Consider the following 72,089-nt stretch of genomic DNA (forward strand, 5'->3'; position numbering starts at 1 on the left):
ACTGACCTTTCAAAGAACAGTTCAACTGATTGTCCAGCTGATAGGTGGTTCAGCAGAAGACCTTCAGAGGCCCGGCCAGCTGATTAAGAACCCAGCTAACCAGTTCAACTAAAAGAGTGAAATCAGTTCAACTAACGAGTCAACTGATTTCACCAGCCCAAATAAAGATCAGTTCAGATGACCAGTTAGGAATCAATCAGTTGCAGATCTATACAAGCTTATCTAAGTGGATTCCAGCTACGCACAAAGATACAAAAGCATCTGTACAATCAAAGGTACAATAATGGACGTTGCAGCTAAGATTAAAGCCCAGAGATTCCAGGAGGCATGTCAGAAAAGTCAAGACAGATATATCAAGAAACGCATTCAAGCTGCAACGATAACATGTGATGAGTCTTGAAGTACGGTCTCAATGCCTCTATAAATACAAGCTAAATACCATCAGCAAATAGACGAATATACAAAAGTGTGCAAATAGACGAATATACAAAAGTGTGTGAAGATACAAAAAAAGGGCACACTTATTTACTTATCAGCTTACAAGAAGCAATTTTCCCAGAGGGAATACTCAAGTCATGTAAGCTTAGTTTAGAAGCTTACTTCCCTCAGTGTGTGAAAACACCTTCGTGGTGCATTCCTTGTTCAGTTCTCACACATGCACACACATCATCACTCAAATACAGTCTTGCACAAAGACAATAAACTTGTGTATGTAGTATTTGACACACAGACGTTAAATAAGTGTTGACTGGAAGGTGCTGCCTTCAGTCTAGTCTAGGAGTTCAGTTAGGCAGTAGGTAAGTCCTAAGTTGGTGGGTTATTACACTTGTTGTAACTAATCAAAGTCTTCTATTGGATCCTACCCGAGGTGGTAGAAGGGGTGACGTAGGAGCATTTGAAGTCTCCGAGCATCCATAAACATATCTTGTATATTTAATTGTTTAACAATTGTTTTCAAACTGATTTGATCAGTAAGAGCATCTGTCGGTTCAGTTTTTCATCATAACTGAACTGATATAGGTCACAACTGATTCCTGTTATTTTTCAGTTATTCAGTTACATGTGATATAAAATATATCAGTGTTTCTTAACGAATGATTATTTCGAGTGTTTTCCTCTTGGTTTAATACCAAACTCGATCTAATTAATCGTTGTATACATTATTAGAACACGAGCTATTGCAGCTCTTGGAGAATATTTTGTTTGAAACACCTCAAGGTGCTCAGCACACGATCCTTTACAGCTTGACTTGCAAACCAATAAAGAACATCAGTTCACCCATCATACTCATCTCAAATTTATCTTGCATTAACTCGGAAAACTTCTCACATAATTTGGGGTTAGTTGACCCAAAAATAATATCATCAACATAAATTTGCACAAGTAAATTATGATCATTGTTTGAAAATTTAAATAAAGTCTTATCAACTGTTCCAACAGTAAAATCATGATCAGTTAAAATTTTTGATAAAGTCTCATACCAAGCTCTGGGAGCTTGTTTAAAACCATACAAAGCTTTGTTCAAATGATAAACCTGATTAGGAAAGGAGTGATTTACAAAACCTGATGGTCGTTCAACATACATTTCTTCCTGCAAATGACCATTCAAGAATGCACTCTTGACATCCATTTGGTTTACTTTGAGGTCTTTGAATGAGGCATAGGCAAGGAATATTCTGATTGCTTCCAGTCGTGCAACTGGTTCATATGTTTCATCGTAATCAATTCTTTCTTTTTGCCTATATCCTTGTGCTATCAATCTCGCTTTGTTGCACACAACTGAACCATATTCATTCAGTTTGTTTCTGTAGAACCACTTTGTACCTATAATTGTTTTAGAAACTGGTCTTGGAACTAAAGTCCACACATTGTTATGGGTAAACTGATTTAGCTCTCTTACATAGCATTTATCCAGTTAGGATCAGCTTGAGCTTCATCAGTTTTCTTCGGTTCAATTTGAGAAACAAATGCTGAATGAACAAATAAATTAAACATTTGATTTTTTGTTCTTATCGGATAAGATGGATTACCTATCACCAATTCTTGTGGATGTGATTTCTTCCATCTATAGTTGGGATTAGTTAGATCGATTTCAGAAACTGGTGCAGTTTGTAACTGAATGTATCTTTCAGTTTCAGTTGTTGTGGCTTCAGTTGGCATTTTAGTATTATTGTTAGGAACTGGTTCTGCCAAATGTTTGTTAGGAACAATTTCTTTTTCAACCATTTGATCAACTACTTTTGAATCTGGTGTTTGAAGGATATTTCGATTGATGTGAACTTCTGCTGCACTATCATCCTCTAAACTCATTTCTGTAAAGCGATCAGTTACCTCAACTGGATCAGTTAGCTTATCAGTTAGTGCAGGTTCATCAAATACAACATGAATTGACTCTTCTACATTTAAAATATTTTTATTAAACACTCTATAAAATTTACTAACTGATAAATAACCAAGAAATATTTCTTCTGCAGATTTAGCATCAAAAGTTTTAAAATGATTTTTGTAATTATCGTGAATAAAACATCTGCAGCCAAATATTCTGAAGTAGGACACCACACTTTTCTATCCATTCCAGATCTCATACGATGTTTTCAAATAATTTTTGTTAATCAATGATCTATTCTGAGTATAACACACGGTGTTTACTGCTTCTGCCCAAAATCTTTGAGAAATTCCAGAATCAGCAAGCATTGTTCTAGCTGCTTCTTTAAGCATACGGTTTCTTCTTTCAGCTACACCATTTTGCTGAGGTGTTCTAGCTCCTGAGAACTCATGCTTAATTCCAGTATTTTCTAAAAATTGAGAAAGATTTTGATTGACAAATTCAATCCATCGATCAGATCGTATTCTGTCAATTCCAACTGATTTTTCATTTAATAATCTTTTGGAAAGATTAATCAGTTGTACACCAGTTTGATCTTTTGATTTGAGAAAAATAACTCAGGTAAATCTTGAAAAATCATCAACAATTACCAAGGTGTATTTCACTCCCCCTAAACTCATGACTAGTATAGGACCAAAAAGATCAATGTGCAGCAGTTCTAAGCATCTGGAGAAAGATTTAATACCCTTGTTTTTTAAATATGATCTTTACTTGTTTATCAAACTGACATGCTAAACAAATTTTATCTTTTGAAAAATTGATCTTAGGTAGACCAGGTACAAGATCATGATTACTCAGATGAGCGATGGACTTGAAGTTCAAGTGGTTCAACCTTTTATGCCACAACTAGTTCTTAGAAGATTTTGAAGCTATAAAACAAATTGGTGCATTTGGTTGATCAGTCCAACTGACTTTGTAAGTATTACCACAACGATTGCCAGTTATAATGATCTCATCAGTTGAGTTCTTAACTGTGCATGTGTGCTTGTTGAACTAAACTGAAAAATTATTGTCGCATAACTGACTGATCATAATCAAGTTATACTTCAAATTATCAAAAAGTAAGACATCATTAATGATAATGTTACCATGGATAAGCTTACCCTTACCCACAATTTTACCTTTAGAGTTGTCTCCAAAACTTATGTTTGGACCATAATATTTGATCAGTTGGGATAGCGAATTTGCATCTCCTATCATATGTCGCGAGCATCCACTGTCCAAGTACCAAATTGATAGTTTTGTTGATTTACCAGTCACCTGCAATCACACGCAATACATAATTCTGGTACCCATATATATTTGGGTCCTAAACTGATTAGTCCTTTAGAAACCTAGACTTGGATCAGTCTAACTGACTTTCCAGTTGTTGTGTTCCAAAAGGTTTTTCTCGATTTGTGTCTGTTTGGTATGTTGTGTGCGGATGAAACAATATGATTGTTAATCTTTTTCAACTGATTGTTCTTCCGATATCTTTTCTGAACTGTCTTACAGTTGTAATAATTGTAATAGTCATTCCTAGAGTGCTAATTTTTGTAGTTGAACCATTTAGGTGACCAGTTTCGTGAATCAATTGGACTCTCTGGGCTATATCCAATTCGATATCATTTTGCTTTGTTCGTATTTTCAATCGATTGGACAATAGGTTTACTTGGTTCTAAGAATTCATGTACCACAGTTGATTTTACAAAGGTATTGTACTTCCCTTCGTTCTCATTCAACTATGGCATTGTATCACTTGCAGTGGTTTCATCATGACTGTTAAAGCCCAAACCAGTTATGTCAGTAACTGATTTTTGTAAACCTTGCATTTCAGTCAGAGTGACTGATGACTTGTTCCATGCTTGAATTAGATCAATTTGTTTTGAAATTTCAGTTTTTAACTGTTGAATCAAGGATTGGTTTACTGTCATTTCTATTTTTTGCTTCGCAATCTCTCTTCTTAGACTCAACAATTCAACTGACTCGTCAGTTTTAGTTTTGTTGTCCTGGGATCAGTTTGTTTAGCTTTGGCTTTTTCAAATGATAGAAAAAGCTTGTGACACTCATTAACCATGTCATACAGTGTGGAAATGAGTTCTTCTCGTGTAAAGTCAGTAAAACTAAAATCAAATACATGTTCACTTGTTGATTCCAGTTCTGCATCATCTGCCATTAGGTACTTTACTTCCTCTTCATCACTGTAGCTACTCAAGCTATCAGACTATGACTCTTCACTATCAGTATCTGACCATTTTTATTTGCTTTCTTCAGCTAACAGGACCTCATGTCTCTTCTTGAATGATCTTTTGTCATTCTTATCTCGTCTTCTGTATCCAACTAAATTCTTTCCTCTTCAGTTGAATGTCAACTGTCCTTCTTTGATTTAGGACAGTCAGCAATAAAGTGCCATGTCTTGCCACAGTTGTAGCAAGCATTTGGCTCTTCCTTTGAATTATTCTTCTGATATTGTCGCTGGAAAGGGCTTTGATTTCTTCTCATAAATTTACCAAATTTTTTGACAAATAATGATATCACGTCATTACTCAGTTGTTCAGCAGACTTCTCAACTGAACCAATTGGTTCAAGTTTGATCGCACTAAGGGCAGTTGTGATTTGTAGAATAGATGGCTCTCCTTCTCTTGTTTGCAGTTCAAACTCATAGGCTTTGAGATCAGCAAAAAAATCATGTAATTCAACCTTGTTCAGGTCCTTATATTCTCTCTTATCCATGGTGTAATGCCCCAAATTCGATGACTGTCCTCACTGTACCAAGTCAAGCACGCTTAACTTTGGAGTTCTTATATGATGAGCTACCGAAAAGAAGATTCACCTTCTTGATATTAGTAGTACATATCAAATCTTTTAAGCCCTCCTCAGCTGAACAATCTCATACTTGAAAAGTTTTGGAATCCCTCTCTTTCCGGTGTAAGATCGGTTCATTTGTGTTCCCTCCGTCTAGAAGCGTGCCAGGAGCCGCTCATTGTCTGTGCAACCTCATGGCACCGGCAATCACCCCCCACCCTCTTTGGCCCCGGGACTCACATGCCCACCAGCTTTCGATTGGTTCGTCCCCGAACCACACCGTACTAGGATAAGTTGGCTCTGCTACCAACTGTAACGCACTAGATTTGACGACTGTCCTCACTGTACGAAGATAAATCTTTCCAGCGTTCTTATGTCCTCACTCACACGCATCCTAGAAAACTTTCCAGGGGGTCATCCATCCCAGAATTACTCCAAGTCAAGCACGCTTAACTTTGGATTTCTTATGTGATGAGCTACTGAAAAGAAGATGTACCTTCTTGATATGAGTAGTACATATCAAATCTTTTAAGCCCTCCTCAACTGAACAGTCCCATACTTGAAAAGTTTTGGAATCCCTCTCCTTCCGATGTAATATCGGTTCATTCATGTTCCCTCTGCCTAGAAGCTTGCCAGGAGCCGCTCATTGTCCGTGCAACCTCATGGAACCTGCGATCACCCCCCGCCCTCTTCGTCCCCGACCTCACACATGGTCTTGACATCTCATTCTTTGGGAAGACCATGAACTACCTTTAAAGAAACTTCTTTGTTTGAATACACTTTCCAAGTGCATTCAATTCATTTATAATGTTGCTTACTCGTTCGTCGTACTCATTCATCGACTCTCCAGTCTTTATTTTGATATTATCAAATTTCTGTACTGCGACTGAGAGTTTATTTTCTTATTTTGCTCATTTCCCTCGCATAACTGGATAAGTTTCTCCCAGCTTTCCTTTGTTGTTTTGCACATTTTGATTTTACTGAATGTAACCTTATCTAAGGTTTTGTACAGAATATCTTTAGCCACATAATCCATGTTGGCTTTCCTTTTATCTTCAGTTGTCCACTCTTCACGTGGTTTCTATATGCGATGGGTAGCACCATCAATTATGGAAACTGTTGTATTTGCCTTTAGTATCTTCATTGGTCCGTCAATTATGACGTACCACATGTCATCATCCTATGCAGCTAAGTGAGCATGCATTCTTATCTTCCAGTCATCAAACTCTTCTCTGGAAAACATGGTTATCTTATTGAAGGAAAACAAGGTAATTAGATTTATAGATGGGATACTTGAAGTCAATGTCAATCAGTTAACTGAAATAGTACATAAATAAACTAAATGATAGATTGAATACTTCTAAACAAAGAATACTAAGATTTATGGATGTTCGAAAACTTCAAATGCTCATACGTCACCCCTTCTATCTCAAGAATATGATTTTTATTAAAATACTTTGATTAAATTATAGCAACTGTAATAACCCACTTCAGTTTGGACTAACACTGTCAAACTGAAACTTTTAGTATCAATACAATATTATCAGTATGCAACTTATGTGTCTTTCTAAGAACTACTGATCTAAAATAGATCGAATATAACAACAATAAATGTTTGTGATGGTTATCAAAATATAGCCTAAAAGCTATGAATATATCTGATAAGTTTGAGCTTTTCGTAACTAATTTCAAGAGTTTATTTAGAATGAATGTGCTCAGAATTTGTTCTGGAAAACTTGATTCTTGATTGTAACTGTTGTAACTTGCTAGAACTTGTTCTCATCTTATCTTCTCTGTTATTTACAGGCTTTTCTTCCAATGATCATATTGAATGCATTTAAATTCCATATATCCGTTTATTTGTCCTTAGTATACACATCATCATTCTTCTGACAATCGTAAACTTTGGCATTCTGATATGCGGCGCTCTCACTACAAGTGCAGTCTGCTCTTGTACAAGTTGTCGCTTGATAGCTACGTTCCTTAACTGATGAAGTGTCAAGCTGATTTTTCAGTTGACTCTATAGCTGATTAGATGAATTGACTGTGTAACTGATCAGTCTCAACTGATCGTCCAGTTAACTACACAGTTTCAGTTAGCTTTTATCAGTTCAGTTGCCTTCGATTTTTAGCACATTAATAATCAGTTCAGGCAACTTCAGTTACGTTGTGTTCAGTTGAGTCCATCAATTCGGGCAATCTTTAAACACTTATTTTTTCAAACTTCAAAATTTTGCTTCCAACATTAAGCGTAGCAAGTTTTGACATCTAGTTCATAGACGAGAAATACACAATCTATTATAGGAACCAGATGGGTGTTAAATCAAGACATGTCAGAAACTGATTGCTACCGATATTGAAAAATTCAAAAACAAAGTGGTCAAGATTTGCAAGAATCTATCCAAAAATGTTCACTCCCTATTCATCCAACTAGACTCTATGAGAAAGAACTTCGCTTCAATGTCGCAACTATCAAGTTCTCACGATGCTCTAACTCATAAGATTGATCTATTTCATGAAATTTTGAATTCCAATATTAATTCAATTCACACTCAACTTTCAGCAAAGTTAGACACTATATTAGCCCAAATTACTTCAATTGTGCACATTATGCAAAGATATGTGATCGTTCTTGGTGTTGACAAAAAATAGGGAAGATAAGTCTGAAAATTCTAAAGTCTAATCTACGGCAAAAAACTGACAAACAGATTGAAGACAAGAAAAAAATGTTAGTTGATATTGTTTATCAAATTTATTAAAATTTGTTGGAACAATTTATTTCAATTTATCAGTTTCAGAAACTCAATTTATCAGAATTGCTTATCAGAATTTATTATTGCCTAAATTTGACGTATTGCTTACATTTTTGTCAAACACTAAAAAGAGCAAAAAATGTTGTAACTTAACATTTATGTTTTGGTGTTAACGAATAATTATGACAAAACTGATATAAGCTAAAATAAACTCCAAACCAAACGAAACTGACTGTCCATAAGCTAAACTGGTTTACATACACTGGACAATTCAAAGCAGAATGGACTCGGATTTAAACTGAAATGTATCTTAACACTCTTATCATTTTATCAATTATCATCATTCAGTTTCAAGGACATCAGTTTACATCATAAGGCTTTTTGGATAAGTTTTTTCGTAACTTGCTGACACAGCCATAATCAACCACATTTCATTTTGTACGAATGTGAAGAATGATGACCTGAACAAAAGACACAACCTAGACAAAATACACAACAACAGATACATTATATGGAATGAATCTTTTTTGAAGTTTGTGACAATTGAAGTTCAGAATCTATAAATAGATATGCAGATCAGTTGAGCAGGGGTTAACCACGTCACCGAAGTTATCAAGCTTCAAGAACACTTACGAAATTTCAAAGCTAAAGCAAAACTGGTCATACACTAAGGCATAATTATCAAAGTATTGTATATGATCATTGAGGATCATAAGTGCTAGGAATTATTTGTAATTCATTCTATTCGAGAAAAGTTTTTATAATGTTTCTTCGTTCGGTTGAATAGACTAAGAGTTTTAGTTCTGGCAATGTTAAGTCCAAACTGAACTGGGTATTCAAATTGCTTATAAACATCAAAGCCTTCTAGTGTGAGCTTTTCCGAAAGGAAAAAAGGTGACATAAGAGCTTAAGTTCTCCGAACATCCAGAAACAAACTTGCGTATATTTTACTTTCAGTTTAATTATTCAAGTCATTATTTGAAGTATTCTAATCTAACAATTTGGCATCTTTCCACACATATATTGTTAGGCAACTAACATTGACAATCGAGAATTTCAAGTTCAATTTCGAACCAAATTGAATTATTTTTTGAACAAAAGAATTTTAGAAAGTGTTTATTCAGTCCTCTTTTAAACTCTTCTATCCATCCTATTATTTGAGTTGTGTATTATTTGTAAACTGTCAAAAGTTTTTTAATGTAAAAATTGTAATTGTTGAAGAGTTTCTAGAAGTCAGCTCAAAAATATTGTTGAACTAATCTAAAGTTCAGTTTGTATAGAGCCGTCAATTCGAGTTTGGACTGTCGAGCCGACCTATCTCACAACTAAAAAAAGCAGATTGGGTTTTGATTTTTGTGGCTAGTTTGGAGGTGGGCCGAAACAGGCAGACCCTTTTGGGTCCTGGACCAATTTTTTTAGAATTTTTATAATCATTATACTTATAAAAAAAATTATTTGTTTATAGTACTTTGTCTTTTTAAATCCACTTGACTTCACAAATTACTTGATAAATATTTTAAAATATTTATCAACTATCTATAAACTATCTATAAACATATTTACGTATTTAACATGTGTTATCTTTGTCGTGTTTCCAAATGACAAAAAATAAAGATGAGAAAATTTCCGACCAAAATTCTATCTTTTAGCGACGCTAAGTGTAGCCAAATGGTTACGTTGTGTGGCGTCAGATGATATGGTACACGTGTAAAAATATGATGTGATGGTTTGTACTCGATCGTAAAGAAATTATCACATGAGGACCTCATTTATTTATTTCTTTTTAAAACATTAAAAATAAAATATATTTAGGGACCAAAACTTGTATAAGACGGTTACAGGTCGTATTTTGTGAGACGGATCTCTTATTTGGGTTTCCATGAAAATGTATTACTTTTTATGCTAAGAGTATCACTTTTTATTGTAAATATCGGTAGGATTGACCCGTCTCACAGACAAAGATTCGTGAGACCGTCTCACAGATAGGCCTATGTTGGATCAATTTATTTAGATGGGCTTATATGTGAATAATTATGTGTTGTGGGTTATATATTAAGTTAAGCCCAAAATAAAGTGATCAATTAATGTTTCGGGTTATTAGTCTTTAATGTATCTAATGGGTTGTGGGCCTTTAATGTGTAGAGACATAAATGTAATTTCTGTTTTTATGATGGGCTAAAACAGAAATATCAGAAGATATTGATAAACATTATCTATAAATATGGGTCATGGTCCCCAGATCTTGTGTTATCAATTTCACTATTCTCTCACCCATTAAGAAAATAGTTCTAAAGAAAACTAAAGGATTCTCTCAAGGAAAGAGCGCGTAGATCTGAAAAATCAAGACACGTTCTAAAGAATTCCAGATCATGGCTTCAGGTATGCTTCCGCTTAAGATTTCAATCAAATTCTTAATGATTTAGCATGACGGATTCTGCGATTTATGGGTTTTCCCCAACAAGTGGTATCAGAGCCACTCATGCTTGACCATTGTTTAAAGTTTTTGGATATGATTTGGATCCAGATCTGTAAAAGAAAATTTTGTTTAAAACTTTTCCGTTATGTCTTCAGATCTGAAAATTTTTTGATATAGCTTCAGATCTGAAAAATATTTTGATATGGTTTCAGATCTGAAATTTTTTTTTCATATGGTTTCAGATCTGGAAAATATTTTGGTTGAAAAACCAAATCTTTTAAAGTTTCAGTTTTGGTAAAAAGATTTGATTGTAAATTTTAAAGATTTGATATAAGATTTCGATTTTCCTTCCAGTTTTGTTCAACAAAATATTTTAGAGGAAAATCGAAAAGTCTGATAAAAGTTTTTTTGTTTTTTTAAAAAAAAAGGTACGGATTCGGGTCGGGTCGTACGGAACCGTGTCGACCCGACCCATACGGAATTTCCGAAATTTTAAAAAAAAATTTGTTTCATGTTTATTCGGTTGAGGTTAAATATTCATTAATTCAAATAATGATAAGGTTATATGTATTTTTAAAATTGATTAATTGAAATAAAATGTCGCCAAAGCGACCTCTTTTATGGAAATTAATTTTATTTTGAAATACAAAAGGATTTTAGGTACATGTGATTTATATGAATATTGATCGGCCCAAAAGAAGGTTAATGTTTAATATAATTACATATGCACTTGTGGTGGTAAACATGTGATAGTTGTTCGGTTTTTCATGTGAATAATAAATCGGCCCAAAGAAAGGTTGTTATTTGACATGATATATACTATCAGTGTTTGACTGCTGCACCAGGATATCACTTACAAGTTAATGTTTTGTCCAAAGATGAAACATTAATGGAGTGCACGATATTCTGTTTATGAGGTTTACATTATTTGAATTTATTGATTATCTTATTTGGATATTTGGTTGAGCATGTATGTTTTGTTTTTGTTCTCTGTTCAGATTTGACTCCTGCAAATATTCATTCCAACATAAATTCTATTCCTATGTTAAATGGCTCGAATTTTAAATCGTGGCAAGAGAATTTATTGATAGTTCTCGGAGTCGTGGATTTAGACCTTGCGATAAAGATTGACTCTCCTCCCGCTATTACGGATAAGAGTACCTCTGATGAAAAGAGGGAGTTTGAAAGATGGGAGAGATCGAATCGCATGTGTATGATGATCATGAAGATGGTCATTCTAGAAACATTCAGGGGCACAATGTCTAGCGATATTGTTACAGCTAAGGCTTTCCTTCAAGACCTCGAAAAAAGGTTTGCTAAAAGTGAAAAGCCTGAAATTGGTACACTTTTGGCAAGCCTCGTTTCAATGAGGTACAGAGGTAAGGGCAACATCAGGGAATGCATTATGGAAATGTACCATCTTGCTTCAAGATTAAAAGCACTGAAGCTTGACCTCTCTGAGGACTTGCTAGTGCATCTGGTTTTGATATCTCTTCCTCCTCAGTTTAACCAGTTCAATGTGAGCTATAACTGTCAGAAAGAGACTTGGTCTCTGAATGAGCTCATCTCGCACTGTGTCCAGGAAGAGGAAAGGTTGAAGCAAGACAAGACAGAAAGTGCTTATTATGCCTCTATCTCGAAGGTTAAAGAAGAGAAAAGGAAGGATAAAGAAGCTGCGGATACACAGCCTCCGAAGAAACAACAGAAGAATCCTAGTGATTCTCAAAGTTCTGGTTGTTTTTTTTGTGGCAATGATGGGCATATGAAGAAGCAGTGCAGTAATTATCACGCTTGGTGTGCTAAGAAACGTATACTTCTGAATATGGTTTTTTCTGATATTAATTTAACTTCAGTGCCTAGACACACGTGGTGGATAGATTCTGGTGCAACAACTCACATCAGTGTGTCTATGCAGAGTTGCTTGGATTGCCAAAAACCAAGTGATGCTGAAAGATTCATCTATGTTGGTGACGAATTTGGTTATTCTTGTTCTTTTAGAAATGGAATATTCAATTTGTTTCTCGATTCAAAATTGGTTGGTTCTGTTTCTTTATCTGGATACGATAATCTTTATTCTTTGGATGTCATTGCTTCATTTAATGAATCCCTGCAAACAAGTAGAGGCACTAAAAGAAAATTAACCAGTGAGAATTCAGCTACGTTATGGCACAAAAGATTGGGTCATATCTCTGAAAAGAGAATAAGGAGACTTGTGTCAGACAAAATTCTCAAACATTTAGATTACACAGATTTTAATAATTGTGTTAATTGTATAAAGAGAAAACAAACCAACAAAAGGAGATTTGAAGCCAATAGGTGTTCAGGCTTCTTAGAACTTATACATACTGATATTTGTGGACCATTCCCTTCGGCTTCTTGGAATGGTCAACAGTATTTTATAACATTCACAGACGATTTTTCAAGATATGGCTTCATTTATCTCATTCATGAAAATGCACAGTCATTGGATGTGTTCAAAAGCTGTAAAGCTGAAGTTGAAAATCAACTTGGCTTAAAGATTAAAAGCGTTAGATCTGACCGTGGTGGTGAATATTATGGTAGATAAGACGGTTCAGGTGAACAACGTCCAGGACCTTTTGCTAGATTCCTGGAGGAATGCGGTATCGTCCCACAGTACACTATGCTGGGTTCACCCACTATGAATGGTGTTGCTGAAAGACGAAACAGAACGCTTAAGGACATGGTGAGGAGTATGATCAGTCATTCTACTTTATCAGAATCACTCTGGGGAGAAACACTAAAGATCGCAGCATATATCCTCAATAAAGTTCCAACTAAGGCAGCGACCAAAAGCCCTTATGAACTTTGGACGGGTAAAATGCCCAGTCTTAAGCATCTGCATGTTTGGGGATGTCCAGCTGAGGCAAGACCTTACAAGCCTAATGAAAAGAAACTGGACTCAAGGACGGTTAGTTGTTATTTTATTGAATACTCTGAAGGATCCAGAGGGTACAAGTTTTATGATCCCACAAGTAACTCGATTTTTGAGTCAGGAAATGCCCGGTTCTTTGAGGATGTTGAGTTTGCGAGGGGAGATAAAGTAAGAGATATTGTCTTTGAAGAGGAATATGTAAATATTCCCACAGGTGTCTTGGACATTGTTCAGGATTACATCCCTCATTTTGACCAAGACACAATATAGAGATCCTCCCATTTCAGATGAACAAACTCAAGTACCTCCAGAACCTATGCCATTAAGGAGATCCACTAGAGAGCGGAGAAATGCAGTGTTAGATGATTACATTGTATTTCTTCAAGAACATGAGGCAGACATTGGATTGATGGAGGATGATCCTATTAACTTCCTTCAAGCCTTGGAAAGTTCTAACTCACAAAAGTGGAATGATGCCATGAATGAGGAGATAAAGTTGATGAAGGACAATGACGTATGGGATCTTATCTCATTGCCTAAAGGTACGAAGCCCATTGGTTGCAAATGGATATTTAAAACCAAGAGGGATTCGAAAGGCAATGTGGAAATATATAAGGTTTGTCTTGTCTCTAAAGGCTTTACACAGAAAGAAGCCATTGATTATAAAGAGACTTTCTCTCCGGTTTCTTCGAAAGACTCTTTAAGGATTATAATGGCTTTGGTGGCGCATTTCGATCTTGAGCTTCATCAGATGGATGTAAAGACCGCGTTTCTAAATGGTGACATTGATAAAACGATTTATATGGTGCAGCCAGAAAATTTTGTGTCCAAAGACACAAATAATATGGTTTGCAAATTAAAGAAATTCATCTATGGGCTCAAGCAAGCATCTCGACAATGGTATTTCAAATTTCATCAAGAAATCATCTCGTTTGGTTTTGAGATGAATTTGGTCGATGATTGTGTGTATCATAAGTTCAGTGGGAGTAAGCATATTTTTCTGGTTTTATATGTTGATGACATTCTGCTCGTTAGTAACGATATAGAGTTGTTGCATGAAACCAAGAGTTTTCTAGCTAAGAATTTTGAGATGAAAGATCTTGGTGATGCATCTTTTGTACTGGGTATTCAGATACATCGGGATCGTTCTCGGGGTATTCTTGGATTATCTCAGAAAAGCTATATCAAGAAAGTTCTCAAGCGATACGGGATGCAAGATTGTAAACCAACAGATACCCCTGTGGCTAAGGGAGACAAATTTAGTCTCAAACAATGCCCAAAGAATGATTTTGAGGAAAAAGAAATGTAGAAGGTTCCCTATGCATCTGCAGTGGGAAGTTTGATGTATGCTCAGGTTTGTACACGTCCAGATATTGCGTACGTGACAGGAATGTTGGGGCGATATTTAAGTAATCCAGGAGTGGAACATTGGAAAGCAGTCAAAAGGGTTTTACGGTACCTATAGATAACAAAAGATTACATGCTCACATATCGGAGGTTGGATCAGCTTAAGATCATTGGGTATACTGACTCCGATTTTGCTGGATGCCAAGATAGTATGAAATCTACGTCAGGCTAGATCTATCTCCTTGCTGGAGGTGCCATTTCCTGGAAGAGTTCTAAACAGTCTCTTATAGCTTCTTCCACCATGGCAGCTGAGTTTGTAGCGTGTTATGAGACATCCAATCATGAAATATGGCTGCAAAATTTTGTCACAGGACTGCGCATTGTTGATGGCATTGAAAGGCCACTAAGATTACATTGTGACAATAAATCAGCAGTTATGTATTCCAATAACAACAGGAGCTCGACGAAGTCAAAACACATTGACATCAAGTTTCTGGTTGTTAAAGAAAGAATTCAGAGTGGAAAGTTGTCTATTGAGCATATCGGTACAAACTCCATGGTTGCGGATCCGCTTACTAAGGGACTACCACCCAAACAGTTTCATGAGCACACTGCTAGTATGGGTGTTTTGTCAATTGAGGAAATTCAGTTTTAGTGGGAGTTTGTTATTTTAAATGCTTTTCAGTTGTAGAAATTTTAGTTACAGTTATGTAAATTTATTTTTTACAGAAATAAATTTCAAGTTAAGTCACACTCTGATTATGATTTAAAGTTTGATCTCAATAAGGTTAAAGGGAGGACTAGTTGGAATAGGCATGTTACGGTCACATTGCATGAAATTTCCATGCTACACATCCACTTCATGATCCATGTCGTTCAGTTGTGTTGGCATATGTGACCATTGATGGGTATAGTTACCTTGAGTGTAGCGAAGACTGCTTTGATCTTATGTTAATGTGATTGATGGACCGGATTGGTTATAGATACATTTCGGAATGACAACAATTTTGAGCTCATAAGGTTTTTTTCACAAACATAATTATAAAGTTGCACATATAGCCCAAGTGGGAGATTGTTGGATCAATTTATTTATATGAGCTTATATGTGAATAATTATGTGTTATGGGTTATCTGTTAAGTTAAGCCCAAAATAAAGTGATCAATTAATGTTTCGGGTTATTAGGCTTTAATGTATCTAATGGGTTGTGGGTCTTTAATGTGTAGAGAAATAAGTGTAATTTCTGTTTTTATGATGAGTTAAAACATAAATATCAGAAGATATTGATAAACATTATCTATAAATATGGGTCATGGTCCCCAGATCTCGTTTTATCACTTTCACTATTCTCTCACCAATTAAGAAAGAAAATAGTTCTGAAGAGAAACTAAAGGATTCTCTCAAGGAAAGAGCGCGTAGATCTGGAAGATCAAGACACGTTCTAAATAATTCAGGATCATGGCTTCAGGTACGCTTCCGCTTAAGATTTCAGTCAAATTCTTAATGATTTAGCATGATGGATAGCCTACTCATATTTAAGATAATGTTAATTGAGAAAGACTCAATTTAACTGGCAGTTATTTTACCTACCCTTCAACTACGATAAAAATTCAATAGTATATCAAAGTTAACATGTGCATAAGAATATGCATTCGTGCATCATGATCAGACACAACTCCTTTGGCGAACCTGCGAAAAATCTTGCAGATGATAGGACTGGCAAGCCGAATATTGTTGAGTAATGTTTCTGTGAGGAAGACTTCTTTCAAAAAGAAGAGAAACGTGGAAAATTTAAAAGGATATAATGAATTTTGTTTATCTTGAAGATTGACCAAGTGTTTGAAGAGATCGGATCATATTTTTGCTAGATAAAATTAAAAAGTAATTTGTTTTCTTACTGCCGATCTTTACGATTTGCTTGTAATTATATGAAAACGACAAGTAATGAAGAGAAGATAGAAAAATTCGGTGGCCTAACTTGTGGTGGTGTGAGAAAATATTCTCGGACATCGTATAATCAATCGATCTTAATACGGAACATAAATTTCACTTAAATATTATAAGATATGCTCTGTAGGTCTGTATTTCCGGTCTTCTCCCTCGAATCCATGTCTTCTCGTATATATCTCTCAATTTACCATCTCATATGAATCAAGTGACCACCTCTAACTACATACGGTGATAACCTTTTCAAGGGAAACAAAGATATAAGAATTTCACTGTCCGATATCTATTGAAACAATGTTGTGAATTAAAAGTGGAAGAATTAGAGCATAAAACAATGAGTTTTCAAATATGAAGAAGGTTATATTGGTCTTTTAGCAGGGTATAGGAGATTTAACCAAAAAAAAAAAAAAAATCAGTTATAATGGAGACTGGTGGCTAAAATATTTATCCTTGTCTTAGGATTGAACCTACTTTAAGTTCTGACTTTATTTCCAATAATTAAGAAAATTCTTTTAAGAATATAATATATATGGTAAAAATATAACATAAATAATATTAGAAATACAACTAATATATATTTACATAAAATATATAGGAGAATTTTACTAAACCAATATATCATAAGATTTTGATAAATGAAAATTTTGATTTAAATTTTTTGTGTTGTACGAATATAGTCGTACATGAAGGTGTTTAAAAAAATATCTATAGACGATGATTATTTTTGAGATATTAAATGGTAACAATATACTTTGGGTGAAGAAAAACGTAATTATTCAAGAATGTTAATTTTTTTTTCCGTGAAATGAAAATATTTTAAAAATTAAATTGGGATTCCTAATTATGTGGGAGGCGTACAATCGAAAAACAAATTTTTATAAGAAGAAAATAAAAAAATAATAATAATATTTAAATTCATTTTAGTATTAAAAAACATTTTTTCCTCTGAATTGGATTCAAAATTTACTCTTGTTAATAATTGAACAGAGATCGTTCCAAATTTGAACTTCTCGTGACCATTCCCGGTTCCACGAAGCTTCGAATACGTCGGTTCATGATCGAGTCAACAACTTCGACTGGACCGTAGATCTTGACCCAGTTGACTCGGTCTCCTTGCATCTTCAATTATTAACCTTGAGCTGTGCTATATAAAGCAACTCCACTCCACTCACTTTGGCAATTCCTATGCAATTTTCTTACGTGATAGTTTCTTTTCTATTCGATACCTTTCGTCTCCACTATTTTCCCATAAATTCTTTGATAATCTTGATCTGGGTAATTTGGAGTAGAAGAAAATGATGGTGGGTTTTTGTCTTGCTCGAATTTGATCTTGGTTTTGTTGTGGTTTGTTATTGTTGTTGGGCGTGTTTTGATTTTAATTGGGATATGCTGTTCTTTCGATTTTCTTGCAGAAAGTTGTGCTGAAATTGGATTTCGCGGATGATAAAACCAAGAAAAAAGCCATGAAGAACATCTCCGGCATCTCAGGTACTGTTACTGTGTTGAAAATCAACCGCAGAAAATCCATTGTTTCGACGAATAATTTTGCTTAGTCTCTGGGTCTCGGTTTTCTTTTTTTTTTTTTTTTGTAGGGATTGAGTCGATTGCTATGGATTCGAAGGACAAGAAGTTGACTGTCACCGGAGATATTGACCCGGTGGCGATGGTGGCGAAGCTGAGGAAGCTCTGCCACACGGAAATAGTCACCGTCGGGCCGGCGAAGGAGCAAGAGAAGAAGAAGGAGGAGCCCAAGAAAAAGGATGGACCCAAAGAAGATGAGGCGGCCCAAATGGTCAAGGCTTATCATGCTTACAATCAACAACACCCTTATTACTATCAATCTCAGCATCAGCCTTATTCGAATCCTCAGGCGGCGCCGGCGTATTATGCTCGGAGTCCGGAGGAGGATCCAAATGGTTGTGTTATTTGCTAAATCACACCCCACCCCTCTCCTCTTTCACAAAAAAAAAAAAAAAAAAAAAAAAGGAGAGAGAATTCAGTGTTTTGGGTTTTAGTAGCATCAGGAAAGGATAATTAATTAGTTTGTTGTAATGATTGCATAACTTATAGTAAATATGTGTGAATTTAATGATGTCAAAAGATCTTCCATGAGATGATAGAATAGGATGGATCATCCTTAAAAAGTCTTTAATGATGTAAAGATAAGAATAATGAGTCTTTGAATCAGTTGAATTAGTTGATATATTTGTCTTGCAAAATTAATCGAATCGTCTCTGAGATGTCTTTCTTTTTGAAATTTTTGTGACAACAATTATTCTTCCAACGGTTTGATTTGATTAAATGAATTGTTAATCATTTTTCTGGTGTTGGTTGATGATGTTGTTGGGATAATATAATAAAATCGAATCATATTTTTATAATATATATATATATATATATATATATATATATATTCTTGGATTTTTAAGCACGTGTACATGCTCTCAGTCGTAGAAACTCTTTTGATAATTATAAGAAAAATCTGTTTCATACACAATTTATAAACCCTTGGAATCGATAGTGATATTCTCGTAAACAAATAATATAACAGAAACGAAGATAATTTGTTGTCAGCCACCTATTTATTATTTATTATATTTCCAGTATTCATCTGAGGTGATTGATTAGTTGACGATGATTGATTTGCTTCTTTGATTCGAAAAAATAAAGACTTTTGTGCATAATAATAATAATACACTTGAAATTTGTCAGACTTGAAAGTTGAAATGAAAATACCTATTGGAATTTAAAGATGGAACGATGGTGATTAAGGCCATGTTTAAGACTCCATCAAAATAATGGAAAACACCATTTTAATGTAGTTTTTTTTTTCTTTTAATGAGAGCTGCGTCAAAATAACGCAGCCTCACTACTTTGCGTTAAATAAATTTGACGCAGAAGAGAGATTTGTTATTTTTTTAAAAAAAAATTATTATAAATATTATTATTTTTATTTTTAAAAATTATTATAAATTTAAAAATAATAATATTTTATTTTTAAAATATTTATTTATGTGAGTTATTATTAATTAAGGACTAATTTGATTTAATGATTTATAATTAATGTAATTTTAATACAAATACAAAAAATTAATATAACAATATAATTCATAAAAAAATTGAAATACAAATACAACTTGAAACACATAATTCAAATACAAATACAAATGAAAATACAAAGACAGTAATCAAAAGGAAAATATATTTAGAAGATAAACAAAATAGAGAATCAATAATCTGGTAAATTTGATCAGGATCTTCCATAATCACCCAAATATTTTTCAAATGTGACAACATCTTGTTGTCAGTGTCTTTCTCTTTTTTGCATAATTTTTGTTCTTTCAATTCGAATTATTTCACGTATTTTTGGATCGGCAATTATGCTTAAATCCATGTACAGAACTCTATTTTGTATTCTCCTCTTGAAGGGCAGCCAATGCTATTTCTTGTTGTCGAGTTTCAATTTTCTTTTATTGATTTTCCAATTTCAATTTATCATTTTGCAACTTTAGCATTTGAATATTATTATGTTGTTAAAGTTCAGTGGAGCTCTTTTCTAGTATATTCATAAGATTGTGACGTCTTTGTTTTATCGTAGATAATAATTTTGAAATGTTGTCATCTTGTTTTCTTTGATTTAGCTTTTTTAAGTCCAATAGTTCGCTCGGATGAAGTGTCACCTGCATTTTCATCACTGCTTAAATTAATTGAAAATGAATGCAATTCAGGAGAACCCGATATTGGAGTCTCTGGTGTCTGAATTTCTGATTGTGACGAATATAAGTTTGTGACATGAATTTTAGGTACTGGACTCGATGGATTGATGTCACTTGAGAATTTTTCAATATCTTTCATAATAGTCCACACACAATCAAATTTGAATCCTTTACTATAATTAGAATCTTGCATGAACAGATCTTTTGCTCTATTGAACTGCACGGAAATACACGACTCGTATAAGAGTTTAAACTAGTTAAAAAAATAATCTATATAAAAAAAATTACAATATCATCTTCAGATGCACCACTGGTTTGAGAGTTTCAATTTGACGAATGCATCCTCTTAATCTTCCAAAGTGATGGAGTACTTTTCATGCGACACTGCAATGATCTTTTGTTACGTAGTTTTAGAGAGTTTGGTTTGGTGATGTAGTAAGCTTCTTCGACACGAGTCCAAAATTGATATTGGATTGGTTTATACATATGATACGATTTTGTGTTATGTCAAGATATACATGAAGATAAAACGCAAAACGATTGTATGAATGTTGTTGAGCATTTTGAAAACAAAAGAAAAGAAATTTTAAATGTTATAGCTCAAGAGAAAGAGTTGGTTGTTGCGTACATTATCCAACAAGAGCAAGGAACACATAAGGGTTCATTTCCAGGTCACGTATTCATCCATCGTGATTGGAAAATCGTCGATCGTAATTTGTTCAATGATTACTTTACTGAGAATCCAACATATAATGAAAGCAATGTTTCAAAGATGATTTCGAGTGTCTCGAAATTTGTTCTTTCGTATCGTTGCTGCGGTAAAGAATCATGATGCTTATTTCACACAATGAAATGATGGTGTGGGGGCGGCTTGGTCTATCGACAATTCAAAAAACGACAGCCGCATTGCGAATTCTAGAATGCTTTAACCGCGGATGCTACTGATGAATATATCAAAATTGGAGAATCTACTGCATTAATTGAGTGTATGCAACGAATTTTTCGGATTATAGTGGAAGTTTTTCCAGAACAATACTTGAGATCACCCACATCCAAAGATGTCGCCAGACTACTATATATTGGTGAACAACGAGGATTCTCGGGAATGTTGGGAAGTCTCGACTGTATGCACTGGAATTGGAAAAATTGCCCCACGTCTTGAGCGGGTCAATATGCAGGTCGTAGTGGTTCTCTAACAATCATTTTAGAAGCAGTAGCTGATTATGATCTTTGGATATGGCATGCATATTTTGGTATGCCCGGATCCAATAATGACATAAATGTTTTGGAGGCGTCTGATCTATTCTCCAATCTTGCACTAGGTATTGCTCCTACTGCTCATTATAGAATTGGACAAAAAGAATATGATATGAGATATTATTTAGCTGATGATATTTATCTGAAATGGTCAACTATTGTGCAAGGCATTCACGATCCAAGGGGTCCGAAAAAGAAATATTTTGCAATGAAACAAGAATCTTGTAGAAAAGATGTGGAACGCGCATTTGGCGTTCTTCAATCACGATTTGCAATTGTAGCATTCCCAGTACTTGGTTGGAAGAAACGCATTTACATGACATAATGAAATCATGTATCATAATACACAATATGATTATCGAAGATGAACGTGACCTCTGTGCACCCATTCAAGATGCGAGAGAAGTACGTATAAATGGTTGTTGATGAGCATATCAAATTTCAAGAATTTCTCAGTCGATATAAAAGAATAAAAGACAAAGATGCTCATTTCGCACTATGAAATGTTTTAATTGATCATTTGTGGTATAAATATAGTCATTCAAATGTTTGAAATTGTATTCTTATTATATTTGAAGTTGTATCTATATTATGTTTAAATTTCTATTCATATTTTTCATTTTAAATAATTTTCTTATATTAATTCATATTATATATAATCTAAATTATATTATATAATTAAATTATAAACTTAAATATTATTATTTAAATTTATTAATAATAAAACATTAGTCATAATTAAAAATATATTAAATAAAATGTAATAATTAATACATGTAAAATAAAAAGAATATTTCGAGAAATTTTTTTTGTATAAGATTTGAAATAAATGAGTTGAAGATGAATGTTATATTGGTGCAGAAATCATACTATTTTAGTGTAAAATATATATTAAAATAGATTTTATGGTTGAAGATGAGTGATATTTTTATCCCAAGATCCCAAATGCATCTTTTCCCGATTCTCATAATATATGTAATATACACACACACATACATACATATGTACCCGTACATACATTAAAATAATGTGGAATATTATAGATTTTAGTGGACAAAGTTTGTCGGTGTCACGTGGATCCATAGGTTTGAAGCAAAATGGCTACATTTTGTCGGTGTATATATATATATATGAAAATTTTAGCCAATTTTTTCTTTGGATGATTATCTAATAAATTTATAAGATATTTAGGTTAAAAATATGATTATTATACGTTTGAAGATGTTTCGTTATTATAACATCTTTTTAGTATTTTATGATTTAAAATGCAAAATAATTTGAAAGTAATCAAATAACTGTTTTTGAACATATTTATAGGCATATTCCATTTTTAAATATTAAGATAAGATTTTTTTTAAAAAAATTAAGGTGATTTAAGTTACTAATAATTTATCAAACAACTAATTTAAAATTTTATAAATAAAGTATTGTGGATGATTATTAAGATAATATTTTTATTTTATCATGTTATCAAGTGTTCAGACTCTGTAAACGTATTCTATAAATAGAGGTATCGAATAATGAATAAATCATTCTAAGTTATTTTGTGGGGCTCTTAACTCCTAATCGTTATTACAACACAATCTGATTAGGGTTAATTAATTACAGCGAAAAACGAGTTAAAATTTTATTTACGATGAGCCCAAAACATCATATTTGAATACTAAAAATAGTATTTCATCTCACATCATAAAACACGCCCACACGTAATCAATACCAACTACAAACAAACAACTCATATCCTCGGGACATGCCTCGGTATATAGATACATATACATATATACTGAGAAACAAAGCATAAAACCTCAACTCAACAGTGACTCCCTCCAGAAGCGCCCTCTCTGGTCTCCTTATATCCTGGAGTACCTGCCATTGTCTACACACAAAGACAACAACAGCCCCCCTTGGGCGTGAGCAAAACTCCGTATGGAACAATCATCATATATACAACAGATATCTACACGATGATATATGATATGCAATGCATGTATGTCGTGGAGGTATCAGGTCAAATGCTCATCCACTGAGCACATGTCAGAATCAAACGAATCGCTATCAAATCAATGCTCGAGCTGACACACCGACCTCAATCAGGGATACTCATATGATAGCGTCGACAAAGCGCCATCAAATCCCAAATCTCAATCAATCATCGGGGCCACAAATGACTATGCTTTAAGGGTCATATAATACCAAACATAGCATTGTGTTCACAAATCCCAGAATCAAATCAAATCATATCATGGTATCCAAGGATCATAGCTCAACGTGCATGTCATGTATCGATGTATGCATCAAACGATATGTGTTAACAAAATATTTATTTTATACATCGATATTCCAATCACAATGTCATGTATGCCACATCAAGTCATCACATAAGGCATATAGACATATCTTCTCAATCAAATCAATCAAACATATATCATATGATACAGATACCTGTCGTATGTTATCCGGTTGCAACATACCTCAATTCTTCATTTCCAGTTGATGTGGCTTTAGATTTCAGTATAATAATTTATCTACATCAATAACATATTCATTTCAATCAATAATTTCATTCAAATTCAACAATATAAGTTTCAAATATCTTTTGAAACTTCAAAAATTCATATCAAATCAAAATCATAACATAATTCAATTCTGACTTCAAAACTTAGTTTCTTGTCGGTTATTCTACTACATATAGGAATCTCGACTTCAATTACATGTCATTCCAGCACTTTCATATTTAGAGCTGCTGAAACTAGAAGAAATTTACCTCAAAATGAAGTTCTCAACGCAAAGATTCCGAATATATAATTTGTTTCGCGTTTGGATAACGTTTCGAAGTGATTTTGGACGATAGAAATCGATTTCCTTTCTCTTTCTCGAAGTTACTGAATAAGAAATGAACACAAATCTCATTCTTATCCCCACCGCTGTTGCGCTCGGGCGCTAATTCTCGCGTCCGAGCGCGAGACATTCTGTTCCCGAGTGTGACTTACACCGCGCTCGGGCGGTCAATATGTTCCACACTGGCGCTCGGGCGGTCATTTTCTACCGCTCGGGCGCCATACGTTCTGTACAAAATATTGGTCTTGTATTGTATCGGTGTCCGGTTTCTCCACTCAAGCTCTTACAACTTCAATTCTGTTAATTAATCCATATCTAGTACGATATTTCATTATCAACATTATTTTTTCACTTTCATTATCATGATATACATAATCACATAACAAATTCATGAATTATCGATAATCACCATAGGATTTACGATAATACGATACACGGTCCTTACATGTTTTGTCTTCAATATTCTTTACTATTCACATCAATAATATTTCTTAAATTTTTTTCCTCAACATTTTTTTATTACTTATAAACTCTTTTTAACTGTTTGCCGACTTGGTCAAAACAAGTTGTAAGGCGGATAAAGCTAATAATGAGTAAAGACAATTTAGAGTCTAAACTAAAATATTAATTTCTTGAGCCATGATTTTGTAAGAATTAGTTTAATTTGAAGATCAAAAACTTATGTGAGACGGTCTCACAAGTCGTATTTTGTGAGACAGATATCTTATTTGGATCATCCATGGAAAAATATTACTTTTTATGCTAAGAGTATTACTTTTTATTGTGAATATCGGTATGGTTGACCCGTCTCACAGATAAAGATTCGTGAGACCATCTCACAAAAAAACTACTCTAAAAACTCCTGCTTTTGGGGTGAGATAAATGTATTTGTATATAAAAACGCAAAATTTCCTATCTAATCAAAATTTCATATCTGAATTGAAAATTATCAATGGAATCTCAATTTCCAACTTTACTCTCATTTATTTACTGATTGGCCCACGTACTTTTTTGTAACTATTGTAAAATGTTTGCATAAGCCGGCCAATTGATAAATTGAGTAATACTTTGTTGGACAGCAAATGGCAGAAAATGCCTTCGTAGTTTAAGACATGACAGCTGTGTGGAATTGACCCCTCGCTTTTTGAGCTGTTGTTTGATTCTTGTATAAAATTCAATGTCAAATGATCGGAATATACTCCAATGTAATAATATATGGAGTTTGCATGATATGGTTATTTAATAAACTGCTACATCTATGGAAGGATAAAGAAAGGAGTTTAAGTTTGGGTAATTATGTTTGGCTCGAGTTTTTGCGTGCGGGCGTACCAGACACGGATCGTGCTAAAATGTGATAAAAAAATGTTAAAAATCTAACTTTTAATTATGTATCGTGAGTCCCGACATGACTCTTAGTTATAACATGATTGCGACTTAACCAAAATCTAACCAATATATGTAATTAAATAATAAAGAAAATCTATTATTCGAATGACATGAATACAAGAGTATATCACTAAAATTGAAAACTACATTTTTACAAGATAGAAAAGTTGAAATATGAAAGATGGAGGAAATAAACAAAATGCTGGAAGATAGAACTAGAAAAGTCGAACTTAAAATAAAAATTAGAAATTTCTAAATTGAAACTGAAATCACTTATATAATTTGTTTTGATAATTGAGTGTCGATGATGAGTTGTTGTTGTGTTTTCTTCCTGTTAAACCTTGATTCTTCACATTGGTTTAGGCGTCAATTCATTTATTGTGTGGATCCATTATCTTACTACCTACAGCATTAACAACCCCACTAAATGTGAGAGCTCATAAAGTTCATTTCCAGCTCCAATTCAGAACTTGGAATTTTCTAGCATGTAGAGTGCATATTGAGTAGTTTTCTGGTTACTACAATTTTTAAATTGAGATTTGAAGTTATGATGTAAATAAACCTTGTAGTACTTCATATTGGCTTTTTTAGACATTGGAATCATATAATTTCATCAACATATGAATTAGATATGGATTTTATGATGGAACGTGTCAAAACTTAGTCGTGTGGTTAATATTGCGAACAAATTTGTTGGTTTTCAAGAAATATGAGATTTATACACTAGGAGTCTGGAAATATGATTCAAATAAAATTATACAGTTATATGTAATCTTCGAAATCAAATCAAATCAAAATCGTTTAATTTCATTGAGAAGCGAAAAAGTTGTATAAGTTTTACTGAAACTACACATGTACTAGATTATGTTGGCGAGTTGAGTTGATGCAATGTCTTCCATTGAATTCCGGACACAAAAATTGAGATTTTGTGCAAGGTCCAAAATGCGATAATGTAATTTAACTGCATGCAAATCTAAGAAAAATGAAAAATGCCTAATTAAATTATTTTTGAAACGTCTACTGCTAAAATACTACTGAAAGTTTGTTTTTTTGTTTTGAAACTATGGCCGAAAATAAACATACTTATATACATATATAAGCTAACCATGCATTTTATAAAGTCCTCCAACTACTGAATAAAAATTGCTGCATTTAATCAGATCTTAAAAATATAATCAATCTCCTAGTCTATTATTTTAAAAGAAAAACTCAAACATTATACCAAAAGTCTGTCAAATCAACCACGTAACAAAAATTCATAAACATTTAAAAATACTGTTTTGACCCATGCCACGGTAAACATAATGTGTAGAAGAACTACAAGGTCCTCAGGTTTTCATGTGCACCCCTAGCTCAGCCTACTCAGTCTTCAGAGACCCAGTCTCCTCATTCACATGATCACCTGTATCAATCACACCTAGTGAGTCTAAAGACTCAATACACCTTAACCGTTATAACAAATACATATATATATATATATCATGCAACAATGAAAAATATTGTAACCAAAATAAGTTTTGCGATCGTTCAAAAGGATAAACATAAACGTAAATATTATAAATAAATAACCACCAAAAAATAACAATGTACGAAGTCCACTGACCTAGAGGCCCCATATGACATTACAACAAAGTCAGATGAGAAAAATAACATTAAATCAATAACAAATACAAAAAACCATCAAGATATACAAAATATAAGAAAACCTTGTTCTAAATTATCTACAATATTGATTAAATCGAAAGTCTTCTATTTCTCTTTTCGTAGTCGGGCCGAAGAAATAGGTACCACACACACCAAAGGCTGGCCAAAGATATGAGATTCTTCTATTGAACTAAAGCTAGTCCGTGGAAGGAGATAAAAAAGGTAAAAACTTGTGTGAGACGGTCTCACGAGTCGTATTTTGTGATACAGATCTTTTATTTGAGTCATCAATGAAAAAATATTACTTTTTATGCTAAGAATATTACTTTTTATTGTGAATATCGATAGGATTGACCCATTTCACATATAAAGATTCGTGAGACGTCTCACAATAGACTTATTCATGACCGTAACTGTAACAGTCATCGACAGTTAATAAAGATTATGATTAACTGCCGGGATTTTTTGAATCGAAAATTGTGGTCATGTTTTCCCCGCGTGGATGTGGCTGCAGCAAAATAGTTCTGGTGTTAGCATTTATCAATTTAATTTCTTTGAGCCAAGTAGCCGCGGTGCTTCAAAATTTCAATTTCCACACTATCCCATCCCGCTCGAGGCTCAACCTGGAAATCGTCAGCACACAGAACCACCGCCGTGTGCCGCCGTGGACCCGTAGCAGCTCCGCCGGATACCACTAAACTATATGGATGACGTCGATCGTTTGTTCCAATGCTTCAAATGTGGAATCACTCCTCCCGGTACCTTTTCTCTGTACATTTTCCCCCATTTTCATGTAAGAATATATTCAAAATTACAGGTTGATTGTTCTGTGTTTCAGAGTCTGCTATTAGAGAAAGAAGAAAAGAGAAACGAAAACTAAAGCAACAGTTTTCACCACGACAAGAAGCATCTCCAAGTACTGACACTCAAACGGCAAAAATATGTGTAGAATCGAGAAACATTAGCAAACAATTCTCTCCAATTGTGTTTTACGGCTCCCCGCACGCAGTCCCTCCGAAAAGGCCGGTTCATTTGTTGCGATTGCTGTATGAGATTCGTGCTGATCTCGATGGACAAAATAAGTTGAGGTAGAAAGATATGTCCAGTTTTGTGGAAATTGATACAATCATTTTTGCATGATTGAATGAGTTTGTTTTTAGGGAGGAGATATGGAAAACATTTCCAAGACAGGATGAAGCAATGAAATTCGCGAAACAGCATGCGGATGCTCGAGTATTTAGTTACCAGGATCACGTGAATGGTGTGAGAAGGTTCCTTGTTTCGAAATATAAGGAGTTTTGGCAAAGGCAAGTGTTTGCATATATGTTTTATCTTTTTTAGCCTTTGTTTGATTTTGGAGTTGAGAGATGGAGAAATTGCAAAGGAAATCTCATCCTTTGTTTAGTTTTATAGAACAATGTAAGATTTGGAACTATTCTGTCAAATTCGTGCTCATTTTATTGATAATGAAAATTCCAATAGTGTTTTTTCATAAATTTTCCCTTCCTGATTGAATTCTATATCCTAACAGATCTTTCAACCATGTTTGTACATGAATCGTAATGGCTTGTGCCTCTTGCATCTTAATCGTGTTATCGGTTGTTCGTTCCGATCTTTGTAGGTATAAAGGTATGAGTCCTCATTTTCGACACCATTATGAAGTAATTCAAGAGGTAATAACTTTATCCTTCAGGATTTTTTGGAGCTAATCTCAATTGGTTACACTGATCAAGCTTATTTTTTGTGGTGGAAAAAATATTATATGTGCACCTTGACCCTTATTTTTCTGTATGGAGGTGGGGCACTGAAAGCTGTCTTGCTGACTATTGTCATATATTTAGGGACTACCATGCCATTTATATTTTGATTTGGAGTTCAATAAGAGAGTGAACGCTGGTAGAAATGGAGATGAGATGGTAGATCTCCTGCTAATTGTCATCTTTGATGCGCTACTGGAGAAGTATTCTTTTCAAGGAAACCATGATATGGTGGTAGAACTTGATTCATCTACTGAAGGTAAGATGCTTGCAAGGTATCACACTTGGTTTCTTTAAAATGATTCATTTCTTTACTTATTAAACATCAGGCATGGGCCTGAACACTGCTATTATTTATACACACAGAGACATAGCGGATGCGCTGGAGACAGCCTTTAGGAACAAAAATTTACCTGCTATTTTACACATGCTTTCATATGCTCTCTCTGTCTTATTATTGGCAGAAAAGTTCTCTCGACATTTAATAATCTGCATGCCGAAGACTGCTTTCAAAGACAACTCACATGTTGGTGCTTTTGTAGCGGAGGTATTTAAACTGCATAACAGCATTTTGGTACCCCGATATAAATGGATAGCCTCACCATACGGTCATGTACATGTTTACGGAATAGTGATAATTTTCAAGCAATAAATTGTTATGCTTCAAGATTATGAGGAAACACGTGCATCTCATGTAGTGTTTTAAAATATAGGCGTTTTAATATGTCTTTTCAGTTGATTTAGATTTACTTGAGCATGATGTGAAAGCTGCATCTTTTCATGTCTTATGGCCAGATTTGTTCACGAATTTACAATTACAAAGAAAGGGACGCAAATATTCAGAAATTGTTTGTATCCAAGGATTCGAGTTCTGACAGTCAGCACCAACCTTTTGTGGACACTGCCGTCTACTCTAGGAACCGTTGCTTTCGACTGTACTTATCGTCTAAAGCGGGGAAGAAATCAGTTCTTCTTCCTAGTGGACGTTTTAAATGTAAGGATATGGTGAGCAATGTTTTTACCCAACTTCTATAGTTCACTATGCATTTCAAAGTCTTAACTGCATATCTTGTCAACGATAATTGGCTGATTACACTTTACTGCAGCACCTTGGTTCTATGTTCATTGAACAACGACATACACAGACAATCAGACCTGAAGGTCCACAGACATCATATTCTAAAGTAGTGGTCTGAGAATAACAGTTCAGTAATTAATGATAGACAAGAATTTAACCATGTAATTCTTTAGTAAGTTCTGTCATAAGGTGATTAAGTGCAGAGTTTTTCTTTTCGTTTCCTTTTGCTATGGGTGGGAGGAGTGCGTGAGGTTATCCCAGAGTCTTTCAGTTAAAGTTTTTCAATTAAAGCCATGGATCACCATTCATTATTTTTTCTCATTTACTTGTGTAGATGAGCTTATTAAATCTCATTCCTAAACATGAATCAAGCGATTATGTGATCTCGGTGATACCGTGATCTCAACCATGAACCTCCTTTAGAATTTTACGGAGATCTCATCTGAACCTATTGCTTGTGTCAGGATGCTCGTATTAAATACTGTTGACTAATGTGTGGAAATTTTCATAGACGAAAATAAATTTCAAAACTTGATTCATATCCCGCCATAATCCATTCAATTACATCTACAGTTCCGTTTAAATTCTCAAAGTTGCCATGATTCATGATATGATCTTATAAAATATGCGTCAGAATGATGAAGAAGTTTTCGTGACATCCTTGATTTGCAACATGAACTCTGACTGTGAGAAGCTTTTAATTTGCAAAATGGATTTAGACTGTGTGAAGGAATTGCACTTTGGCACTGAGGTACCTTAACCTATCTACACTTTTTTCCTTGTAAATTTTACTGCCACATTCACCAATGCACTATCTCTCACACAGTTAATGATTCAGTTATATTGAAAATCTTTAAATTATTTGTTGCAGAATACCTGCAACACACAAAAACTTTCGGGCTTCCCTAAAAAGTTTGACACAAATGTTTGTACAAGTGATGCTTCAATGACTTATTTAATGGGGAAATCTCCATTTCCAGCAATGGATGATTTTGTTGAAACCATTGCTTCTCACGGAAACGTATCAGGTGCTACTATGGTATACAAAGAAAATTTAAATAATTTTTTTAGTGTGAAGGAACTGAGCACATTTCTTTTTATTTGAGTTGCTATTGTACGTTAATGTTATCTAGAGTTTTGTGCTCTTGGTCTCTCCGCCCTGAAAACAATTCTGACTCACAGCTGACCTGGTGCCAGGAAAAATTCGTAGCTGGTACTGGCTCTCTGAATATGGATTGCTGGTTTATAGCATGTCTAGAAGTCGATACTGCGAACGAATTGGCCGAGAACATAAAAGCAATCATGGTATCTATTTCTGAACTCTTCTCAATTATTATCCTTCAAGAATCTCGTGTTTCATATGTTGCTCTCCTGTAGCTAAACTTAATGAGAGCAATTATGAACAAGATGCAATCAGTTGTTGTCCACTGGTTTATTGATATAGTTGAAATACGGATCTTTGTGATTCAAGAGGCAGCAGCTTATTATCATTCGTAATGATTCAATTTACGGATCAGTTGAAACACATTCTGTTCCTTTACTTGGTTATTGGATCTCTTGGGTCTGGTTTCAGTTATTCGTATTTTGGACTTTATTCTCATCATCATCATTTATTAGGGAACAGAGAAAATACATTAGTATTTTGTAGATAAACTGATTTGGATTTAACACGTAAGCTCTTTTTTTGTTTCAGTTATTTATGTTATTGATCTCAAAAGGGCTGTTTATTATCAAAAGTGCCATGATCCTGATTGCAGAGGTAAGCACTGTTGACAGTTTCTCCTTCCATATTTGAATACATTTCAATATTGTTCAATAAGGTTTTATTTGGCTGGTTGCATTTTCTAGGTTATCGATCTCCTTTGCGACCAATTCCCGATGATCTTTTTCCAGATCCTTCCTTTACTTTCGATCATGCTAGAGACAGTAATGATCATGGACGTACCAGTTCATCCGGTGGTGAAAGTAACAGAGGTAACTGTGAGAAAGAAGAGTGGTGGCTTCAAGTCACCAAAGTTGCTGACCAGGTCGAAAATCTTCAGAAAGCACTGGACCTTACTCGGGTGGTTAGTCTCGCTCGATTCACCAAGTTTTCTAATCCCGAAGTTGCTTTTTGCAATTTTGTTGCCCTGATTATTAATATACTTTGTTTTAAGAGGCAACTGCATATTTCTTCCATACTGTTCTGTTTCATTAATCTTTCTTTCTAACTCCTACGAATTTGTTCCAGCCATATTTAGTAGATTCTCCAAATGTGACGAGTTGCTGCTCACAACTTTGATTGCATTTACCGGCAAGATTAGTTGCTATTCTGATTAGATATTTGGCTTGTGTTTTGCATACATTCTAGATTTTTTGTTGTTTCCATGGCTCTGCCAAAGTGCTTGTCATGTGTACCATGAAAACATTGTTTCAACACACTAAAGATCTTCTCGACTCGAGAGTCCTTGCACAGAGAATAACATTTTTGAAAACTCGGAACCCCTCAATTTCTAAAACTATGTTCACAATTATGCACACTATTTGATCCAACAAAAGCTGAAACAGGCAGACTAACGTCACTCATCTATAGTAATGGATGCCTTATTAGTTTTGAGTAGTTTTCCATATCTTCTCTATTTTTGTATCATACATTTATACTAAGTGGCACCCCTCTTCGTCGGTGTTTGTTTAACAGGACGAAACATTTGAAGATGATGAAAATTGGTGGATGGTTGCTGAAGACACAGCATCCCAAACAGAATTAGCGTACGTTCGACATCATTAGCAACCGCGGAAGACGCGTTTGACCAAAATCTGGAGCACCTGCCTGGTCAGTTTTCTTCGTTCACTAATAAATTATGCATGTTTCACTTCACTAAATTAACTCAACTGTTTTATCTACTCGAAAATAAAATATAATAAAATCGTGCTTAATCCAATTTATGTTAAAATTTAATATATATGCATGCGATGTGTGCTGTGTGCATGATACAAATTATAAATGATTAATTTCAACGGGTCTATTATAGTCCAAAATTCTAAAAAAGTGTGAAACATTTCGAAGCATATGAGCCAAGTTTCAAGCTTCTTAATTAAGCGAGCTTAATACAAGTTTTAGGCATAATTTTTTTAATTCAACTATAATTTTAATTATCTCTAATAAATTAATGTTGTAAATACTATATAAATATAATAAATTTAAATGTAATGTATTAATTTTTTGTTTGATTCTAATTCAATCTATTTTATCATTCATTTCATCTTTGATGTCATCAAATTGAAACTCAATTTAATTGGATTATTTTAAATAATTTTATTTAATATCTTTGGTATGTTATAAAGCATCGTTATCTACGATAGATTCATCATCGCTACTTTTAATTATCTAAGATTATACATTTTGACATTATTTGTTCGTAAAATTTCTAATTTATTTTTATCTTCTTGTTCAACAATCTTGTTTTTAAAAAAATTGCATCTAATCCTTATTAAACATAATTATACATTGTTGGCATCACTTATTAATAAAATCCTTAATTTGTGTTCGCATTACATGTGTAGGGTAAGTTTGTGAAATTTATATGTTTTTTTTAAAAAAAAGTCTGAAATTGATGGATTATTTTAATCTAGTACTGTTAAGAGTTATATATTAGTCAATATTTGGTCCTTTGAGTTTGAATTGATGTTATAATTAAATTTGTAGTCTTTCTAGCAAGTTATTAAGTAAATAGTAGATATTTTTTGAGACATGAGACAGATCAATTTTATTCATATTTATAATAAAAATTAATATTTTTGACATAAAAAATAATAATTTTTATTGATGACTAAGTGTGATTATAATTTATAAGTTAATCCAGCACTTTATTATCATTATTTTGAAACTTGTTCACTTGACTTGAATGTCATTGTTTATGTCAAGTGTGTACCTCAAATTCCAGAATCCGATTATGGCAACGACCAAAGAAGATCAAGTCAACGTCGCCACCCCACCGCCGCCAGACTTCCTCTCCACCGCCGCGCTCAACTCCCTCGTCACCTACAAATCCCTCATCGGCCACCTCCAATCCACCCTACCATCGCACGCCGACACCATCAACTCCCCTCTCCGCCACACCCACCAAACAAGCCCCTCGTCCTCCCTCCTCCTCATGCCCTCTTGGTGCAATTCACCATCTCTGCCCTATATGGGTGTGAAGCTAGTCACCTACCTCCCTAAAAATTCAACACTCAACTTGCCTGGTGTACACGCTGTTTATGTTCTCTTTAACTCTCTCACAGGCCAGCCCTTGGTATCCATGGATGCCACCGGGCTTACACCCTTCCGCACCGCCTGCGTTTCTGCCTTGGCTTCGTGTTACTTGTCGAGACACGATGTCGAAACTCTTGTGATGATCGGAGCTGGTTCTTTAGCTCCACATTTGATCAAGGCACATTTGATTATGAGGCCAAGTTTGAAAAGAGTTGTGGTGTGGAATAGAACTCTTGAAAAGGCTAGAACTTTGGTTCATGAATTGACGAAAGAGGGTGATAGATTTCAAGGGGTGTGTTTTGAGAGTAATGAATGTTTGGAAGAAGCGGTGAAACTGGGCGATATCATCTCCTGTGCTACGAATTCAGAAACACCACTGGTTAAGGGTTTGGATTTGAAGGCAGGCGCGCATTTGGATTTGGTGGGGTCGTTTACTCGGTCGATGATGGAGTGCGATGATGAGGCGTTGAGGAGGGGTAGGGTATATATCGATAATGAGGCGGCGGTCGTGGAGTCTGGCGAATTAGTTGGTGCGTTGGAGAGAGGGGTGATCAGGAAGGATGAGATTGTGGGGGATTTGGTGGAGTTGATCAAAGGGGAGAAACGTGGGAGGAAGGATTTGGATGAGATCACTGTTTTTAAATCAGTTGGTTTTGCTGTTGTTGATCTGTTGAGTGCACAGCTTGTGTATGAAAGTTTCATGAATAATCAGGTTCAAATAAAATGATCTTTTAAGGTTTGGTTGTTCAATACAAATCAAGATTTGGTTCTAAGGCAATGACTTAAAACCATTTTGTATGCATATTGAACAAATTTGTATTTGCATTTTTGTTTCCTGGTTGTCTTTGATATTGTGATTATAATAAATTAGTATGCTGAAGCAAGAAAAGGCATATCCATTAAGGATCCCAGATGAGACTCTTGGTAGGCCTTGAGCAGAACCGAGAATGGAAGCATGGCATTGAGCCGTCAACTATGGCGGTTCCAGCTAGTTGTCATGCACATGATTTTCTGTATGTAAGTTTTAGTGGTTTCGTTTCCCAGCGGTGCCCATTGGATGAAGAACATTCTGGCAAAGGAACACTGGATTTTTTTATTTTTGAGAAACACCTAAAAACCTTGATAAATTAACTTTTTAAGCAAAGTGTCTCTTGAATTTAAACTGATCTGTTGTTTATGGTGTATGATGATATGCTGGTTCTTAGATTCAAACGACAGCAAACAAATAACAATAAAAGATTATCGATTCAAAGGAACTGAAATAAATACATGGTGTTGATAGTATATTTCTCAGATAAAAAACCTATACCAATCTCCTAGCAAAGCTAATGTAACAAAAAGAATGAACTGAATGACCAACTCCCTCTCTCCCCGCTAATATTATCCTTTACTACGTGAGTTCCTAAATGGGTCTGTTAAGCTTTCTAGGGTAAACGAACTTTATGTTGGGCTTTGGATGATTTTCTGAACCCCTAACAATACGCTCTCCCTCACCATTAGCCTTGTTCTCAAAACTAAAGTCTGGAAATTGAGTTGAGACTTCTGCAACATCTTCCCAAGTGGCCTCTTCAGCGGGCCAATTCTTCCATTCAATGAGCACTTGTTGTTTATCTTCATCACATTCTTTATTATACCTGGTGGATAAAACCTTGCTTGACTCATAGACCACGATAAAGTCTGCATCCAATCATTTTGCTTCTCGTGGTTGTTTGCCCCGCTCCCATTGCTTTTTAGACCACACATGAAACATAGAATGTAATCACGATTCGACCGGTAATTGCAATATGTACGCCACATTCCCAGTACCTTGAATGGACCATAATATCGGAACTCCAATTTTTGAAATACTCTGTGACACACTGATTGTTGCCTATCTGGCCTTCATTTAAAAAATACATCATCTCCCACTTGAAATGACACACCTCGTCTTCTGACATTAACATACTTTAGGCAAATTATACTCTGATGTGTTCTTAGCAAATTGTACTTAACTTGCCTCAATACCTCATCTCGATCACTTAGTTCTTGTCCTACAGCAACCACTTTAGTCTCCCCTGTAAAAATTGTGTTAACACGAAGGTTTCCTCCCATAAACTACCTCAAAGGATTTCATTCATGCTGCAGATTAATAGGAGGTATTATAACAAAACACAGCCTACTAAACACAGCCCAATTCCTGGGTTGTTCATATGAGAAGCATCACATATAGGTCTCGATACACCTATTCAACACTTCACTTTTCCCAACCGACTCAGGGTGGTACGCCGAACTCAGTCCTAACTTTGTTCCGTGAAATCTGAATAATTCTGAGTAGAAAGCACTCAACTACTCCATTGACAATAAAAGGGTGCTTGAGTAAAATGAAGTGGTTGTACTTGGACAACCTGTCTACCACCACCACCAATACCTCGTAACCCCTCGATTTAGGCAACCCTGCAGTGAAATCCATTGGAATGGGTTGTAACAACCGAGCGGGCTTAGCAGCTTGGTATTTATGTTTCTGAAATATGTCACATTCAGTCGCCATCCTTACCACATCATTTTTCATCCCACCCAATAGAAATTGTTCGAAAAGCCCATGAATGACCACCTGTTGGAGTAACATGACATTCCTTTAACACTTTAGTAACCCACTTCGAACCTTTAGGCAGCACTAATCTGCCTATACACTAAACTCTCATTGACCAATCAATAATGCCCCATTTCACTATCGTGTTTGGTCAATTTCTTGAACCTTGGCTGCAAGGAAGGACCATCGCGCACTGCCTGATTCACTCCTTCCAATTCTAAACATATTGGTTCTGAGATGATACTGTTCAACTCCTGGTCCTCTATTAATATTATATTATTATTTTTTAAAAATATATTGTTCGACTCCCCCTTAATATCCCTTTTAGACAACTCATTTGGTGCCCCATTGTTCACTTCTGCCTTGTATTTGACCTCTCACTCATATCCCATTAATTTTTCCAACCAATGTTCTTGATGGGAGTGATTATAGCTTGTCGAAGTAATTTTCTTTGCGATTTGTGGTCTGTCATGACACACGGATTTTCGACCCGATAAATAAAGCCGCAAGTGTTGGATTTCCAACACTAATGCCATCATTTCTTTATCATAAGTCGATTTGGCCAACGCCCTATCCGCCAAAAGCCTCACTGTAAAATGCAATGGATCATCCTTTCCAAAGTTACTTTTTATCAACAAATTTGTTAAAGGCTTTGCAAACTTTCCGTAATCTCGTATGAACTTTCGATAATATCCTGTTAACCACAAAAATTTTCTTACCCCCTTGATGTTCACCAACATCAGCCAGGCCCATGCTCTCCACCTTCAGCTGATCCACTTCCACTGTAACATCCAAAATCAGTTCACGTAATCGCATGCATGCAAATTGTTTAAATTGTTTATTTATTTTATTTAATTTATATTAAATATTTAAATGATATATTTTATATGATTAAATGTTTAAATGATTTAATGAAATTAAGAATTTTTTCTGTATATTCGATATTAGGCCGAAGAAAGGAGATTGGGACGACCAAGATGAAAATATTTTTCGATAAATACTTTTAAAGCTTGATAAAATGATTAAATATGATGAAAATTTTCTAAAAATGCTAGAGTTAAAATTATTTGATGAGTCGAACCTTATTTTATCTGAAAAGCTGGTTTTAGTCAAACAAAGGACTTTTATGGACTCGAAAGAAGATGGCTCGGTGATGGTTTGGAAACAAAATTGGAGCGTGGCTTATGGTTGAAGGAAGAGAGGCGTGCGGCTTAGGCTAGGTGCAAGGGTCGAACCACAGGTCTACGTGGGTTGCGTCATGGCTTACGGGAGTAATATAGGGTCGTAAAAGTCATGTTTCAAATTTGGGAAGAAAATATATTAATCTTTGAATTTATTCGGGTTTAAAACGATTTACAGTTTTACTATTAAGTTATTAAATCGAAAGGCTCGGGTTTACATTTAAGAAAAATATTAGAAGTCAAATTTAAGCTTATATGATGGTTCGGGACAGGTTCGAGTCAATAAAAGTAGGAAAAAGTCAAAATTGGGAAGTTCGAGGTCCAGGGATAAAATTATCATTTTACGTCCCTGATAGTTCGAAATATCTGACAGTGTCTCGAAGAATCATAATATATTCTAAATGATATTTTAAAATTTTTATGATGCAAATATGATATTTTTATGACATATACAAAGGCTATATGAATTTTCCCAAAAAAATGCTATTTTACGATTTTTGAAGGATACAATATTTTATAAATAAAAAGAAAGAAAAATATATGAAGGATGTGAATTGACTGTGACATAAAAGATATAATTGGGGATATCGTGAGGAAAAAGGGCCCAAAGAGAGCCCTTTTACGGGAGAAGGCCCTTAGAGGAAGCCCAACAATCGTATTTCCATATTTGGTCACGTCCCAATGACAAGAGTTGATGACGCCCTGCCCCTAGGTATTTGGTATAGCTAGACTGATCAGTCGACCACATGATTATATGATAAATGATAGCCATTTTCAAGGATCAAATTTAACCTAAAATGATATACGATGATGAAAGGCTTTATGATTTATATATGATTACGAGTTTTTACGCCAGCTTATTTTGTTAAAAGATTTATTCTAAAGCTGCATGTGCATGTGTATGTATTATTTGTTACGTATGGTTAGAACGTACTGAGTCATTAGACTCACTAGGTTTGGATGGTCGTAGGTGAGGATGATTTTGAGGGAGGCGTTGACGCTTGAGTGGATCGGGTCAGACAGTACACTCCCGAAGGGCTTTTATTTTACCGCATTAGCTTTAGATTTAAAGTTTTAAAGTAAAGATTTTGAGAATTATTTTATTAGAGATTTTATGCTTTATTTTGAAGTTTAGTAGTTGGATTATTTTAAAATTGACGTACAATTTTGTGGGTGACGATTTATGAATTTTATGTATTTAAGATTTTTAAATATTGGTTTTTATGTTGGATGTTCTTGAAGTTAAAAGGAAATGTTTATAAAAAAATAAAAAATTTCCTAGTATTTATTTAAATTTTAAAGTTTAAAGTACGGGACGTTTCATTTGGTATCAGAGCGAAGGATCATGAAAATGTTGTGTTACTGTCACTGCGAGAAGTTCAAGAAGTCACGCTTCAAGTCTGTGAGTTTTACAGCTTAAAATGTTATATGTTGAATTATAAATGCTTCTATGTTATGTGAATTATGAGGCTAGACATATTTTAAATTTAAATGTATGTTGGTTACGTGGTTTAGACGGCTTGTACAGTGATGTCTCCCAGACGAGCTATTCCCATGAATACTGAGGAGAAGATGCGTGAGGAAGTACCTCGACCACCCTCGGATGCTGCTGCACAGGTGCTCGATAGGATTGCTCGTTTATTGGAACAGCATGCTGGGAATGCTGCCAGGGGTCGTTCGGATGATACTTACATGTAGTTTCGGAGGATGGATCCGAAGGATTTTTCTGATACTACTGATCCCTTCATGGCTGAGGGGTGAATTAGGACGTTGGAGGTGATATTCCGCTATATGAACATGGTGGATGCTGATAGGAATCGATCTGCCATTTATTTACTGAAGGATGACGCATCTCTATGGTGGGAAGGAGCTGAGGGGGGGGGGGGGGGGGGGGGGGGGGGGGGTGAATATGAATACCCTCACATGGGAGGACTTCAAGCGGATATTTTATGAGAAATAATTTACTGCTAACGTGAGGTCCAGGCTGAAGCAAGAGTTCTCGAGTCTCTGGCAGGGGGACATATCTGTTGGGGAGTTTGTCAAGAAGTTTGACAGGGGTTGTCACTTTGTGCCTCTAATCGCTAATGATGCTTCTGAGAAACTGAGACACTTTCTGAATGGTCTTAAGCCTACTGTGCGCCGGGATATGGTGTTGGGAGACTCGGAAAATTATAATGATGCTGTTACGAATTATAATCACTGAAAGACATTGAGTGGGAGATGCAAATAAAGAGGCCCCTCCACCACATCAGCAGCAGACCAAAAAGCCATTTTTGGGATCACCGAGGCTGCCAGGACAACAGAAACCACATGTGCAGCCACAGAGAGCAGCTGTCCCGAAGACCGATGAGAGGCCGCTCTGCAAGGAATACAATTGCCGACACTTTGGAAAGTGCATGTGGGGCATCTACAAGTGCTTTAGGTGCGGAGGAGACGGTCCATAAGGCTATTGATTGCCCGAAGCAGAAGCAGCTCGTGACTGGAAGGGCTTATGTGATGCATGCCGAGCAAGCAGAGCCAGACACTACGCTTATTACAAGTATTTAAGCTATTTAAGCATTTTATATTGCTTTATTGCTCGAATTAATAAACATGTATCATAGGATTAAATTGAGGATGATTGAGAACTTAGGGACTGAATTATGTCAATCTAGAAACTTAAGGGACTATTACACAATTTTTCGAAATTATTGAGGGTAAATTACCATAATTTGAAATTTTGAGGGCCATTTGGAAATTTTCGAAGGTTATAAAGGCTGTTTTGGTAATTTTAGAAAATAAAGGGGCCATTTTGCAATATGTTCGAGACATTAGGGACTAATTTGCTAATATGGGAAACTAGAAAGGGCATAGGTGATAAGAAATTTTTGATTATTATGGCATTGTTTGAGTATAACGCGACTATTATCACATACATGATATTGTTAGCGGGTGTAGCTATTTACGCTTTGCTAGATTCTGGAGTTACGCATGCTTACATATCTTAATCCTTTGTGAAACGATTGGAAATCTTGCCGGAGGACGTGGAGTCGGGATTCGGAGTCACAGTGCCTTCGGGCGAGCATATGATCTCTACAAACATGGTTAAGGATGTGGAGCTCAAATTATAGAAGAATGTTGTTCGAGCAGACCTTATTGTGTTGTCGATGCCCGAGTTCGACATTATTTTGGGCATAGTTTGGCTCTCACTGAACGGAGCTACTATCGATTTCCAGCACAGTTCAGTATCTATACCGTCCAACGGGAAATCGTTCATATTCGAGGCTACGGAGAATCGACAGATGTCGCACATCATTTCTTGCATGCGTGCAAGGAAGCTTATTCAGAAGGGTTGGAAAGGTTTTTTTGCCATTGTTATATCCATGCCCGACGCTGGCAGTCGATCGATAGAAGATATGGAAGTTGTCAGGGACTTTCCAATGTGTTTCTTAACGATGTTTCTGGCATTCCACCCGAGAGAGAGGTGGAGTTTGCTATTGAGTTGATGCCGAACAATGGAAAAGAGAAAAAAATCCAAAAACGGGCACTGTGCCGATCTCTAAGGCACCGCATAGTCTAGCACCTGCTGAGATGAAAGAGTTGAAAGATCAAATTCAAGAGATGCTAGACAAATGATTTATTCGCCCTAGTTTATCTACATGGAGCGCGTCGATGTTATTTGTGAAGAAAAAGGATGAGAGTATGAGACTCTGAATTGATTATTGAGAACTGAATAGGGTGACAGCAAAGAAAAAGTATCCGTTGTCGCGAATCGAGGATTTTTTTGATCAACTACAAGGAGTTTCAATATTTCAAAGATAGATCTCCAATCTTGATATTATCAGCTCAGAGTAAAGGAGACATATGTGCATAAGATGGCTTTCAGAACGCGCTATAGGCATTATGAATTTTTGGTGATGCTCCTTTTGGACTGACTAATGCCCCAACGATATTCATGGATCTCATGAATCGCGTGTTTCAGCCATAACTTGACCAGTTTATCATTGTCTTCATCGATGATATTTTGATATATTCCAAGAGCCGAGAGGAGCATAATCAACACTTGAAGACGACTTTGCAAGTATTGCGAGATCGAATATTATATGAAAATTTCAGCAAGTGCGAGGTTGGGCTAGAGAAAGTGGTATTCTTAGGCCTCATCATTTGGAGAGAAGGAATAGAAGTTGACCCATCTAAGGTCAAGTCAGTTAAAGAGTGGCAGGTACCTAAAAGTATAACGGAAATCCGTAGTTTCTTAGGCTTAGTAGGCTACTATTGCAAGTTCATTAAGGGTTTTTCATCCATTGCAGTACCCTTTACCTCTCTGACAAACAAGAATGCAAAATTTTGTATGGGGACCGGAGTGTCAAAAAGTGGTTTTGATCAGTTGAAGCGTGTGCTCACTATCGCGTCAGTTCTAGCTATGCCAACATAACAAGGGGAGTATCTAATGTATACCGACGCTTCGAAGCTAGGATTGGGCGCAGTTCCCATGCAACATGATCGGGTCATCGCATATGCGTATAGACAGTTGAAAATCCACGAGAAGAATTATCCGACGCATGACCTTGAACTTGCAGCAGTCGTATTTGCCCGTAAAATTTGGAGACACTACTTATATGGTGAAAAATGCAAGATATATACGGATTACAAAAGTCTCAAATATTTCTTCACTCTAAAAGAGTTGAACATGAGACAACGAAGATGGCCAGAACTTGTAAAGGACTACGACCGCGACATTAGCTATCATCCTGGAAAAGCTAATGTAGTTGCGGAAGTTTTGAACATAAAAGTGACAGTCTTGGCTCAATTAGCAATACAGAAATCTTTGCAGACGGAAATTCAGAGGTTCGATCTTGAAGTTTATGTTAGAGGCGAGGCCCCTAATCTCACTACTTTAATAGTACAGTCTACTCTGCGAGATAGAATTCGAGCCATGCAGAGTAATGATGAGCAACTACATAAATGGAGATAACGAGATGAGTCTAGAGGTCGGATGTTGTACATAGACGAGGATGGCATTGTCAAATATCGAAGACGACTATGGGTTCCTAGTGGAGATTCACTTAGAGTTGAAATTATAATAGAATCCCATAGTACCCCCTATTCTATACACCCCAGAAGTACAAAGATGTAAAAGAACTTACAACTTTTATATTGGTGGCTGATTATGAAATAAGATATTATGCGCTTCGTATACGAATGGTTGACGTGTCAACAAGTGAAGGTAAAGCATCAAAGACCAGCAGGAATGCTCCGACCACTCTTCATCCCCGAGTGGAAATGGGAAACATTACAATGGACTTCGTGGTAGGTTTAGCAAAGACGGTAAAAGGATCCAATGCCATTTGGGTAATAGTGGACCGTCTTACTAAGTCAGCACATTTCCTACCAGTAAAGAAGAATTTCTCCATGACGCAGTATGCAGAGCTGTATATCCGAGAGATAGTCAGACTGCATAGAATTCTAGTTTCCATAGTGTCAGACAGAGGCACACGATTCACTTCATCATTCTGGAAGAGTTTGCATATAGCCTTGTGAACCAAGCTACTATTCAGCACAAAATTTCATCCCAAGACAGACGATCAGCCTAAGAGAGTCATACAGATTTTAGAGGATCTACTCTGAGCATGCGTGATCAATTTCCAAGGGAGTTGGGAACCGAAGCTACCTCTAGTGTAGTTAACTTAAAACAACAGCTACCAGTCATCCAAAGGCATGTCTCCATACGAGGCACTCTACAAAAGGAAATTTAGATCGTCAATCCATTGGGACGAGGTAGGAGAAAGAGCTATTATGGGACCCGAAATAGTTCAGCACACCGCGGATTTAGTCGCCAAAATCCGAGACATGATGAAGACGGCTCAGAGTTGACAGAAAAGCTACACTGATAAAAGAAGACGAGATCTCGAGTTTGCAGACGGTGACCACGTATTTGTGAAAATATCACCTATGAAGGGTGTTATGAGATTTGGCAAGAAAGACAAACTCAGTCCGAGATTCATCGGACCGTTCGAGATACTCAACAAAGTGGGAGCATATCGAGTGGCGTTGTCACCTAACCTCGCAGAAGTTCAAAATTTCTTCCACGTATCGATGCTCTGCCAGTACATATCGAATCCTCACATGTACTAAATTTTGAGCCACTGCCTGCAGCTTACACCGAACCTGTCTTATGAGGAGAGGCGTACTCAAATTTTGGACAGACTGGAGAGAAGGCTACGAAACAAGGTGATAAAGATGGTCAAAGTCATGCGGCTGAACCACTCGGAGGAAGAAGCCACTTGGGAGACCGAGACTAAGATGAGGAGTTGCTACTCGGAGTTGTTCGGTAAGTCATAATTTTGAGGACGGAATTTTATTTAAGGGGGGAGGATTTGTAACGTCCAAAAATCAGTCCACGTAAACCGCATGTATGGAAATTGTTTAAATTGCTTATTTATTTTATTTAATTGATTTTAAATACTTAAATGATATATTTTATGTGATTAAATGTTTAAATTGCATGTCATGAAATTGATGATTCTGTCTGGATATTCGATATTAAGCCGGGGAAAGGAGACCGATGACGAGCAAGATGTATTTTAAGGGTCGACAATTGGCTGAAAATCACACACACTAAATTTTCGAAAACCTCAAGGAAAAATTCAAGGTTGTTCGTCGCCGCGAGCATTTTAAACGCAAAGACACGCTTCTAAACATTCTTTTTGCATCATTCAAATTATATTATGCATGATTTATGTTTTCTAGCATGAAAAAATGTTTAAGTTCAAATTGTTTAACGTATAGACGTATATTTCTCAAAATTTCGAATGTTTTATGCATATATGAATTATGTTATATGTTCTAAGGGACACACAACATATATAAGCATTTAAGTGATGATAAAAGGGTCGTGTAAGGACACGATGAAGGCTGGACAGTGGCTAGAATGAGTCGTGCATGGGAAGAAGCTTGTGTACCTAGGGTTTTCATGGGGTTAAGGGGCGTGTGGCTCGGATAAGGGGAAGGGCCGCATCAGGGCTGGCTAGGGATCGGGAAGACCCTATGCAGGTCGAGACCAGTAGGGCTAAAGGGTTTCATAGGTGCTGGATCTAGGGGGTTCTCAGGTGGAGCAGCCGCAAGACTAGGTTTCTCGCGCATAGGAGGCGCGCGGCTGGTTGCGACAGCGCAGGGCTGGTGCGTTGGTTCAGGTGGTTCAGATAGGGTCAAGGAGGGTAGGCTAGGGTCTGGTGCATGGGTGGCCCAAGATGGCTCGGTGATGGTTTGGAAAAAAATTGGAGCGTGACTTGTGGTTGAAGGAAGATAGGCGTGCGACTTAGGCTATGTGCAAGGGTCGAACCGCGTTCGGGTCTACGTAGGTTGGGTCATGGCTCACGGGGGTAAGATAGGGTCGTATAAGTCATGTTTCAAATTTGGAAAGAAAATATAAAGTTTTGAATTTATTCGGGTATAAAATGCTTTACAGTTTAGTTATTAAGTCATTAAATCGAAAGCTCGGGTTTACGTCTAAGAAAAATATTAGAAGTCTAATTTAAGCTTATATGATTGTTCGGGATAGGTTCGAGTCAATAAAAGTAAGAACTTCGAGGTCTAGGGGTAAATTGGTCATTTTACGTCCCGGGTAGTTCGAAAGGTCTGACAGTGTCTCGAAGAATCATAATACATGCTAAATGATATTTTAAAATGTTTATGATGAAAATATGATATTTTTATGATATATGCAAAGGCTGTATGTTTTTCTCAAAAAAATGTTATTTTACGATTTTTGAAGGATACGATATTTTATAAATAAAAGGAAATGAATAATATTTTGAAGGATGCGAATTGAATGTAACATAAAGGTTATGATTGTGGATATCATGAGGGAAAAGACCCCAAAAGGAGCCCGTTTATAGAAGAAGGCCCCCAATGGGAGCCTGATGATCGTATTTTCATATTTGTGCACGACCCATTGACGAGAGTTGCTGACGCCTCGCGCTGATAAGTTGACCACATGATGATATGATAAAGAATAGTCACTTTCAAATATCAAACTTCACGCAAAATGATAGACGATGATGAAAGACTTTATGATTTAATGATTTATATATGATTACAAGTTTTTACAGTTTATTTTATTAAAAGATTTTTTTGATAACTGCATGTGCCTGTATATCTATTATTTGTTACGTATGTTTTGAACGTACTGAATCATTAGACTCAACATGTTTAAATGGTCATAGGTGAGGATGATTTTGAGGGAGGAGCTGACACTTGAGTGGATCGGGTCTGGCAGTAAACTCCCGAGGGACTTTATTTTCCGCATTACTTTAAGATTTAAAATTTTAAAGTAAAGATTTCAAGGATGATTTTATTAGAGATTTTATGCTTTATTTTTGAGTTTATTTTTTTTATTATTTTAAAATTGATGCACGATTTTGTGGGTGACTGTAAGGTCCAGGAAATTTAATTTACGTAACCTGAATGCATGCAATCTAGGGTTTTATTTAAATATGTGTTTATTTATTTTTATGCATTTAATGCATAATTATTGCATGATAGAAATCATTTCACGATTATTTTAAAAGTTCACGCATTAGGATTTCTAGATGCATTTCGCGCTCGATCGAGGAACGGAAACCGGGGAATTATCAGAAGAATTATTTTTACACATGTTTAATTTTTTATTAATTAATATAAGATGTTTTAAATGTATTTTTCAAGAAATGAGCTTTGTTGGGTATTTTTACCCGCATACCATATTTTTAACCGGTACGCAAATTTTAACGATTCAGAAGATTTTTTGAGGTTCGGGCAATATTTTCAAAAACGTACCAAAACAAAATATTTTTCAGGAGTGTGTTTGGGCTTGATGGGCCTATTTTTAAGTTTAATGAGCTCAAAATACTTTTAATCTTTTTTAAATCTAAGTTAGGGCCCATTAATATTTGATCTGTTTAATTACTACACAAATCTACCCTAAACCTGACCCTACCCTCATCAGCCGTCCCTCCCCTCTCCAGCAGCCTCATTCACGTGAGAAGGTGTCTAGGTGCTGGAATTGGGTTTGGAACGTGGCAGGTTAGGGGCCGATCGGATTTTTGGATGTGGACTCGGTATGGCTAGATCGGCTTCAGGAAGGGAACCGACAAAAAAGAATGAGAAGTGAGCATGATTTATTTCAAATCTAAAGATAACTTTCAGATATATATTCACAAAACCTCTTCCAGCAAATAAATTTGAGCTTCTGAGAAAAAAACTTGGAGTTTGCAGCCCATAATGCATCAAGACTGCCACCTTATGTTTTTTACAATATTATCTCTCTTATTCATTTTGATTTCTGATTTACTTAGTTACGTTCAATGAGTCAACCACTCGTTCTTAGTTAGTTTGTTATTCATTATTCTATAAATTTCAAAGCTCCCGAAGTAAATAAAATAGAAATCTCACCCTTTTCCAATATTTTAATAAAATATCGGCTTTATTTTCTAATATATCTTCAAATATTTTCGTACTTTTGAGCAAATATCTTATTTCATATATATTTTTTCTGTTTAGAATAGATACCCTGTAAGCCAACGGTTGATTAAGGAATTTATTGACTCAGTTGTAATAAACAGTCTTTATTTTAATATATTTTATATTCCATGGTTTTGCTTCACTTTATTTGTATACTCATGCAATCAACATAGATAAAGACTTTGTTTATACTTTAATACAAATGAATCGTGATTCGATCTTGAAACTCAATTGTAAACAATGTATATTCTAAATTCTTTCATGGTAAAGGCATAGAGATGTCCAATCATGCAGATGGGTAATCATATGATGATTGTTGAAACATCCCTTCCTTTTTAACTTTAAAATACTACTAAATTTTTATTTTTTTAATAATTTTTTCCTTTAAAATTCGAAACCATCGCATTTATAAAATATTTTCACATCATAAAATCTGAAATGCATAAAAACTCCATAAATCGTTATTCGTAAAAACGTACGATAACTCCAAAAGGATTCAACGTCAAAACTTCAAAACTAGCATAAAATTGTTGTAAAATGATCCTCAAAATTTTTCTTAAAAACTTTAGATATAAATTTAGTAGTGCGGAAAGTAAAAGTCCCTCGGGAGTGTACTATCGGGCCCAACCCACTCAAGCGTCAGCGTCTCTTTCAGTATCATCCTCACCTGCAACCATTTAAACCTAGTGAGTTTAATGACTCAGCATGCTCAAACCTGATTTAGCAAGTATATAACTATACAATCACATGCGTAGAAATATATTTACTAAAAATAGATTTGTCATGCAAGCACGAAACTTTAAAAAATATACAACTTTTGAAATCATGCATAAATATGAACTTTTTCATTTAAAATAACATTTTTAAGTGAAGTATGATCCTCCATAGTGACAAAATTTTGTAGATTGATCAATCTATAAACCATAATACTAGGCGGTCGAGTTCAACATGCACTTCTTCGACGATCCCTCCGACTATCATAGAATAACTTCACCGTTCAATTCTTCAACGAATCCATTATTATTGAGATTCTCGCCCCCGTTTTCGATGGTTCACCCTCTTTTTTCATTGCAAGATCACCGTTCCCGTTTTCAATGGATCTCCTACTACTTTTGTGTCGTGATCAATTCTCATTTCTCAAAAATATTTTCCTTTAATTTACCATTTCATAAAAACATGCATAACTTTTCATACTCTTTAAAACTTCCAAAATTGACTTCTATCATTCGTATACGTCGAAATTGCTAAAAATAGCATAAACATACCAATACGTTAAAACTTCTGAAAATAGCATATATCATGCATGTACTTTAAAACTTCTAAAAAAATTACATTTAACATGATAAGGAATTGTTTTAGGAAGTTGCAAACCGTCCTCGACTTTTCCTCGAACCGAGTGCCTACGTTTCAACTCTATACGGACTACCCCAGACTTTGTCCTAACAAAATTGACTCAATTCCACAATTTAAAAATATCCAAAATACCCTGAAACTTTCTGGAAATTTCATCTTAGGACTTAAGTTTCAAAAACGACCCGATTCTCTCACCGAATAACTCGTTTACCCCCATTTTCGCGTTTTCGGGCAAACAAATGACCAAACTACCCTTTCGACTCATACCAACCCAATACCAGACCTTTATTAACACCCAAAACCAAATTTAAGCTGCTGGAACTTCCCAAACTCAAGCAAAAATTGAAATTTGAAGAAAATATTTAACCCCAGGTCCAGTTCGCCTTTATTTTGAAGCGTTCGGACAAATTATGATCCCAAACGGACCACGGATCGAAACGACCCCGAACCAAACCCTAGACCTCTTCCTTAGATCTAACTAAGACCATGATCAGCCCCTTTTAGACTTAGAAATAACGCCCTAAGCCCTAAACCTCTCGCATCAGCAGCACATCGCACTCATCCCTTGCGCAGCAGCAGCTCCCTCGCGCACCATCGGCTATCACAGCCTTTGGCTCGACTCATGGCTCACAGAAGCCCCTCACCAGGACACTAAGGCACGTCCCAAGCCCCTGGCCCAGCCTTTTACACCATCCCCTTAGCCCTAGCGTCATACTCACCCAACACAAGGCAACAAGTAAAACTTTTGGAGTCACGGCCGTAGCGCTATGCCAGCTTGTCCAAGCCCTGACCGAACCCTTCCTAGACCTTATTAGGACCCTAAAACATCCCTCAAGACCATGTCTAGGACCCCATGCAGCCCCATTAGCCGTAGGAACCAAAAGTCGTCCGCTCCTTCCTCTTGGCGCACAGTGCTGTGCAGCCCTTATCCAGCCTCTCTTTTGATTTTATCCTTCAAAAAATACTTATAAACATTTATTTCTACACTTGAATTCCTTGTTTTGCGTCCTTCTTTCAACAATTCTAAAAAATGTCAGGGATTTATTTTTGAAAAACATGAGATGCATATGTATAAAACTTAAAACCATCATCCTTGTGAACTTTTCATACAAAAACAAATAAATGAAATATTATGGATTGAATGGTGCATAAAGAAAGTTTGAAAATGCGCATTTGTGTTTAAAACGCTTAAAATAAGAATACTGAAGTAGTTGAACGTCGGTGACGAACGGAAGACGATTTCTACCCTTTTTATACCTTTTTTTTTCGTCAAACCCCACCAAAAAGCCACCTTGGGATGCAAGGGGGTAGAGTGATTGTTGTTGGAAGGAAGAACGAGAAAGAAAATCGAAGAATGAATGAGAAAAAAAATCGAAAATTCCCTTGGCCCAAAATCCCCAAATTCGGCCATCTCCTTCAATTCACTTTCAATTCACGTAAATTGGGTGTGTGTGTTTCGATGTGTGTGTGTTTAGGGTTTAGGCTTAATTATATTAAAAACAAAAATAAAAAAATGGCTTTCTAAATACTTAATTAATGGACTTAATTAAGCCGAGTTTTTAATTAATAAATTAGGCCCATTAAGATCAATAAAATCCTTAGGTCTCAAATTTAAAAGAATTAAAAATACTTATTTCCAAAATCTCATATAAATTACAAAAAATGCCTTGATCCACTAATTGATTTAAATTTGACATGAAAAAAATGCTAAAATTCATGAATTATTTAAAATAAATGTTTTCTTAACTAACAATAAAAATTTAGTTTTTAAATCTATAACATCTTAATCGTCTCCAGTCCTCCGTCTCTGGCCAATACCGATATTCGTCTGAAAATATTTAAATTATGAAACCAAGCAAAATTACACAATTAATTATTTAGTCACTCAAAATATATCATTCATGTATCCAAAATCATTTAATTAAAATATTTTAACAATTTAATAATTTTCATACATGCGGTGTACGTGGACTGATTTTCGGGCATTACAATTGTACTAAACAACCCTCCCTCGGACTTTCCAAGTGGTTGTCATTCATCGAAAGGAAAATTCTGTGGTTATGATAGTACATCATCAGTCCTTACGACCCATGACAACAATTAGGCTTTACATACTGCGATTGTGCTTTTACTCGTTTACGACTTCGCGATGGTCTCAAGGTGGCGATGTTGGGTGTAATTGCAACATGTGTAGAAACCATGGCATTGTAGTCGGGAATTCACCGTTCACCTATAGGTGTGGACATCCTATGTGATATAAGGAAATATTAGTGCGTGAAATCTCTGGCCAGAGTATAAGATGTGTTAGAGTAGGTGCCCGTCGAGCCAAGTGTTGGCCGAGTGTTCACAATAAAACTCTATGTATAAGCAATCTTTATTTTAATAATATTTGAAATTATTGTTTTGGCAAATCTTTATATGTATACCCATGCTAGTTGCATAGATAAAGCCCTTGAATATACATATAGTAGAAAGAATATGAGATGCTCATATGATGAGTATCATGAAACTCATATTTGGAATACTGTATATTCTAAACAGTTCCTAGTCGATTCAGCCGCCGCTAAGAAGGATATAGGCCGCTAGAGTTCGAGACTAGTATCTGCGATGTGAGTACCATGTTTCATTGGTAGGGGACATTGTGATGTCCGAGCATGCAGATAGGTGCTCCTAGTAGAGTGCACTGAACAACCCTCCATAAAGGACTTTCCAAGTGGTTCTCACTTATCGAGTGGAAAAGTCCTGGTTTATGGTTGTACACCATTAGTCCTTATGACCCGGGACAACATTGAGACTCTATGTGCTAGAATTACACTTTGACTTGTTTACCAACTCTCATGGGGTCATCAGGTGGCAAGGTTGGGTGTTCTGTCGAAACATATAGGAGTCGATGCATTGTAGTCGGGGATTCACCGCTTACCTTCGGGTATGGATATCCTATGTGTTCTCATGTGTATGTAGGTTGAAATCTCTGATCAGAGTATGGTGGTAATTATGAAAGGGGTTTCATAGATTACACCATCGATGCAACTACGACATGACACATAATATCGATTCATTGACAACTCTCGATAAACCAATGGTTGTCGAATCGGTCGGGATATATGAGTTGAAGGGACCGTACTGTACGCTAACCATAATTGAATGGTTCTTGCAGGCGCTATCATTTGATACCTAGGGAATCATGTAAGCGATGCTGCTAGGCGTTTAACATGATTGGTTGGGTGCTATCAGACTTGAGTTCTGACGTTCTTGTTATCAAGGAGTTGATAAGTAAGAATGGAGCAATTGGGGTATGCTCATATAAGGACATGTTTAGTCCGAATCACATGGAGATGTGAACCCACGGCTACTTGTATCAATGAACCATTGAGGGCCACACAAGTACTAGCTTTCTAGATCCCGTTGAGAAGAGAAATAGTTCAATGTGTTGAACGGCTTATAAAGGAGTTTATAAGCGTGAGGAAAATTAGAAGTATGACTTCTATAAAGGAGAAATTAGTTCAATGTGTTGAATGGCTTATAAATTAGTTTATAAGCGTAAAGAAAAATATAAGTATGACTTCTATGAGAGAAATGTGAATTTTAATTTATGGAAGTGTTCCTAAATTAAAAGTTGGCCAAATGAATAATGTATTTGAAAATTGTGATTTTCATAAACATTATTATGGACTAAATTAAATTAATTCAAGTGCTGAATTAATTAAACACTAGTGGACCTAGTAGAGTCCAAATAATTAAATTAATTCAAGTGTTGAATTAATTAAATCATATTGAGTCTTGTAGAGCTCAATTTAAATAAATTATTTAACTAGTGGACTTGAGTAAATTCAAGTAATTTTTAATTAATCTCAAAAATATTTGAGATAATTAAATTAAGTCCATGGGTTTTTAATTTGTTAAAAACCATATAATATATGCATGCATGGGAGGTGAAGAGTTGGAGACTACTTTTTGGGTTACCAAAGCATGGCCGAAATTTCCCTCAAAATTCTCTCCAAGTTTTTCTCTTCTTTTCTTCTTCAAGTGTTGAGGAAGAAATATTCTTCTCCTTGAAAAATCCTCTTAATTTTCTAGTGCAAATTAAGAGAGGATCTACCTAGTTGGTGGTGGGCTTAATAGTTGAGCAAGGAGTGCTCAAAGGAAGCTTGAAGATAGTTTCTACCATTGAAGAGCTAAGGTGTTTACACCTTAGTTGGAGCCATACATCAATCCTTGTGATTGATAGGTAAAATTCTAAACACACTATGAATGTCATTTTTGTGTTTTATTGTATTTGCTACACATTATAAGGGGTGGCCGAAAATTTCTTGTAAAAATTCGATTTTTAAACTTCCGTTGCGCTTCCGGTCACCGTAACCGATCCTCTTTCAAGTGGTATCCGAGCTATGGTTGCGATTTTGTGTAGCATTTACAAGATATTATGTTGAGATCGATTTCTAACCGCATGAGAACAAAATTTTGCATCGAATCAAGGCCGGTTTCGGGGGAATTTTGGGCAGCAAGTTGCTGCCCGAGGGGCTGCCTGAAACGGTCAGCTAGGGCAGCCCAAGCAAGGCCGGTTTCGGGGGAATTTTGGGCAGCAACGAGGGGCTGCCTGAAACGGTCAGCTAGGGCAGCCCAAGGGGCTGCCCGAACAGCCCCATGTTTTTAATAAAAAAAAAAATTTTTTTTTTGGTAAGTTGGCTGGAATCTGGCGACGGAGCTCCGGCAACGCCGATGACGACTAGGGTTTCCAAAAGTGTTTTGGATAATCAAAGTGTCATGGGCCTTGATGTTGTTGGGCCATTAGATGGTTAACATATTTGTGAATTTTAAATGAGCCAAAATGTTTTTGGTGAAAAATGAGTTTTTGGGCCCTTAAGTTTAAAATTACAAAAGTTGCAAATATTTTCTCATGAAATAAATATTTTAAGTTGGAATTTAAATATTTATAGTAAATGGTGATTTATAAGAAATTCGGTTATAAATAAATTAATTGGAAAGTAGACAAAGGTGTTTGTATACTTTGTTAATTTAGTTTATAATCGTGGTGGTTAGTGATTGGATCAAGATATATAATATTAGATCAATTAATTATTGTGATAATTAATTGATGGTGTATGATATGTGATATTGTGCATGAAGGATGATCAAAAGCCCAAGCCCAATTTGCTAGGTGTATGCTAGGATATTTTGTGTTGAATGATTGTAATAATTATCAAATTTAAAGTGGGCTTGGTTTATGGCCCGTTCCCACCCCATGAGATGTATCCCTATTTGCCATGAATATTTATTTGTGAATATTAGTATAGTGGATGATCAAGATTGGAAGATGGTGGCCATGATGATTATGAAGATCGAAGACATGTAAATATTGGAAGCTTATGTAATAGTTGCATTTGCATCCCGTGCATTTCCCTAGGATTGGACCTAGGCCCGTGTTTAGCTCACACGGTCCGTTAGTATTGGGGCTTTTGATCATCCTTGTTTTGTTTACTGTTTATAATATATGCATGATATGTTATAAATAATGAGTATGTGCGTTATTATTATGATAATAAAAAAGTTGCATGAATCCGACAAATATACGATCAAACATGGCGAGCTTTTAAATAAAATTAATGATGAGACCTTTCAAAATTAAAAACCCTCATTTTGAATAAGATTCAAAATTAATATCAAGTCCGAAAAGGGAAATTATAAATTTGTTTATAATTTCCTTGTCTTCCATCGACAATGGGTGCATGATGAACGCTACCCGTACTCGGGGCTCGGCTCATATTATTGGGGGAGCTTTGGGTGCCGGAAAGCTGTGACATCCATTGACATGGTGATGTGAACTACGTGGAACTCCCATGATTTCGGCTCATATTATTGGGGGAACTCATGGCGACCGTCCATTAAGTTTCAACATCGATGGGTAAGGCTTGACACGTGAAGATGAACGACGTCATATTATTGGGTCCTAATCAAACGTGAGACAAAATTTTACGTAGAGGGTTGCATTGTGATGCAATTGGAAACTACCTTTTAGGAATTGTGATTGGCTGATATTATTCGGGATCATAATTCGCTAATTGGACCTTACGTACCTACTGAGGAAAGGAGTTTCCCGTTTTCACTAGAGGGTAGTGAAAATGTCAAAACAGTGGGAGCAAATATTTATGAAGTAAAAGTCCAAACTTCATATCTTACTAAATATTTTAAAATAGTCATCAACATTTATCTGTTTTTGCTTTTCAGTACAAATTGACAATGTCTTCGATTCGCAATCCGATATCCGTAATACTCGACAAACACATATTAACTGGACCTAATTACCTCACTTGTCTAAGAAACCTAAAAATCATCTTGAATTCGGAAAGGGTAGCATATACACTGACTGAGTCGCCCCCTGTTGAGGCTCCGACTGACTGCACTCCTGAGGAATTGCAGGCTTACAAGGAATGGTGTGACCATGACTTGATAGCCAGGTGTTATATGCTGACTTCTATGAATGATGAGCTGCAGAGGCGTTTTGAGGATGCAAAGAGTGCTGCTGACATTCATTTGCATCTCAAGGAGCTCTTTGGTGAGCAAACACGGCCTCTTAGGCATGCTACCGTCAGCGAGATGGGGCCTCGGTCCATGAGCATGGCCTAAAGTTGATTGGGCTCGTGGACAAACTCGTTGGCATGGATCTGATCTTGCCTTCGGAGTTGACCACCGACGTGTTGCTGTTATCATTGCCTAGATCATTTGATCCTTTTGTGGTGAACTTCAACATGAACAAGATAGAGCCGACCCTTGAGGAGTTGGTGAATAGCTTGTTACGTTTGAATCAACCATCAAGAAAGAGAAGTTGGTTCTTTATGTGGGTTCTTCATCTGGTACGAAGATTGATCCACATGGGAAGGGAAAGAAGCGTTCTTTCCAACGTCCCAAGAAGAACGTGCCCTTGTTGAGGCAATCTCCGAATCCCGTTGTGGCAGCCACACCAGTTAAGGCTGACAAGACTAGTGATGTTTGTCATCACTGCAAGAAGCCTGGACATTGGAGGCGAAATTGCAAGGAATATCTGGCCCAGAAGAGTTCTGGAAACGGTATGTTCTATATCGAAGTAAACATTTCAATTAACTCTACTTCTTGGGTATTGGATACCGGATGTGGCTCACATCTCTGTAATGATTTGCAGGCGATGGGAAGAAGTAGAAAGCTTAGGGAAGGTGTGACCTTCTTAAGGATGGGCAATGGGGCAAGAGTTGCTGCCAAAGCTATTGGAGATGTTTACTTGCTTATGAACAATGATTTTAAGTTAATTTTAAGAGATGTTTTGTTTGTACCGGATTTGGTGAAAGACATTGTTTCCATTTCTATGCTGATAAAAATGGATATTCTTGTTTATTTTGCAAAGGTGTTTGCAACATTTACATGAATGAATATTTAATTGATACTGATGAACTTGAAAACGATCTCTATAACTTAAAATTGAAAGATATTCCACTAAATGTCCATTCAAAGGCAGACACCATATGAGATATGGATGGGTAAGCCTCCCAAATATTCTTGTCTTAGAATATGGGGAGCCCTGCTTATGTGAAGCAGGTAGTGGGAGATAAATTGGATAGTCGATCCATTTTATGTTACTTTGTGGGATATCCAAGGAATTCAGTTGGATATCATTTCTATCATCCCCAAGAAACAACGGTGTTTGTTTCTAGGAATGCAACCTTTTTTTGGAAAAGGAATTTCTATTGGATAGAAAAGGGGAGATGATAGAACTCGAAGAGGTTCAAGAGACACCCACAATTATAGAACCCACACCCGAAGAGCCAAGAGAGGAGATACAAGCTCCTAGAATATCCGAGAGAGTCTCGAGACCACCTATGAGGTATGGTCTGCTTCTTGAAGAGGGCCATGATGAGCCTAACCATGGATGTGATCCAAGGACCTTCAAGGAAGCGTTATCTGATGCCGATTCATCCAAGTGGCTTGAAGCGATGGAATCTGAGATGAATTCCATGCATTCGAACCAAATGTGGAATCTCGTGGATCCACTTGAGGGAATTGTTCCCATAGGGTGTAAATGGATTTACAAGAGGAAACTTGGGGCGGATGGGAAGGTATTGACCTTCAAGGCGCGATTGGTGGCAAAATGATATACTTAAAGACAAGGAGTTGACTTTGAGGAAACCTTTTCACCAGTTGCAATGTTCAAGTCTATAAGGATATTGCTAGCCATAGCTGCATGGTATGACTATGAGATATGGCAGATTGATGTCAAGACAGCCTTTCTTAATGGGGATATTAAGGAAGAGATTTACATGTCTCAACCCGAAGGGTTTACATCTATCGGAAGTGAGCATATGGTATGCAAACTTCAAAGATCTATTTATGGTCTAAAGCAGGAATCTAGGAGTTGGAACCTCAGATTCGACAGTACAATCAAAGAGTTTGGTTTTGCTAAGAATCCTGAGGAACCCTGTGTGTATGAGAAGGTCAGTGGGAGTGTTGTGACATTCCTGGTGTTGTATGTTGATGACATTCTAATCATTGGGAATGATGTAGGAATGTTGCAATCAACTAAGATATGGTTAGCAAGTAAGTTCTCGATACAGGACTTGGGTTAAGCATCTTTTGTATTGGGAATACAGATCTATAGAGATAGATCAAGAAGATTGCTTGGTCTCACCCAGTCCACATACATTGATACCATAGTGAAGCGGTTCTCGATGGTTGAGTCCAAGAGAGGACATCTACCAATGTGTCATGGCGTGTCCCTATCCAAGTCTATGTCTCCCAAGACTAATGCAGAGATAGCGGCGATGACAAGCATTCCTTATGCATTTACGATTGGTAGCATCATGTATGGGATGATATCTACACGTCTTGACGTGGCTTTCGCACTAAGTGTAGTGAGTAGATATCAATCGAACCCTGGTCTTCCACAGTGGAAAGCTGTGAAAGACATCCTCAAGTAGTTGAGAAGGACCAATAAATTGTTCTTGGTCTATGGGGTGGAGAACTGAAATTGGAAGGTTATACCGACTCTAGCTTCCAAAGCGATATCAATGACTCGAAGTCAACCTCTGGGTTTGTATTCATGCTCAATGGTGCTGCTGTCTCTTGGAAGAGTTCCAAGCAAGACAATACTGCGGATTCCAGCACAGAGGCCGAATACATTGCTGCATCAGATGCAGCAAGGGAGGCGGTTTGGATAAGGAATTTCGTCTAAGAGTTGGACGTCATTCCTAAGGGAGTTGCTCCTCTCCCGGTGTTGTGTGACAACACGGAGCTTTAGCTCAAGCAAAGGAGCCAAGGTCTCATCAGAAGTCCAAACATGTATTGAGAAAGTACCACATCCTCGGAGAGATTGTGGAAAGAGGAAGAAGTGTCTTTTGACATAGTCGGCTCCGCAGATAATGTTGCTGATCCACTAGCTAAGCCTTTACCTGGACCATTATTCGAGATGCATCGCGAATCAATGGGTTTGAAGCATATGGGTAGTTGGCTCAAGTGCAAGTGGGAGATTGTTAGAGTAGGTGCCCGTCGAGCCAAGTGTTGGCCGAGTGTTCACAATAAAACTCTATGTATAAGCAATCTTTATTTTAATAATATTTGAAATTATTGTTTTGGCAAATCTTTATATGTATACCCATGCTAGTTGCCTAGATAAAGCCCTTGAATATACATATAGTAGAAAGAATATGAGATGCTCATATGATGAGTATCATGAAACTCATATTTGGAATACTGTATATTCTAAACAGTTCCTAGTCGATTCAGCCGCCGCTAAGAAGGATATAGGCCGCTAGAGTTCGAGACTAGTATCTGCGATGTGAGTACCATGTTTCATTGGTAGGGTACATTGTGATGTCCGAGCATGCAGATAGGTGCTCCTGGTAGAGTGCACTGAACAACCCTCCATAAAGGACTTTCCAAGTGGTTCTCACTTATCGAGTGGAAAAGTCCTGGTTTATGGTTGTACACCATTAGTCCTTATGACCCGGGACAACATTGAGACTCTATGTGCTAGAATTACACTTTGACTTGTTTACCAACTCTCATGGGGTCATCAGGTGGCAAGGTTGGGTGTTCTGTCGAAACATATAGGAGTCGATGCATTGTAGTCGGGGATTCACCGCTTACCTTCGGGTATGGATATCCTATGTGTTCTCATGTGTATGTAGGTTGAAATCTCTGATCAGAGTATGGTGGTAATTATGAAAGGGGTTTCATAGATTACACCATCGATGCAACTACGACATGACACATAGTATCGATTCATTGACAACTCTCGATAAACCAATGATTGTCGAATCGGTCGGGATATATGAGTTGAAGGGACCGTACTGTACGCTAACCATAATTGAATGGTTCTTGCAGGCGCTATCATTTGATACCTAGGGAATCATGTAAGCGATGCTGCTAGGCGTTTAACATGATTGGTTGGGTACTATCAGACTTGAGTTCTGACGTTCTTGTTATCAAAGAGTTGATAAGTAAGAATGGAGCAATTGGGGTATGCTCATATAAGGACATGTTTAGTCCGAATCACATGGAGATGTGAACCCACGGCTACTTGTATCAATGAACCATTGAGGGCCACACAAGTACTAGCTTTCTAGATCCCGTTGAGAAGAGAAATAGTTCAATGTGTTGAACGGCTTATAAAGGAGTTTATAAGCGGGAGGAAAATTAGAAGTATGACTTCTATAAAGGAGAAATTAGTTCAATGTGTTGAATGGCTTATAAATGAGTTTATAAGCGTAAAAAAAAATATAAGTATGACTTCTATGAGAGAAATGTGAATTTTAATTTATGAAAGTGTTCCTAAATTAAAAGTTGGCCAAATGAATAATGTATTTGAAAATTGTGATTTTCATAAACATTATTATGGGCTAAATTAAATTAATTCAAGTGTTGAACTAATTAAAAACTAGTGGACCTAGTAGAGTCCAAATAATTAAATTAATTCAAGTGTTGAATTAATTAAATCATATTGAGTCTTGTAGAGCTCAATTTAAATAAATTATTTAACTAGTGGACTTGAGTAAATTCAAGTAATTTTTAATTAATCTCAAAAATGTTTGAGATTATTAAATTAAGTCCATGGGTTTTTAATTTGTTAAAAACCATATAATATATGCATGCATGGGAGGTGAAGAGTTGGAGACTACTTTTTGGGTTACCAAAGCATGGCCGAAATTTCCCTCAAAATTCTCTCCAAGTTTTTCTCTTCTTTTCTTCTTCAAGTGTTGAGGAAGAAATATTCTTCTCCTTGAAAAATCCTCTTAATTTTCTAGTGCAAATTAAGAGAGGATCTACCTAGTTGGTGGTGGGCTTAATAGTTGAGCAAGGAGTGCTCAAAGGAAGCTTGAAGATAGTTTCTACCATTGAAGAGCTAAGGTGTGTAAACACTTTAGTTGGAGCCACACATCAATCCTTGTGATTGATAGGTAAAATTCTAAACACACTATGAATGTCATTTTTGTGTTTTATTGTATTTGCTACACATTATAAGGGGTGGCCGAAAATTTCTTGTAAAAATTCGATTTTTAAACTTCTGTTGCGCTTCCGGTCACCGTAACCGATCCTCTTTCAAGATGTACTTTAGGGACAATGGTTCTCTAGTTGTACATGTAATGTCACTATGAATATTTCATGAGTGCTTTAGATAGCTATCGAATCCAATATGCAACCTTCGATGAACCAATGATTGCAGATTCGATTGGGATATATGAGATGAAGGGATCATACTGTACTTTAATCATAACCGATTGATTTTGGAGGCAATATCAGTGATACCTATGGAATAATGGGGAGATGCTAGACGCTCTTACCATGATCCGATGAGTTTAATGAGAAAATTGTTTCTGACGTTCTCATGATCAAATGTTGGTACAAAGAATGAGGAAAATAAGGGTAAGCCTGAATAAAGGACAATTTCCTAAATCACAAAGAGTTGAGAACCCACGACTAGCTGTATCCCTGAACTATTGAGGGTCATACAAGTTAAATTTATGAAAAATTGTGAGTTTAAAATATTACACTCAAAGGTTGACTTTATAAAATATTAAATTAAATGTAGTGAGAATTATGTATAATTGGCTTGTGGGAGTACAAGTTAAACATGCTAAATAATTAAAGTTTTTAATAGACTTTAATATATTAATTAACCAAACTAATTGGACTAGTAAAATCAATTAACTAAGCCCATTAATGTTAATTAAGGAACAATAAACCTATAATTAAGGTAATTAGGTAAAAAATTCAATATTAAGAAAGGAAGCAACCAACCTTGCAAATCAGTCTCCATATTACTCCAAAATTTCGGCCACCACAAAATCATTTTTAGGGTTTGAGCCGTCTTTTGGTTTTCTGATCTCAACATTAAATATCTTCTAAATTTTCCAGTGCAATTTAGCAGATGAGCAAACATTCTAGTCATGCACTTGATTGGAGATTAAATAAAGAAGATTTCAAGAAGATCGTTCGTAGGGATTAAAGAAAGAAGATTTCAAGAAGGTTGTTCGTAGGGAGTACTTCAAGAGCTATCTCCGCTAATCCAGGAAAAGTTGATGTCAAATGATTAATTCACTAAATGTATATTCATAAACATCCTATGAATGTTTAATTTGTTAAAACTATACGAGTGTCCATAAACATCCTATGAATTCTTGTGTTTTGGGCACGAGAAAACTGATTTCAAACAGTGGTATTAGAGTCGGGTTCTCTATATCGTATGGTTTAAGTTTCATGTTGAGTATTTTATTTCTGACCGCACAAGAATTTTTTTTTAGAAATTTGATGCACTATTAAAATTTTGATTTTAATAAGAAAACAAAAAAAAAATTCAAACTACCGGGAACAGTTCCGGGCAGTCACCGTGCGCGAAGGACCCCGTACGGTGGGGCACGCAGCGCGGCGGCCGCATAGCCACCTGCACACCTGTGCGCGCAGGGCATGCACAGCCTACCCGTAGAGGGCGTGCAGCACAAACGGGTGCCCGGGAATGTGTTGGGCATCGTGCTATGTCATGGGCTTGATTTTTTTTGGCCTAGGGTGCGATTTTTTTTATTTTAAAATTTTTTGGATAAAATTTATATTTTATTAAAATTTGTTCAATTTTTCCTAAAAATAAAATTTTGGTAAATTAATAATTTTTTTTAGAATAAATAATTAGAATATGATTTTGATTATTTATGGTAAAAAATAAGTTTTACAATATATTATTAAATAAAAATTGTTTATTTAATTTATTAACTTCTTTAATAATTGTAGTGATTAATAATAAAAATTAATAGATGCATGATTTAATCAGTTAATTAACTTTGTTTAATTAATTGATGTTAATATGTGATATTAAATGCATGAAAGAAGATCGAGAGCTTTGACCAATGTGATAAGTGTATGTTAGGATATTTTACTGTATATAATTCATTTTGTTAATATTTGATATTATTAAAGTGAGTCTGTTTTATAACCCGTTCCCACCCCATGAGATATATTCCTTATGTGACATGGCTATTCAAATATAATTATTAAAAATAGTGGGAGATCAAGACTGGAAGATAGTGGGCGCTATGCATAAGATGAAAACATGTAAAATATTGGAAATTATTGTAATAAATTGCATTTGCATCCCTGCATTCACCTAGGTTATGGGCCTAGATCCATATCTTTCTCACATGTATTTAATAGTGTTGGTGATCGATCATCCTTATTAATTTTTATGTCTTTTTATGATAAATATGTAATATATAGTAGTATGAATGTATGTATATTATTAAATAATATAGTTGCGTGTGTCTGACAAACATTTACAACTAGTGGCACACAATTTTAAAAATTAAAATCCCTCATTTTGAATAAGATTCAAAATTTATATTAAACCGCAAAAGTAAGAATTAAAAGAGTTTAATTTATTCTTGTACTCCATCAACCTAGTTGCATTATGAATGTTATGCACGGTTAGTGTCTGGCTCATATTATTGAGAAGGCTTGGACGCCCGAAATCTGTTACTTCCTCCAGACATATGATGTTAATTGAGTGGAACTCCCATGACTTCTGCTTATATTATTGAAGAAACTCATGACGACCGTCCACTATAATTCAATATTGATGGGTCGGTTTGACACGTGAAAATAAACGACATCATATAATCGGGTACTTATTAAACGTGAGGTGAAACACGGAAAGGTTGCATATGATGCAATTGGATTCTACCTCTTAGAAAATATAATTAGCTGATAATATTTTTGATCATAATTGTCTAATTGGGCTCTACGTGTCCACTAAGAAAATACGATTTCTTTTTTTAATCAGAGGGTAGTGGAAATATCAAAATAGCGAGGGGGAAATTTATAAAATAAAAATCCATATTTTATATCTTCAAATTATTTTAAAATAATCATTAATCATGATCTATTTTATTTTTCAGTATATTTACGATGACGTCTCGTAACCCTCTTTCAATCATTTTCGATCAAAACAAGTTGACTGGCTCTAACTATAATGATTGGTTTCGAAATTTAATGATTTTTCTGAACTCGGAAAGAATTGCGTATGTGCTTGATAAGAACCACCAAGGAGAGCACCTTCGGACGTCAGTGAGACTGAATTGGCTAATATTGAGAAATGGTGGGACCATGATCTTCAAGCTAAAAGTTACATGTTAGCTTCTATGTCGAATGAACCGCGGAGGAGGTTCGAGGAGGCGGTGAATTTTGTTGACATTCACATTCATCTGAAAGAGAGAGTTGTATGGTGCACAAACTCTTTCAGAAAGCCATGCTACTATTAAGGAACTCATGACTACACGCCTGCAAGATGGGACTTCGGTCCATAAGCATGATGTTAGGATGATTGGGCTCATTGAGAAGTTGGTGGGACTCGGCGTGTTTATTCCTAGTGAGCTCTCGACTAATATTCTCTTGCTGTCACTGCACCCCTCCTTCGATGGATTCTTGGTCAATTTTAATATGAATAAGCTTGAGGCCACCCTTAAAGAGTTGATCAACATGCTTACTACATATGAGGCACAATAAAAAAGGAAAAGCATAATCTTTTAGTGGGCTTGTAGTCAGATACAAAGAAGGGGCCCCAAAATAGAGGGAAGAAAATTTTTGCCCCACCCAAGAAGAACAAGCCTAATAAAAAATCCATACAAGAAACCCACTCTGGGCCCACAAAGTCCGACAAGTCAGAACATATATGTTTCCACTGCAACAAGCTTGGACATTGGAGGCATAACTGCACGGAGTATCTTGCCCATAAACGTTCTGGCCACGATATGTTTTGCATTGAGGTACATGTCTCAATTAATTCTTCTTCTTGAGTATTGGATAGCGGATGTGGTTTTCATCTATGCAATGATTTGCAGGTGATGGAAAGAAGCAAGAGATTTAGAGATGGCGAGACATTTATGAGATTAGGGAATAGAGCAAGGGTTGCTGCATCTGCCATTGGAGATGTTACTTTGATTTTAAACAATAATTTTAAGTTACTTTTGAGAGACGTTTTTTATGTTCTTGAGTTGGTTAAAAATATTATTTCTATTTCTATGCTTGATAGAAATGATTATTCTTGTGTTTTTGCTAAAAGTGTTTAAAATATTTACAGAAATGAATGTTTAATAGAAACCAGCGAATTAATGAATGATCTCTATAAATTAAAATTAAAAGATATTCCATTGAACAATATCCAAGCACATATGAAAACAACAACAAACATAAGAAAATTAGATGCTCCAAATCGCGCACAAATATGGCATGCTAGAATATGTTATATTTCCCAAAGAAATATATACAAACTAGTGGGAGAATGCATGTTTGACTTGTCAGAGATAAATTCTCTACCTAATTGTGAATAATGTCTAAAAGAAAAAATGGTTAAGACTCCCTTTAATGGAAATGTGGAACGTGCACATGGTCTACAAGATCTGATCCACATAGACATTTGTGGTCCGCTAAGTGTTAGCACAAAATATGGGTAATCCTACTTCACTCCTTTACTTCGAGGTATGAGTACGTCTATTTGATGAGAAACAAATATGAAGCATTTGAAAAGTCCAATGAATTCAGATCAAAGGTAGAAAACCGATTAGAAAGGAGTATCAAGACACTTCAATCTAATCGAGGTGGAGAATACTTTAGTACTGAATTTTTGGATTATCTAAAAGAGAATGAGATTCTCTCACAGTGGAATCCACCAGCAATACCACAATTGAATGGTGTTTCTGAACGTCGTAATCAAACTTTGATGTACATGATTCGATCTATGATGAGATTCACTGAATTTTCTACATCGTTTTGGGGCTTTGCGCTTATGATATATGGATACAAAAAGTTCCAAATATTCTTACTTGAGAATATGAGGATGTCCTGCTTACGTAAAAGAGAGACAAATTGGATAGAAAATCCTTTTTGTGCTACTTTGTGGGATATTCAAAGAATTTTGTTGGATAATATTTCGATCATCCCAAGGAAGCAAAAGTGTTTGTTTCAAGAAATTTTATCTAGATAATTTGAAGAAATTCAAGATACTCCATCAACTATAGAAGTTGAACATAATCCCCAACAGCTAGTAGTTGAAGTACACGCACCTAGAAGGTCTGATAGGATTATTAGACCACCTGCTAGATATAAGATTCTTCATGAACAAGGCCATGATGAGCCTTGTGATGGATGTGATCCAATAAACTTCAAAAAAACGATATCTGATACTGATTCATCCAAATGGCTTGAAGCCATGCAGTGTGAAATTGACTCTATATATTCAAACCAAATCTGGATATTAGTGGATCTACCTGAGGGAATCGTTCTCATATGATGAAAATGAATCTACAAAAGAAAGTTTGGGCATATGGAAAGTTATTGACCTTCAAGGCAAGGCTGGTTGCAAAATGCTATACTTAAAGACAGAATTGACTATGCGGAAATTTTCTCACCAGTTGCTATGTTTAAGTCCATTAAAATACCACTAGCCACAACAACATGATATCACTATGAAATATGACAAATGGATGTAAATACAACATTACTCAATGAAGACATTAAAAAATATTCGTCACAATCTCAGGGATACACATCAGTAGGAAGTGAGCATAAGATATGCAAACTTAATATATCAATATATGGTCTCAAGCAGGCTTCAAGAAGTTGGAATCTCATATTTGACGGCACTATCAAGGAATTTGGTTTTACTAAGAATTCGGAGGAACCGTGTGTGTACAAGAAAGTTAATGGGAGTGCAGTGACATTCCTAGTATTTATTTTGATAATATTCTACTCATTGGAAATGATGTAGAATTACTGCAATCAAATAAAGTATAGTTACCAATTAAATTTTCCATGAAAGATATGGGTGAAGCATCATATGTATTAGAAATAAAAATCTATAGAGATAAATCAAAAAGGACGTTGAGGCTCACCCAAGCGACTTATATCGATATCATTCTGAAAAAATTCTCTATGGAGAGTCCAAGAGAGGATATTTATCAATGTGTCACGGTGTTACTCTATCTAAAGCAATGTGCCCCAAAACTGATGAAGAGATACAGGTGATGACACGTATTACATATGCGTCAACCATTGGTAGTATCATGTATGGTATGATATCAACGGCCCCTGATGTTGCTTATGCTTTGACTGTTACAAGCAGATGTGAGGTTAACCCTGATCCAATGCATTGGAAGGCTATGAAAGATATTCTTAAGTACCTAAAGAGGACTAAGAACTTGTTCATTGTCTAGGGTGTTGGAGAATTAAAATTGGAATGCTACACTGATTCTAACTTCCAAAGTGACGTAGATGATTTAAAATCGACATCTAGTTTTATATTCATGCTCAATGGTGCGGCTGTCTCTTGGAAGAGTTCCAACCAAGACACAATTACGGATTCCACCACTGAAGCTGGATACATTGTTGCATCTGCTACAGCCAAAGAGGCTGTTTGGATGAGAAATTTCGTCCAAGATTTGGGCGTTATTCCTAATGGAGTTGATCCAAATCCGGTATACTGCGACAACACTGGTTCCATTTCACAAGCAGCAAAGGAACCAAGGTCTCATCAGTTATCCAAACATATACTGAGGAAAATCCACATCATTCGAAAGATCGTGGGAAGATGAGATATTTCAGTCGAGAGAGTCATCTCTACAGATAACGTGGTTGATCCACTTACAAAGCCCTTGCAAGGACCATTGTTTGATAAGCATCGCGAAACAATGAGATTAAAGTTTATGGGTAGTTGGCTCTAGGGAAAGTGGGAGATTGTTAGAGTAGATGTCATGTAAGCCAACGGTTGGCTAAGTAATTTATTGAATCTGTTGTAATAAAAATTTTTTATTTTAATATAATTTATATTTCATAGTTTTGTTTTACTTTATCTATATACCAATACAATCAACATAGATAAATACATTGATTATACTTTAATACAAATGAATCGTAATTCGATCTTGAAACTCATTTACAAACATTTTATATTCTAAATTCATTCCTAGTCAATTCAGCTGTCTAAAACAAGGATAAAGCCGCTTGAGCTTGAGACTAGCATATGTGATGTTGTGTATTGTGTTTCATGATAAGTGCATAGAGATGTCCAATCATGTAGATGGGTAATCATATGATGATTATACCGAACAACCCTCCCTCACACTTTCTAAGTGGTTTTCATTCATCGAGAGAAAAATTTTGTGGTTATGATTGTACATCATTAGTCCTTACGACCCGAGATAATAATGAGGCTCTACATACTAGGATTGTGCTTTGACTCATTTACCGACTCCGTGAAGGTCGCAAGATGGCAAGGTTGAGTGCAATTGCGACATGTGTAGGAGCTAGTACATTGTAGTCATGAATTCACCGCTCACCTACGAATGTGGATATCCTATGTGATCTAATGAAATAGTAGTGAATGAAATCTCTGTCCAGAGTATAATATGTACTTTAGGGACAAGGGTTCTCTAGTTGACGTCCAAAAACCAATCCACGTAAACCGCATACATGCAAATGATTTAGATTGCATATTTATTTTAATGAATTTATTTTAAATGCTTAATTGATATATTTTACATGATTAAATGTTTAAAGTGCATGATTTCATGAAATTGAATGATTTTAACCGAATATTCGATAATAGGTTGGGAATGGAGACCGGGGACGACCAAGACAAAATAAATATTTTTCAATAAATATTTTCAAGGCTTATTAATATGATTAAAAATGATTAATTTTTTTCTAAAAATGATAGAGTTAAATTATTTTACAAGACGAGCTCGATTTTATCCGGGAAGTCGTTTTTGGACAAACGAGAGACTTTTAAAATATCAAATGTATTATTTTGAAAACTAATTTTTATAAACTTTTATCTTTCAATTAAATAGGTGTTATTAGGCCTAATTTACCTAGGATGAGTAGGCTCAATTGCTCCAAAACTTGAAAGCCCAAAACCCAAGCCAATTATCATGCAAATTAAAATCTATAAAATTAAAACCCAGGCTTTGGAGACCTCCATACCAGCCGAAATCTTCACACATAACACACACATATTTCAAAATTTGGAGAGGAGAAAACTAGGAGTCTTCATCGCCCGTTCGTTCTTCCTCGCACTCCACGCAGACGTTCGTATTTTTGAGCGTTTTTTGAGCGTTTTAAAACACAAAGGCACCTTTCTAAACTCCCTTGACACATAATTCAATCCATAATATGCATGTTTTGTTTATTTTGCATGAAAAATATTGGTGTTTAAATTGCGTAATCTTTTGACGATTATTTTTAAAGTTTTGAAAGTTTTTACGTATGTATGAACGTGATATGATTTCCAATGAGTACGCTGCCAACATAGGATGATTTATGGATAGAAAAAAGAGGATTTAAGGTGGAAACTAAGGCTGGAGTTGAGCTTGGCTACAAAGAATACACCTAGGGTTTTCAAGGGCTTCACGTGAGGGAAGGCTACGGCTTGGAGGAGCAGAGCGCCAGGGCTCGGTCGGGGCTTGTTCAAGGGTCTTTTATGGATGTGACTCGAAGCTAGGAAGAGTCCTAGCTTTGCTGGACTCGACGATTGCAAGAACGGAGGAGTTCACGCACACAAGGACTCGAGCTGTGCATTCAGCGGCTGGTTCCTTCAAGGGGGTGAGTGGCTCGGGTAGTGGTGGTATAGGCTGGTCCAGTAGGGTCTAGGGAGGATGGTCTGGGGTCAGGGCTTAGGCTGGTCCGTGAGGGAAAAGGCCCCAGAGGGAGCCCGTTTACGGGAGAAGGCCACAGAAGGAGCCCAACAATCGTATTTCCATGTTACGTCGGTGTCTAGTGCTTGCACCCATGCGCAATGGTTAACTAAGACTGATCAGTCGACCAGATGATAAAAGACTAATTACTTTCCAGGATCAAACTTCACCCAAAATGATTTAAATATTTACGGTTTACGATTTTATGATTTATGATCTATTTATGATAAAAAAAGTGCTATTTTAAATAAAAGTATGATTTTAATGCATGTGCTTGTATATGTATTATTTGTTACTCATGTTTAGAACGTGCCGAGTCATTAGACTCACTAGATTTGAATCTTGCAGGTGATGATATTGAGGAAGACGCTGACGCTTGAGTGGATCGAGGCATACAATGCACTCCTGAGGGACATTTATTTCCGCATTGGCTTGATAGTTAAATGATTTAAAGATTTTTGTTAATGATTTTTTAGAGATATTCCTTTATACTTTATTTTGATGTTAGTTGATATTGTTAAAGGTCGACGTAGGATTTTTTGGCTAATTGACGATTTAGGGATTTTCATGCACTTGAGATTCATATGCTAAATTTATTTTGATTTATGGGAATGATAAGTTATTTTAAGTTAGCAATTGTCAAAAATTGATGTTTTGAGGGAAAAAATTTTTTGGTAGAATTTTAAAGTTAAAAAGTGAGTGTCGTTTCAGTTGGTATCAGAGCCAAGGATCCCAAAGGGTTGTGTAGTGCTACTCCGAGAAGCTCAAGAAGTCACGCCTCAAGTATGTGAGTTTTTAATGCTTTATATTTTATATGCTTAAATTCTTTGATGTTTTCATGATGCATTGTGTGGACCCGAACCTAATTCATCTTCTTAATCATCATTAGGATCAATTAATTGTATGGGTCTAAATTTTTTTTAAATACATAAGTGCGCAATATATGATAATCAATCTTATATAAACATCAAAAGTAAAGTACAAGTCTTGTACAAAATACATTTATCTCAAACTAGGGTTCAACAACTATACATCAAGTGTTGAAAGCCGATCTACTTTTAAGTCCGGATCTCCACGCTAATCTTGATCTCTCATCCTCTTCTTGACCCTGATCCTGTCCCACATGTTGTCATGCACACATACAAACACAACAACAGCCGGATAACTCCGGTGAGAATCTAATTCCCAGTATAAACAACATATAAATGCAATCATATAAACATATATAAAAGCATATAACAGTTATCAAAAACATGTATCAAAATCTGAAAACATGAATCAATATAAAGCTGTAAATCACACTTTTTGACTCTTAATCTCTGACTCGACTCTTCTATAATCTAGGGATCCCGGTTGAATAAGAACACAACAGTCTCCCACCTACTCTCCTCAGCTAGATGGTCGTACGTTCTTATTCCCAGACTTTGGCTATCTATATCGAATATCTGCAATAGAAGTCGATCTATTCCTAAGCACATCGATATACACCAAAAGTCCAGTGACCTGGCACCTCTGCCAAAGACTAGGCACATCTGCCCAAGACTCGTGACTTGGCACCTCTACAAAAGCATATCTCATAATGCATGCTTGAGTATAAATCAATAGACTAAGCATATCAATCTCAGGAATTGCAAATATATCAAAGCAATAGCAAATAAGTATGTGGTTTTGGGAAACTCAAGTCGAATCTAACTCGAGTCGTATCTTCCCGGTTGAACATTGATTTATATCTTTCTTTTGTCGATCTGACGAATTCGAAGTCTTGAATTCGAATCTGTCAATACTCAATCTAGCAATGACATTATTGAGAAGTACAATATCAATATACAACCCAATCAATACTGGATATAATCGAAATTCAATCTAATTCTGTTTCGACGGCATACGGCACAATCTCGGTATACCCAGTAATACAATATGAACAGATATCAATCTCAACAACTTATAATCAATCAATAAACACAATTTCAATACCAAATCTGTATATTCTCAATCAAATCAACTCTGAAAATGATAACAATTTCATACGGTATCCGTTCTTCGATCTGATTTCAATTATACAATGATAACAATCTCAGCAACAGATAATATCAGTCATATCATGATTCCTTCAATACTATATTTTCAAATCATATCAGACCCTAAGAAAACTTACGTCCTTTTGAAGCTCTTGTCAATAGAAACACAGTACTGAACTCGGATTGAAAACCAGCCGGTTGGATCTTGCACAAATCACATTCTAAGATCAAGAATTTGAAAATTCTTTGGAGACTTCTCGGTTCTTTCCTGTAACAATTCTGAAGGAATTGGAGGCTTTATATATATATATATATATATATATATATATATATATATATATATATATATATATATATATAATGCATGGCAAGGATAGGTGGCTCTCTCTTTGTGTAGCACGTCTCACGCTTATGCGCGACCTCCACTGGCGCATATGCGCGAGACTTACTGGTCTCGGCATTCAAGAGTTTCTCTAGACCTACTGTCTCGGCACTTCTTCATTGCACATGCTCGCGCATATGCGCGCCCTATATCGCGCATATACGCGAGGTTCTTTGCCATGCTCGCGCATATGCGCGAGTGGTTCTATCCTCGCACATATCTCATGTCTTCTTTTGTCTTTCCCGTATGTCCTTTTCCGTCTATAACCACATCAATTATCAATTAATCATTTCAGATTACAATAATAAAATCTCGGTCATTACAATTCTCCCCCTCAAAGATCTGATTTCTTCCCCGAAATCACATGCAATCAAATCATAAACAAGAAGGAGATATATAGAAGCTAAATAAGAAAACTCACATCAATGAAATAACTCTGGAAATTTCTGTCTCATATCTGATTCAGTTTCCCAAGTA

The 72,089-nt window shown here is 35.9% G+C and overlaps 3 protein-coding genes across 3 annotated transcripts; all 3 read left to right on the top strand.

Moving 5' to 3' along the window:
* Positions 1 to 17,666: 17,666 nt before the first annotated feature.
* Positions 17,667 to 18,725, top strand: LOC142532904 (heavy metal-associated isoprenylated plant protein 12-like). Its single transcript, XM_075639449.1, has 3 exons — positions 17,667 to 17,825; positions 17,937 to 18,012; positions 18,117 to 18,725. Exons 1-3 carry the CDS (start codon positions 17,820 to 17,822, stop codon positions 18,455 to 18,457), a joined length of 423 nt encoding a protein of 140 aa, XP_075495564.1. The 5' UTR covers positions 17,667 to 17,819; the 3' UTR covers positions 18,458 to 18,725.
* Positions 18,726 to 27,939: 9,214 nt separating this feature from the next.
* Positions 27,940 to 33,012, top strand: LOC142533517 (uncharacterized). The gene is made up of 13 exons (XM_075640328.1): positions 27,940 to 28,123; positions 28,204 to 28,453; positions 28,526 to 28,672; positions 28,987 to 29,038; positions 29,207 to 29,381; positions 29,587 to 29,669; positions 29,918 to 30,127; positions 30,835 to 30,951; positions 31,072 to 31,228; positions 31,398 to 31,505; positions 31,894 to 31,959; positions 32,049 to 32,266; positions 32,878 to 33,012. Exons 1-13 carry the CDS (start codon positions 28,069 to 28,071, stop codon positions 32,965 to 32,967), a joined length of 1,728 nt encoding a protein of 575 aa, XP_075496443.1. The 5' UTR covers positions 27,940 to 28,068; the 3' UTR covers positions 32,968 to 33,012.
* A 1,120-nt stretch (positions 33,013 to 34,132) lies between these two features.
* On the top strand, positions 34,133 to 35,283 carry LOC142533518 (protein SAR DEFICIENT 4-like). Its single transcript, XM_075640329.1, has one exon. It carries the CDS (start codon positions 34,133 to 34,135, stop codon positions 35,159 to 35,161), a length of 1,029 nt encoding a protein of 342 aa, XP_075496444.1. The 3' UTR covers positions 35,162 to 35,283.
* Positions 35,284 to 72,089: the final 36,806 nt, after the last annotated feature.

Source organism: Primulina tabacum, chromosome 18 (assembly GCF_025594145.1).
Source record: "Primulina tabacum isolate GXHZ01 chromosome 18, ASM2559414v2, whole genome shotgun sequence".
In the NCBI taxonomy this organism is placed as follows: Eukaryota; Viridiplantae; Streptophyta; class Magnoliopsida; order Lamiales; family Gesneriaceae; genus Primulina; species Primulina tabacum.

Bases quoted from the DNA above. Each gene is read 5' to 3' on its own strand.
- LOC142533517 (XM_075640328.1), top strand. From the start codon at position 28,069: ATGGATGACGTCGATCGTTTGTTCCAATGCTTCAAATGTGGAATCACT. The intron at 31,960-32,048 runs GTAAGCACTGTT...TGCATTTTCTAG, and splicing joins CCATGATCCTGATTGCAGAG to GTTATCGATCTCCTTTGCGA. The intron at 32,267-32,877 runs GTTAGTCTCGCT...TTTGTTTAACAG, and splicing joins CACTGGACCTTACTCGGGTG to GACGAAACATTTGAAGATGA.
- LOC142532904 (XM_075639449.1), top strand. The intron at 18,013-18,116 runs GTACTGTTACTG...TTTTTTTTGTAG, and splicing joins GAACATCTCCGGCATCTCAG to GGATTGAGTCGATTGCTATG.
- LOC142533518 (XM_075640329.1), top strand. From the start codon at position 34,133: ATGGCAACGACCAAAGAAGATCAAGTCAACGTCGCCACCCCACCGCCG.